The following is a 72,089-nucleotide window of genomic DNA, read 5'->3' as shown; positions in this document are numbered from 1 at the left end:
AGCCCCAACAGATCCAAGTGTGATTACACACCGGTTAAATGTAGACCCCAGCTTTCCTCCAGTCCAGCAGAAAAGGCGGAAATTTGCTCCTTAAAGGAACGAGGTGATAAACTAGGAGGCAGACAACCTCCTGGCAGCAGGTAAGATCAGGGGAGTTAACTACCCAGAATGGCTCTCGAATGTTGTGGTTGTACCCAAGAAGAACAACAAGTGGAGAGTATGTGTTGATTTCACAGATCTAAACAAAGCTTGCCCAAAAGACCCGTTCGCTCTGCCGCATATTGATTTCATGGTAGACGCAATAGCAGGGAATGAGCTACTTACCTTCCTTGACGCCTAGAGCGGGTACAACCAGATAAAAATGAACCCTAAGGATCAGGAGAAAACGGCCTTTAGATCTGACAGAGGCTTGTACTGCTACAATGTGATGCCCTTTGGCCTCAAGAATGCCGGTTCCACCTATCAGCGCCTGGTGAACAGAATGTTCAAGGAGGAGATATGGAGAACAATGGAAGTTTACATTGACGATATGGTAGTCAAATCCGAGAAGGCAGAACAACACATGTCCCACCTGGAAAATACCTTCTCGGTCCTCAGAAAATACCATATGAAGCTGAACCCCCTGAAATGCACTTTTCGAGTCTCCTCGGGGAAATTATTGGGGTACTTGGTGACGCAAAGAGGGATAGACGCCAGCACGGAGCAAATCAAAGCAGTACTCCAGTTAGAATCTCCTCAGAAGCCAAAGGACGTACAGAGGCTCATAGGACGTGTAGCAGCCCTAAACCGGTTCATATCAAGGTCCTCAGACAGGTGCCGATTGTTTTATGACATTCTGAGGAAGAGCCAGAAGTTTGAATGGACGCAGGAGCATGAAAAGGCGTTTGGGGAACTCAAGCAGTACCTAAGCACCCCTCCTCTTCTCTCCAAGCCAGAACAGGGAGAACCACTGTACTTGTATTTGTCAGTAACAGAGGCGGCTGTAAGCGTTGTACTGGTACGAGAGCACGAAGGTATGCAGAAACCAGTATACTATATAAGCAAGTCTCTGTTACCTGTAGAGACCAGGTACACATCTCTAGAAAAATTCGTTTTAGCACTTGTTACTGCTTCGTACAAATTGCGTCCCTATTTTGAGTCACATACAATTTCAGTCGTGACCAACTACCCCTGAGAACCTGATGCGATCCCGCTAAGTGTTCACAAATTAAGATGTGGTCGTTGGGTCACGGTCGAATCAAAACACAATTTATAGCTTCACAAACAACTTTATAATTAGTAAAGAGGCAAGTAAAGGTCGGATCCCAAGGGACGGGTATTGAAATGAGATTTCTATTGCAACTAGTGGTGTCTAAGGGGTGTCACAAATTGGATTAATGTAGAAGGTCACTAAACTAAAATAGCAATGAAAATAAACAAGTAAGATGAATTAAAGGGGTGTTAACAATTGATTAAAGGCACTAGGGTGTCATGGGATCATAGGGGAATCATGGGATATGATCATACAAACATGTTCTCAAATTATAAGCAAGCAATTATTATTGTGATGGATTGAGTTGGGTTATATCTTACAATACTAGGAAAGTTTGGGTCCCGGAGCCGAATCGATTAGATTGTACAACACCTACAAGTTGACTTAATCTTCCCTACTCAACAACATGCATGGTCTAATGAGACTCGAGTTGGGTTATGTCTTACAAGTCTCATTGAAAAGATAGGAGATGATAGTAAATGCAAGGATTCATAGGCTTAGCATTTCATCAAATATAACATGTGCATGAGTTGAGATCAAAACAAGCAAGCAAATAAAACATGAAAGCATATTAATTTAAGCATGAATCATTCCCCATGTTGGTTTCCCCTAATCACCCATTAACCCTAACTAAGAGACTACTCACTCATTATCATGTTGATCATGCTAGCAAGGTTGTCAATCATACCAACAATATGAAACATGATGAATAAATGAAAGTAATTAACAATAATTAAAAAGGGATTAAGAGATTATACCTACTAATGATTCCAATAATAAAGCAAAGATAAAAGAAGTACTTGAATGCTTGATTGAGAGGTTGTCAATCTCCCAACAATAACCCAAATAATCTTCAATTACCCAAAATAAAGGATGAACAAAAGAGAGATTAAAGAACTAAAACTTGGATTAAAACTTGATTAATACTTGGTTACAATATTAAAGAGAGATTTGATTGATATTAACTACACTAATTATTGGTAAGAAGAACATGCTCCTCTAATTAGACTAATGGGGTATTTATAGTGGAAATTAGGGAGGATGCATTAGGGTTAACTAAGGGCTAAACTAGTAATTACACTTTTTAGATTGAGCAAGGAGGAGCCGGTATTTTCCGAGAGAAGGGCTTCTTTCTTTGTAGCTTGGAGAAGACAATCCGTCTTTGTCTTTGGAATCCAAGGCGGAATAGGGTCGGGACGGGCGGATTCTGGCGTTGGAATCCGAGCGGATTCAGGGGAATCCGGACGGATTGTGGAGGTGGAATCCGAGCGGATTAAGGCAAAGCCGCTCGGATTGTGCTGCTGCGGGACGGACGGATTGGTGACAATCCGCTCGGATTGTCAGTCAGCAACAAATCTTCTTCTTTTCTTCCCTTTTCTTCACAAATTCCATGGGGATTTCCTTGGGGACTCAAGGATCCTTTCTCAACTTTGCTCTTCTACTATAATATGTACAAAGGCCTTCTAATCTTGTCTCTCCTTGATGCTTGGTCATTGAATTCGATCAATTTAGTCTCGTTTTGCCATGAAAATGCAATATTCTTACTCCTTTCCTACCAAGGGATCAAAATCTCAAAGAATATGCAAAACAAAGAACTAAAGATAAGAAATGACCCAAATAGGCACTAAAAAGCATGGGAACAAGGCTAATTCGGGGGCTAAATATGCGCCAATTATGGTCACATCAGAACCATAATGAGGAAACCCGAACTGTCAGGGAGAATGGTTAAGTGGCTTGTCCACCTAAGTGGGTACGACCTGAAATTTGAACCGCGAACAGCCATAAAGTCCCAAGCCCTAGCTGACTTTGTGTCAGACTTTAGTCCCACCCTTCAAGAACAAGCCGACAGTGAAATCTTGACCCTAAGTGAGGCTAAAGGGGAGCAAGTATGGGAATTACATGTTGATGGGGCATCCAACATGAAGGGAGCAGGGGTAAGGATGGTCCTGAAATCACCTCAGGGGGAACAAATAATATAGGCAGTACGGTGCGAGTTCAAAGCAACGAATAACGAGGCTGAATACGAGGCCCTAATCTTAGGACTCCAATTAGCCTTAGAAATGCAAATAAACCACATCAAGGTGTATAGCGACTCCCAACTTATTGTCAACCACATGAGTAACGTGTACACGGCCAGGGATCCTAAAATGGTAGCCTACCTGGAAGTGGCGAAGGAGCTCAAACTCCACTTTTCCTCCTTCCACATCCAGCAGATACCAAGGGACCAAAATGTTGAAGCAGATGCTCTCGCCACCCTGGGAGCAGCCTTCACTCCAGAGGCAGTGGGTTCTATACCATTCATACATGTCATGAAACCTGTCATACGCCAGAATGAACAACAGAACGCCAGAAAGGCTACAACCACCCAGTGGACATACGAAGCAGGGATACTGCGTACTGCCACACCCCAGGAAGAAACTGATGATTGGCGCAAGCCTTACATTAGTTGGCTACGTGATGAGGTATTACACACGACGAGTAAAGACGCCAGAGCTTCAAAATGAAATCTTCCAGATTCATACTCATTGATGGTATCCTATTTAGGAAGTCCTTGGCAGGACCCTATCTGAGGTGCTTGAGCATACAGGAGGCACAGGCAGTGATGTGTGATATCCACAGTGGTGATTGTGGAAATCACACAGGGGGTAGGAGCCTGTCCAACAAGACACTAAGGCAGGGTTACTTCTGGCCTACCATGAGGAAGGACGAAATAGATTACGTCAAGAAATATGAAGAATGCCAAAGGCACGCCCCTGTCAGCCACCAGCCAGCAGAACATATGCATCCGATCATCTCGCCTTGGCCTTTTATGAAATGGGGAATGGACATTGTGGGACCATTACCCCATGCTTCTGGAAACAGGACGTACATGCTGGCAATGACGGACTACTTCTCTAAATGGATAGAGGCAGAAGCTTTCCCTCAGATCCTGGAGAAACATGTGATATTCGTCATCAAGAGGAACATAGTCAGCAGATACGGCATCCCTTCAGAAACCATATGTGACAACGGGCCACAATTCATATCCAACAGAACGGAAAAACTACTGCGCCAGGTGGAACATCAAGTTGTTTAAGTCTACTCGTAGGAATCCACAGTCCAACGGTCAGGCAGAATCCAGCAACAAGATAGTCATGAACAACCTGAAAAGAAGGCTGGAGGAGATAGGAGCCAACTGGACAGATAAGCTCCCCTTCGTACTGTGGTCTGATAGAACCACCCCCAAAGTGGCAATAGCTCAAACACCATTCAATCTGGTATATGGGGTCGAGGCAGTTATTCTCTCTGAGGTGCAAGTACCGACATATCGGTATGTCAATGCCACTGAAGAGAGGAACCACGTAAAAATGGCCAGCAGCCTGGATACCATTGATGAGCCAAGGACCAGCGCCTAAATCAGGATAGCAGCCTACAAGTAGACAGCAGCCAGAAGTTACAACAAAAACGTAAGGCTGAGAACGTTGCAGGTAGGGGACCTGGTACTCATGAAGATATTCCCAAACACCAAGAATCAGAGTGCAGGTAAATTCGCCTACAACTGGGAAGGTCCCTACCGCATAGAAGGCATCGTGTATAATGGGGCATACAAGTTGGAGACTATGAATAGGGAAGCTGTCCCTAGATCCTGGAACATCATTCACCTTAAAAAGTATTATGTCTGAGGTTCCAGGTGCAGGACCCAGGAGTTCCACCTCCAACAGGTACATCCCAAGACCCTTGAATCCTAGCATTCAGTACTCCAGAAACCTTAGAACATGAACTAACTTGCTAAAAGTGTCTTTGATTAAGCGGCTACCGCTCAAAGGGGAACAACCCCAGAACCCACTTGCTGGAGCCACAGATCACTCTCTCATAAGGTACATACGCAAAGAACTAATCATTTTGTTTCGTACCGCTTGACTGTGCCACCTGCATTGGTCTAACAGTAACATCTCTTTTGACAGCAGGAACAACTAAGTCACCAGGCAAGGTCTTTCGTTCAGTACGCATGTGCTAAGTCTCCTAAATTCAGCAGGTATTACTAAGGAAATGACAACTTACAACGTATCTTTAGAATCCTTTGAGTAAAAACCTTTTTTCTTATTTTCCCTTGGTGTCAACTTCACAGGTGTCACAAGGAGGAAAATGTGGAAGCGGCATACTTAGTATTTCAAACGGCTAAAATGAAACTCTATTTCTTTTAAGTTGTTGTAAAAATTCTGGGGGAACACACTATGTGCTCCCTAAACTATTTTGGATTTATGAAATTGCTTCCATTTTTAAGTTTATCGTTGTTTTTGGAATGAATATGGATATAGTAAGTTGAATATTATGGCAATGTCCTAGTAGGCTAACTGATGAACAAGAACTAGGAGAATGTTCCTCCTGCAGGAAGTACCCAATGTGCGCGTGCTCGAAACAGAGGGATTCGAGCATCCTGATGGACAGAAAGCTCCCTGAACCACCATAGACACCTCAATAAGAACGAAGTCGGCACACAAACAGAAAGAATGAAAAATTGCTAGCAAAAAAACCGAAGGAACAAAACGAAATTTTCATAAACACCCCTCAGCAGGGAGAACTTGAAAAGAAAATATTTTCTGCCCTCCTACGAGGCAAAAACAAAAGAGTACTTAAAGGTGCCCAAAACCACCAGGCACCAAGAGTTAGATTACAATGGGCCACGACACAGGGTGCCCAACAAAACATCAAGATAAAAAATTAAAATTTAAATGCCTAAACTAGGCAGCAGCAGCAGAATCTAGGTCGTCATCGGCAGGAACATCCATAGGGATGTTAGGCTCCACAGTAGCCTCTCCTCCAGATGGACCTTCCCCTCCTTGGGCGATGAGGGCTTCCTCCCTGACCTCCTCAACTGACGCGACAGCTGGTTGTTCAGTCCTAGCACTGGTCTCTCCATCATCACCACCTAGCAAGTCGTTGATAAGGCTGAAGTCCGGCTTGACTGGATATGCAGCATTGAACAGTCGTTCCTCCTCAGCAAGGTTCCAGTTGGAGTGCTCATCCGCCTCAAACTCCTTGATTCATTTGATCTTTGTTTCCCATGCGGAAACCAATGTAGAGTCCAAGAGCAGGTGCTTCAGTAGCTTCACCTCCTTGTGAGCCTCTTTCATGCGCCCTTCTGCCACCTTCCTCTCAGCATCCAGCTGCTTTTGGGCAGCTGCCTTCTCCTCAGTCAGCTTCTTCTAGACAGCCCCCTTCTCCCTCCTAGCCAGCGCCAGATCTGCCTCCACCTTTCCCAGGTTGACGTTAAGATTGTTCACCTCCCTCATCAATCTGGCAACCTCCCTGCATAGAAACAGGTCATCCTGCAAAACCTGCAAGAGGAACAGTCAGCAGCACGAACAGAATGGACCAGTGAAACATAAAGGAAATTAAAGAAGGTACTTGCAGGGCGCGTCCAGGTGCCTCATCTAGTACAGCAGGAAGAGGGGTATTTCCCAGAGAATGGACAGCAACAGGGAGCAGGAACTATTCCATGTGAGGCCAGAGAGGCACCTCGCTGGAGCCATACCCCTTGGGAAGGCGGATTACGGTGGAAGTATTGGGCAGGGGTGGCCTAGGAGCCACCGCATCCAGAGGAGCAACCTCAATAGGGACAGGCGTGCTAACCAGCTCCTTTTCAGTAGGGAGTGATGGCCTCTTCCTAGGAGAAGGACCGGAGGAGGCAGAAGCAACATACTTCCTCTTTATATCCAGCAGGGAAAGAGAGGAAACAGAAGTATTCCCTAGTACAGGAACACAGTTAGAACATAAACACAAATGATCATATACCAAGAATGAAAACCCATAAAAAACAAAGCCTTACCAGACGACATCTGGAATTCGGCAGCTGGGGGTTCTTGCTGACTGGTGGAGGTACCAACTTCCTCTTCCTCTTCTTCCTCTTCCTCTTCCTCTTCTTCCTTCTCTTCTTCTCTCTCTTCTTCCTCCTCTTGCTCTTCTTCACTAATGTCAAGAGGCACGGAGGCAGATGCACCAACAGGGGAAGAAAGTACACCAGGGTAAGAACGAGTTGCAATAGGGAGAGCAAATAAACGGCTAACCACGCTATGATCTCTTGAGGGAACTGGCTGCTTCAAACCTGCAACAGTACACCAGTAAGAACATTAAGGTAAAAGAAAAACAACAGACGCCCGGAAACTAAAATTACCTTTAGAGACCCCCCCACTTATCAAATAAGTACTCGGGGTTAGGGGTAAGAGAGTCAATCTTAACAAAAATGATTTTTTTATTCCAGACTTCATCCCTCACTTTGGGAGGAAGGATAACGCTAGGGTTGTTGCGGTCGCAGGACCTCTAGGTGATAAGCCCGACAACAAAGGGCCTGAAAGTATAGAGCAGGGCGAGGTCACCCAGACTAATCCCCAGATCATGATCTTCAGCAAGGATGCAGATCGAGACCAGAACACGCAATGCATGAGGCGCAAGCTGGCAGATAGCCAACCTATAGTGGCGCAAGATCCTTTGCACCAAAGGAGGGAAAGGAAGAGACAAACCCTGGGTAAAAGGGTACTCATACAGGCATACCCAACCGGGATTATGGGCATCCGGCGCCTCCTCAAGCTTGGCCTGGAGAGACTTCAGAGCATTCTGAGCAGAACCCAACTTTGATGTCTCCACCACCAACCGTGCTTTCCCTACCTCATTATCTTTCTTCAAAGACTCATTCTCCGTTTTGGCCACCTCTAAATCTGTTTTCAGGGATACAACATCCTTCTTCAGGCATTGCACCTCCTAGTCTAAAGTATCCTTGACACCATTTGCAGACTCCAGCTGACAGCCACCCCTCAACATGTCATTCACATTCTACAAAAAGACCACTAATCAGGCAAAGCAAAACAAAAAACACACAACCAAAACAAACTTAAGGAAAACAGAATCATTACCTCCTACAGCATGGTGACCAGGTTAGCAGCATAATCCCTGGACCGGTACATAGCAGCCAGAGCACGAGCAGACAACTCCTCAGCCTGATACTTATAGAAGGGATCATCAACCAGGAAAGAATGGGCATGGATCTGTTCCTTGGCAAATTAGACCTCTTCAAGCCTAGCCTTAACCCCCCTAACCTCATCAACTCCCTCTGAAGTCTCATCAGGCTTCTCCTCTTTTAAGCCCGACCAGGCTCATCAACCACAACCTTTAGGGGAGACACCAATTGAGTTTGATAGGCAGGCGCCTGGACCTGCAATGTGTTGTCACTCCATGTAGCCTCACTACTCCGTGATTTCTCCCCTGTAATCTGGGAAACGCCTACCTTCACCAAAGATAACCCAAAGCTAGCAATCCTGCAGAAGCCGTGGTAGCTACACGACGAGACCCGATATCAGTAATACTACCATATGTTCAAACAAAATACACCACAAAGCAAAACCAACAAACTTACTGCCTGATGAAGAAGCCCCTGAAGCTTTGGCACCCTTAACAGCTTTATAGGTGCTCAACTTAGCCTTCTTGAAACGGGGCATAGGTGCTTGCCCGAGATAGGCGGGCCACGTCCTCTCCTCATCAGGCAAGGTCATAAAAGCAGCAATCCGATCAGCTGATCCCTCGGCATCAGGATTATTAGCCCAATCAACCACTACAAGGACAAATCAAGTAAGCCTATTTTCAAAAAATTAATAAGTCATTCCTAACCAAAATTGAATGCAGGGAAAGGAAATTACCTCCCTCAACGGCAGGATAGCTGAGATAATCTAAGTCAGGGGCAATAGAATCAGCCCTGATGAACATGTAGGTCTATGTCCATCCTTTGTTATCACCTGAGTCAAAATTGGAATGAGCCATCTTTGACTTGGCTCGAAGATTGAAACGCCCAGTAGAATTGATCTTCAGATGATAGACGTTTTTAAAATCTTCAAAAGTAATCACCAACTTATGCTTGGCACACAGTTGTTCAACAGAATGAACAATTTTCCAAACCATTGGCATAAGTTGGAAAGGAGGAACCCTGACGGCCCTGAGAACTTCGGCCATAAAAGGAGAAAGTGGAAGCTGACAGCCCCCTTTGAACACCCACTCAAAAATACAAAACCAGCCAGGACTACGCCAATTAGCCCTGACTGGACCACTTTCAGGAATCCAAACTTCAGCCTCAGCAGGGAGAAGACCCCTGCCCTTCAAATAATGCTCAAAAGCATGCTTCAATTGATTAGCCTCAGGAAAGGAGGCAGACAAATCCTTCACAGGGGTATAAGTAACTCCCCTGTGCGTCATGGACAGAATTTCTGGAAGGGCAGGAACCTCCATAACCTCATCTTCTAGAATGATTTTTGGAACATCAACAACCACATGAACCTTTTCAACCTCAGCAGCGGCCTTGGATGTTGTTGTCTTTCTTCTTCCTCCGGCCATTTTTTAGGTTTAAATTGAAGATTGATTTTTTTAGAGAAGGCAAATTTGCAAAGAGAATTACAGAGAAAGAAAGAAGAATTTGGAAAATGGAAATATGAGAGCAAAGTAAATGAAACAAAGTATTTATAGCCGCAAAAACAAACGGACAACACAAGTGGACAAACCTAATCATGACTCTCCTAGGGTTTGATGAACCTACCTCATTTATGGAAACTAGCCGTTATAGAAGTTGAAGTAAACACAAACTCTTTCGGTAATATTATCTTATACACCTTTTTGCCTGGCCCAAATTTTTATATCCTTATTCCTGGCAAGATCCATTGGAATAAGAAGATAAGGGGCAATTGTTAGGCCCAAAATTATCCTGTCTTGTCAGACATGAGTCAGACAATACCTAAAGCCAAGCCTGAACGAAAGTCATCTCATACAAAGTAATCAGAACGCCTGATCAGGCACCAACTAGGAGGGTGAGATAAGACAGGCATCTACTAGGCCTGATATGAAGGGATATCACCTTAGCCACAAAGTCAGCATGATCAGGGCAAGGCAGGAAATGATTGAAGCAAGGTCAAGACTAAGAAAAACAGTTCCTATAATCAAGGAAGACCCATTCAACATTCAACACGAAAGCATAGAAGATTTGACCAAGCAAGGCTAACGACTGGAATGTTACAAAATGCAAGCAACTACCTCCGGGTAAATAAGGCACGAGTCCTATTTACCAGGAAACCCTAAGATCAACCTGAAGGAGCCGTTGCAAAGTTATTATAAATAGAAGAGAAGAAGAAAAGAAGATCATCACTTGTTTACACATTCACTTACTCTCAAACTTGTATTCAACTAAATATCTTAGCATTACTACTAAGCAACCGTACTATACATTTCGTCTGACATACACATTCCCTGTCAGGGTATCAAAACTCATAGTAACAATCCCTCTTGGCTTGATGCCCGTAGTTTTTTCCCTTATTCCCAGGGTTTTTCCACGTATAAATCTATGTGTCATACTTTTGCACTTACTCCTTTATTTGTTCTATTTTACTAGTCAGACTATTTGTTTTTGAGTTAGATCACCCTGCAAATCCTTCCCTAGCTGGACATTATCTCTGTGAGAATTCCTGCTAAAACAGACATGTATCGCTCTAAATTCATTTAATAAAGTATGTTTCGTTATTGTCTATTTGATATACATTGCCTCGAGTAACCGAGATGGTAGCATTCCCATGCTTTAGTTTGTCTTGGTAAGGCACTTGGAGTATGGGGGTGTTACAAAGTGGTATCAGAGCGACGATTTTGGAACCTGTAACTAATGAACCAAATTAATCTAGGGAGTCAAGTAAAATGAACCCGGGTAGGAGTTATTAGGAGCTAATGCAAAGGCTTGGGAGACGTCCTAAAGTCGCGATCTCACACTATAACTTTGAACCGGTCATTATGGGGTGTGTCTTGGGGTCGCTATGTGTTTATTTTTGTATGTTGTATATCTATATTGGAAATTTTGTTGTGTGGATTGGTGGATATATGAATGTGGAGAATGGAGAATGTGGAGGCAAAAGGTGAGTTAAGTGGCATGATTATATGTTGATATGAAAACGAAATTGCGTGGTGATTAATTTCTAATGTGGCTTATTAGAAACATGTGAAATAGGATGTTGTTTGTTGTATATATATATATATATATATATATATATATATATATATAGTTGTTGCGGGAAGTAGTTGAGTTGAGCATGCGGGTAGTATACGAGTCAGCATGACTCGATCGAGTTGGGGGCACTCGATTGAGTAGGTGAGGTACTCGATCGAGTGGGTGTGACTCGATCGAGTGGGGTGTATATCATTTCTGGACAGTCTGCTATTTTTGGGCACTCGATCGAGTAGGATGGGGGACTCGATCGAGCGTGGGCAACTCGTTTAAGTTTGTTAAGAGCTTGATCGAGTGAGGTTTTTGAGGATTCTGGTCAGGTTCTGGTGTTGAGGCTTAAGAGCTCGGTCGAGTAGGTTCTGCACAGGTCGTTTAGGTGTTTCAGTTACGGGATGTGTGTTTGTGTTTACCCTTTCTCTTATATAGATTAAAGATGCGGCCAAAAAGATTTGTGTTGTATGCTAGGGCCGAGATGATGAGTATTGATGAGGTTGCCAAGATGCTTGAGCATCAAGAGGCGCTGACTGAGGCTTAAAGAAGTTTGGGAAAGATAAAGAGGTTGGGGTGGATTTTGCTAAGATGAGTGTCACCATAGCCCGTTTCAACCCAAAAGAATACATAGGCACCGGAGCGCCAATTTTGCTCGACAATTGGCATAGGGATATGGAGAATATTCTTAATGTGGTTCATTGCCCTAAGGACTTTATAATAGAACAAGCTGCATTCTACTTGAGAGATGCGGCCGGAGAATGGTGGGATAAGGTGAGGGAGAGTGCCTTAGATCTATATGTGAGACAGGGAAAGTCAGCTATACCTTGGGATAAGTTTAAGAGAGCTATGCATCAAGATTTTATGCTGGAGCATGTCCGTAGTAAGCTGAGAGAAGAGTTTGATGATTTAAAAATGACTCCGGACATGACAGTGGCTGAGTACAATCACAAATTCAATGAGAAGTTGAGGTATGCTAAGGATATGGGGTTGAACCAGGAGAACTTAGGTTTGAGGTTTGAGAAGGGTTTGACATATAAGATTATGGAGAAGTTACCTGTGGGAAACCTTACTGATGTTAAGGAAGTATATGAGTGCGCCGGGAGAGCAGAGAGGATGGTAGATATGGCTAAGGAGAATAGGGAGAGGGGTCCCGAGAAGAGGAAGGCTGAGAGTGAGGGTGGTGGTCAGTCCAGTTACAAGAGGGGTGGCCATAACCACGCAAGGGCTTATTCGTCAGGATCGGGGTTCAGTGGTGGAGCTTCCTATGGGCGTGGCCGAGGTGGTAGTAGTAGCAGCTGGGGTTTATCTTGCTTTAATTGTGGCGGTGTAGGCCATAAGGGACATGAGTGCACCAGTGCTGCGGACAGGGGTTTCCAGAGGCCATCACAGGAGAGTTTCTCTCAGAGTCCGTCTCAGAGTCATGCTAGTAACAGGCTGGCTGGGTCGTGGGGTAATCAGGGTGGTCAGAGTAACAACCACGGTGGGGCTAATCGCAATGGCAGTAATTCATATCAGAGACCGACAACGAACAACAACCAGGGGTCGGCTGCCAAGCCATCTACTTCTGCTAGTACTGTCCAGGGAGGTGGACAGAACACCAGTGGCAAGCTTTTCAAGATGGACAAGAAGGCAGCTGAGGATGATGCTTGCATAATCATGGGTACTTTTCTTGTTAATGGTGTCTTTACCTTTGTTTTGTTTGATTCGGGGGCATTAGATTCGTTTGTATCATCGAGTCATGCTAAGTTTTTGGGTTTGAGAGAGTTTGAGTTTGTAAAAGATGAAGTTTTTATACCGTCGGGTGAATCTGTATCATGTGGGAGGTTGTATAAGGGTGTGTCCATGATAGTTGGACAGATTGACCTACCGATGGATTTGTTAGAGTTTCTTATGGATGGTTTTGAGAGGATAGTTGGCATGGATTGGTTGGGTAAGTATAAACCTAGAATTGACTATCACCAAAAGAGAGTCTCTTTGAGAGCTCCTAAGGGAGTTAGTGTGTCTTATCGTGGGTTTGTTGTCAAACCCAAAGTCAAAGTGATTACAGCGATGACATTGAAGTCTTATCTGAGGAAGGGGTGTCCTTTGATCCTATGCCATGTGAGAGACCATAGTAAGATGAGTTCGATAGCGGATCAGATACCAGTGGTGGGAGAGTTTGCAAATGTTTTTCCGAGGGAGATAACAGGTTTACCACCAAAGAGGGATATAGATTCCAGTGTGGAACTGAAACCAGGGACGGGACCAATCTCTAAGGCACCGTACCACATGGGTCCGAAGGAGTTGGAGGAGCTGAAGAAACAGCTGGATGATTTGATTGATAAGGGATACATTAGACCTAGAGTATCACCGTGGGGAGCACTGGGTTATAGTGAAGAATAGGTATCCTTTGCCAAGGATAGATGATCTGTTTGACCAGTTAAGTGGGGTAGGAGTCTTTTCAAAGATAGATTTGAGATCAGGTTACCATAAGGTGAGGATTCGGGGTGAGGACATACCAAATACAACTTTTCGATTGAGGTATGGTCACTATGAGTATGTGGTGATGTCGTTTGGGTTGTCTAATGCACCAGCAGTGTTTATGGATTTGATGAAGCGGGTCTTCAGTCAGAATTTGGATTAGTTTATGGTGGTGTTTATAGATGATATCTTAGTCTATTCCAAGACTAAGGAGGAGCATGTAGAGCACCTGAGGTTAGTATTGCAAACTTTGCGTGACAATCAGCTGTATGCAAAGTTGTCTAAGTGTGAGTTCTGGCTAGAGGAAATTGCCTTTCTGGGGCATGTGATTTCCAAGGATGGTGTAGCTGTGGATCCGACAACGATATATGCAGTATCTAAGTGGGAGGCACCGAAGAATGTGGCAGAGAACATGAGTTTCTTGGGTTTGGCAGGGTACTATCGTCGGTTTGTGAAAGACTTTTATAAGATAGCCAGATCTATGACAGCGTTGATGAGGAAAGAGAACAGGTTTCGTTGGGATGAAAATTGTGAGACGGCGTTCCAAACGATAAAGGAGCGTTTGACCACAGCTCCAGTCTTAGCATTACCTGAAGGGTGTGAGAACTTTGAGGTATATACCGATGCTTCAAAGAATGGTTTGAGATGTGTGTTAATGCAGAACGGGAAAGTAATTGCCTATGCTTCTAGGCAATTGAAGCCTTATGAGGAAAATTATCCGATGCACGATCTAGAGTTGGGTGCAGGTTTGTCTGCTCTCAAGATTTGGAGGCACTATCTTTATGGGGCGACCTTTAAGGTGTTTTCAGATCATAAAAGTCTCAAGTACAACTTCACTCAAAAGGAGCTAAACATGAGACAGAGGAGGTGGTTGGAGCTGATAGGGGATTATGACATGGATATTATATACCATGAAAGGAAGGCAAACGTGGTTGCAGATGCGCTGAGCAGGAAGAGTGTGCATTCTCTATGCACAACTATGTCTTTGATGAGACTGAGAGATGAGGTGGGGAAGATGGGGATACATGTGATACATAAAGGGGATGCTAGAGGGGACTTGACAGTGGAGCCAGATCTTTATGATGTTATTCGCCGGAAACAGGCTTTGGATCCGAAGATTGTGGAGTGGAGAGCTGGAGTAGAGAAAGGGACGATGTCTCGGTTCTCTATTCATACGGATGGCAGTGTGAGATTTAATGGGAGATGGTGTGTTCCTAGTGATGAGGAGTTGAAAAAGATAATCATGACAGAGGATCATTGCATACCGTATTCAGTACATCCAGTCGGTGATAAGTTGTATAAAGATTTGAAGAAAACTTTCTGGTGGCCTGGGATGAAGAAGGAAACGGCTGAGTTTGTGGCTCGATGTTTGACATGTCAGAGGGTTAAGGGATAGGAGCGACGGCCACAAGGTAAGATTCAGTCTATTGAGGTACCTGAATGGAAATGGGAATCTATCTCAATGGATTTTATAGTGGGTTTCTTGAGGAGCCAGCAGGGTAACAACATGATATGGGTGATAGTTGACCGTTTGACAAAGTCAGCTCTTTTTGTTCCGATAAAAGATACTTGGACCAAGATACAGTTAGCTTTGGCTTATTGGAAGCATGTGGTTCATTTACATGGGGTGCCTAAGGATATAGTGTCAGATAGAGATGCGGGGTTCATATCACGGTTCTAGAGAGAGTTGCAGGAATTGATGGGAACTACCTTGAAGATGAGTACTGCTTTTCATCCTGCGACAGATGGACAGATAGAGAGGACCATCAAGACTTTGGAGGATATGCTGCGAGCTTGTGTGATGGAGTTTGATGGTAGCCCGGAGGATAGATTGGATCTGATTGAGTTTTCTTATAACAACAGCTATCACACGAGTATTGGTATGGCACCGTTCGAGGCTTTGTATGGGAGGAGGTGTAGGAGTAATACTACGGTTTTCTATTTTTATGGGTACTCTATCGAGTGGGGCTTACTCTGTCGAGTAAGTATGTTTTTACGCAAAACAGTAGTCTGCCTGTTGGGTACTCGATCGTGTACGTGTGACACTCGATCGAGTAAGGGGCACTCGATCGCGTAAGTCACTTACTCGATCGAGTAAGTTGGTCTTACGGATTATTTTAGCCGAGTTTTGTTAATAACGGGTAATTAGTATAAAATGATTCCGTCATCTTTCTTAGTCACTTTTCACTTTTCTAAAACCTTTCAAGAGAGAAAAGGAGTTACGTTGTTTTCATTCTTCACGTTGTTTGCAAATCCCAAGGGCTAGGATCGTCGGATTGTCTTGTTCTTTACGCCATTGAGTTCGTCGTGTTAAGGGTAAGATTCTTGTATAATTTTTAAAATGTTTCGTTGAGTTTGTTTAAACCCCTAATTGGGTAGATTTGGGGGTTTTGGGTGTATTATGTTGATTAGATTATAATTATATGAATATGTGATTATAGGAGGAGGTTTCGTATAGGAGCATTACTTATTAGTTGCGTGTGACAGTCTGATGGTTGCGTATTCCCGTTAGGGTTTCCCTACTGGGTTATTGTTTACATAGTATCGTTGATGGTTGATAAATATCATACTGGAATCGGTAATTGGTAATTGTTGTTGCATAATGTGGTTGGTTGTGATTGCTTATCTGTGGTTTGTGAGGTGCGTCCTCAGCTGAGTGGAGTCACTTGCGGGAGTGGCTTAACGCCCTTGATTCACCCTATATGGAACCCACCACAGAAGGGATGTGCACATTTAGGAACATGAGTTATCGCTCGGATGAGATGAGCGGGGCTTAGGTGGGAACGGTTGCGGTCCCCCACTGGCAGTGTGGAATACTTGTTGAGATGAGTATTCTGGCAGAACTACACACTTTAGTGTTTAGTCAGGTGTGTGGAGTTATGATGGAGATTGGATGATTGGTGTATTGTTTCTGTTGTATTGTTGTATGTAAACAGTAACTGACCCTGTTTAAATGTTTTGAAAACTGTGGTGATCCATTCAGGGATGGTGAGCAGGTATTAAGCAGGTATGAGATGATGCGTATAGGATAGTTGGGTTGAGTTGCCACGAGATATCTTGATGTCTTATGCTGTGTCTTAAACATTGATTTAATTTACTTAGTTGGTTTAGCATTTTTGGGAATAGTTGTATTTTATTTATCCGTCTTTGTTTTGGAGATGTATCACTTTAAATTTCTTTATTAAAGTACGTTTCGCTATTGTCTATTTGATATATACATTGCCTCGGGTAACCTAGATGGTAGCATTCCAATGCCTTAAGTGGTCCTGGTAAGGCACTTAGAGTTTCGGGGTGTTACAAAGTGGTATCAGAGCGACGATTTTGGGACATGTAACTATTAAACCCAATGAATCTAGGGAGTCAAAATAAAATGAACCCGGGTAGGAGTTGATAGGAGCTAATGCAAAGGCTTGGGAGACGTCTTAAAGTCGTGATCTCGCCCTACAACTTTGAACCGGTCATTATGGGGTGTGTCTTGGGATCGTTATGTGTTTATTTTGTTGGGGCTGGTGTCCTCCACAGTTAGTGCAATGACATATAAATCTCTAAAAGGATCAAAGGGTATACTTTTGTATTATTATCAGTTGGTCCACGTTTATCAATAACGGTTGGCTTGCTAGATAAGTTTGACGTTATTGTCATACAGATGGCGGTGATCAACTGGTCCCTAAAAGTCACACCTATAGGATACGTTTGAGAGATGTGACGGTATGAAAATACAGTCATGTTGATGCCTAATATGACTAAGAGGTTAGTCGGAGTCATTGACTAATAATTAGTCAAACACGATGTTGAGATAATTATTTAATACGGATTAAATAATACTAGCTAAGGTGAATTAAGCGGTTAATTCATAAATTGAATATAAACGGTTATATTTAATTAATGTATACTGAATTAATTAATTATACAATATTGTCATTATCGGACAAGTATTAACATGTCGACTGATTCATGCTACTAGTCGATATTTTAATATCCGGTATAGGATGACGATTTATAATTAAAACCCGTCATATACATTTAGCAAAACGAGACGGACCACGAGTTAAATAAGGAGAAAGTGGAAAGCCCACTCCCTCCCTTGGTACAAGGTTTGGCCGAGATGAACAAAAGGAGAGTCCTTCTCTCCTTTTGACCTAATCATTTTCATTTGAAAGAAAATTAGGGTTTTGGAGTATTTTTCTCTGAAATCCTAGATCTCACATCAAAACTCACAAAAGCTCTCTCAATATTGCAAGGCAATCAGAGAGCAATTTCTAGCACTAGGGGCATAGTCTCAGGCGATCTTGGGTGCAACAATTAGGAGGAAATCTACGTTGATTTCTGTTCTTAGGCCGATTTGCACAGGACCCGAGGTTGATTCTTATTCTTTTATCGTTTCTCTTGTTTTTCGTTTATGACAATTAATCGCATGATAAAATTACGTTATAGTCCTTAATTTTAAAGGGTTTTATACGGATATTACCCTGCAAGTGGTATCAGAGCGAGGCCACGTAAATTTTTCATCGTGATTTTCATAAAACGATTTGAATCGATAATTTTTTTTTAAAACCGTGACATGCTTGCTCATGGCTGATCAGTCTCGATCGACTGATTTTGTTTTCGATTTGTTCTTTGCATATTGTTATTTTAAACGATAATTATAACAATATGTTAAGGTTTTGTCAATTGTAGATTTAATTTTATACGAATTAGGTCATATTTACAATTGGTTTTGTTTTGTCAAATCGATTTCACAAGGGTTTTAATGTTTCAGAATTGTTTTTGCTCTCGGTCGAGCGTAATACTACTCGTTTGAGTGCTTTTCTGTGTTGTTTTACTCGATCGAGTAATCGCAGTACTCGATCGACCATTTTTAAAACCCTAACTGTTCGATCGAGATTTCCTCGTACTCGATCGAACAGCGTTGCTAATAAAAGTACTCGATCGACCTCGAGTTCAGTCGATCGAGCACTTTCTGTTTGGCAAACCACTCGATCGACTGGCAGTATCAAGCGATCGAGCCCTTTTTGTTCTGGCCGCGCTGAAAAGAAAAAAAAATTGTGTTTTATTTTTTTTCGGCCTAATATGTACATAATACGGATTTTGTACACTCGCTTGATTGTGAAACGGTTCACACATGTACCATTTAGTTATTTTAAAGCAGTTTAAAGTAACGGATTGTAATGAATTAAAATTAAGTTGATAAAAGCGGTTTTGTCATATAATTTTAAGCGTTAAAAAGTGGTTTGGATAAATTTAACATAATTACGGAATTATGTCACGAATAAATTTTTGTTTTAGTTGATGCATCTTTTATTTATCGTTACTTTTGAATGCCATGAATGTTTTATTACGTATTTAAATTTACAAACGGTTGTAACTTAGTGTGGCCTTAGTAGAACGTGTTACCGTAATGATGGAACACGGTCTTGGTTGTATTTTGAGATCTCGCATCTCCGTTTTGGATTTTTCAATGTAATTACAGTATTAATTTAGAATTTAAATAGGTTTATATTTGTAATTTTTTAATTGTAATTTTGAGAAGACCAAAGATGGAGATCGGATGCTCACTCCCGCTGCATGGATCAAGATGGAACATCAAGACAAGCTTCGCAGGTCCAACGGTGGATTCCAAAGTTGTATTATGTTTATTTTGCTAGGATAGGCCACACTAGGACTTTTATTTACGTTTTGCATTTTTTATGTTTTTCATCGTAACGATAGTTTGCATCATATTCCGCCTAAAACCAAACCACCTAATATTTGCATGAAAACTGACTCATATAGAGGTTACACGTTAGTTTTCTATGACATACAGATGTCACACGGAATTAATAAGCCATCACCTAAGTTAATTCATTCACGTAATGCTAGACTTTCGTTCACTTTAAATGAATTAAAACTAAGTTGATGGGATCTTCCTCGTATAACCAAAAATTGAGAATAGTCTTTATAGGTCAAACTCCAATGAATCCCTTCTTCGTCGGTAGGCATAATATGACCCCTTCTACGTCGGGTAAGTTGGAACTGATTGACCTATTTTATCTCAACACTATGGTCACTCGTACGATCCTGTGATTATGGTGGACTAAAGATAGGATTTACGGAAATCTATCGACCGAGAGTTCTAACGGTAGAACTAGCCAAACAGTTGGCTAATCAATTTACAGAAATTGAGTCTTGGGATCATTTGTGTAATTCTTGAGGTAGATCGATTATACAAGTGCAATGAGTCTACACGTTAAAATGAATTTTAATTAGACTTAAATCACCTCGATGAGTTGCTTATTTCGTTTTGTTTTTCTTTCTTTTTCAAAGTGTAGAACACGATCATTTAAACTCGCTAATAACAAAATGGTGGTCGTATAATGAACGACCCAATGCCAAGTGCCACATTGGACCGTGAGTCCTGGCTTCGGATCTTCATGAATCGGATGAATCGTCTACTCGATCGAAGAATGATGGATCAAACTTCGCGGATCGGGCAAAGATTACGAAATGCCGCCATCGCTGACGGGAAACTCAAATATCTGATAGAGCCCATCCCGTCAAACCCAGGCCCCACGGCTGGAGCTAACAAGATCGCCACGTATAGCGATTTCGTCATGGAAGCGGGTGCGATAAAGAACGTACTCATTTTTACAATGGAATCCAATTTGCAGAAACGCTTCATAGCCCAAGGTGCAAACAAGATTTTCACCACGCTCACTAAGGTATTCTCGAAAGCACCGAGAATCGTGACCTATGAGCATACATGTCGCTTCTTTGAGGCGAAACTCCAGAAGGGCCAACCGGTTAGCCCACACATTCTCAGTATGATTGACAATGTCGAGAAACTGGAGGCACTTGATTGTAAGATCAGTGAGAACATCGTGATTGACCGCATGCTTCATTCACTCCACGATGGTTTTGCGCTCTTTAGAGCTAATTACTATATGAATGATTTGAAGAAAAGTCCTCATGCACTACACTCCCTTCTCGTACAGACCGAGAAGGACATGAAGTTTAGTGGGAGCCTGAAACAGGATGTTCTCGTTGTATCAAAAAAGGGCAAGGGTAAGGGCAAAGCTCAGGCAGTTCTAGCAGTAGGTAAGCCGAAGTTTAAGAAGTCGGGATCGGGTAAGAGTGGGCCTGGTGAGTCGAGCACCTCACTAGGCGCGACAAAGAGCAAGACCGGTAACATGGAGTGCCACCATTGCCACAAGACTGGGCATTGGAGGCGTACATGTGCTGTATACCATGAGGACATAAAAGCAGGTCGCATTACTCTTATTGGTATGTCTTCTTCTTCTTCTACTACTTTTGTTCATATGATTGAGATTAACCATGCAAGTTACGGAACTTGGGTACTAGATACTGGTTGTGGTTCTCATCTATGCAATCATGTGCAGGGGCTCCGAAACATCGAACCCCTCGTAAAGGGTGAGGTGGACCTGCGTGTCGGGAATGGAGCACGAGTGGCTGCCGTCTCGAGGGGAACATATGTGATCCAGCTTCCAAGCGGATTTGAGTTATTTTTATATAACTGCTATTATGTACCCAGTCTATCCAAAAACATTATTTCAGTTTCTGCACTTGACAAACTTGGTTTTTCATTTGTAATAGAGAATAATAGCTGCATTTTCTCATTACACGATATGTTTTATGGCAAGGCAGTCTCCATGAATGGAATTTATGTTTTAGATCAGACCACTGAAATATTGCACGTAATGAATAAAAAGTTAAAGGCTGGTGACAAAGATCAAACTTATCTATGGCACTGCCGTATGGGACACATTAATGAGAAACACGTTAAACAGCTCATAAAGAATGGAGCTATCTCGGCCTTTGATTTTCAATCATTTGGCACGTGTGAATCATATCGCATTGGTAAGATGACTCGAATTTCCTTCAAAGGTGTTGGAATGCGCGCTGCTGACCTATTAGGACTCATACATACGGATGTGTGTGGACCTATGTCAATCACCGCACGAGAAGGCTATAGGTATTTTATCACTTTCACTGACGATTTAAGTAGATATGGCTATGTCCACTTAATGAAGCATAAAAGTGAGTCCTTTGAGAAATTCAAAGAATACCAGAATCGGGTACAGAACCAACTGGGTAGAAAGATTAAAACACTACGATCAGACCGTGGTGGCGAGTATCTTTCACACGAGTTTGATCAACACCTTAATGACTGTGAGGTTGCCTTACAGTTAACTCCACCTGGAACACCTCAGTTGAATGGTGTGTCCGAACGGAGAAATCGAACACTACTTGATATGGTTCGATCAATGATGTGGCACACCGTATTGCCTGATTCATTATGGGGTTATGCTCTTCTGTCAGCTGCTCTAATACTTAACCGAAGTTCGTCTAAAGCTGTTGACAAGACACCATATGAACTATGGAAGGGAACGGTCCCTAACTTGTCCTTTATACGGGTTTGGGGATGCGAGGCTTATGTCAAGTGGAGACACGAGGATAAGCTCGGCCCGCGATCGGTCAAGACATACTTTATAGGTTATCCTAAAGGAACATTTGATCATTACTTCTATTCGCCAACCGAACAACGTGTATTTGTTGCGGCTAGTGCGACATTCTTAGAGAAGGAATTTCTCGAGAACGCGAAGAGTAATAGAACCTTCGAGCTGTCGGAGATTCCAGAACCAAATACCGAGCAACCATTGGAGAAACCAGTTCCTTCAATCCCCGCTCATGTTAGTATTCCGAGGAACCTAGGAGGTCGGGAAGAGTCTCTATTCCTCCGGACAGATACATAGGTATGGTCGAGGAACATGACATAGATGACATTCTGCTCTTAACGAGTAGTGAACCCGCAACCTATAAAGGTGCCATGACTAGTTCCGACAAAAAGTTATGGCTTGAGGCCATGCAACCCGAGATTGACTCCATGTATGAGAACAACGTATGGGATCTTGTTGACTTGCCTGCTAAGGTTCGTCCCCTTCAATGCAAATGGCTTTACAAGATAAAGCATTCTGTGGAAGGTCAACAAGATATCTATAAAGCACGATTAGTTGCTAAAGGTTTCACCCAAGTGCCAGGTTTGCACTACGATGAAATTTTTGCATCCGTAGTCATGCTGCGTTCCATTCGGATTATCTTAGCGATTGCCGCTTTTCATGACTATGAAATTTGGCAGATGGATGTGAAAACCGCCTTCTTGAACGGTTATTTGGAGGAAGAGTTGTACATGGTACAACCCGAAGGTTTCATCGATCCTGAACATCCTAAGAAAGTGTGCAAGCTTAAGCGTTCCATTTATGGACTTAAGCAAGCTTCTCGGAGTTTGGAATCATCGTTTCGACCAAGTGATAAAAGAAAATGGATTTACTCGATCGGTCGAGGAACCATGTCTATATATCAAGTCGAGTGGGAGCAAGATTGTCTTCCTAATATTGTATGTTGATGACATACTCCTGATTGGGAATGACATACCTCTCTTAACTTCGGTAAAAGTATGGTTGAAGAACCATTTCCAGATGAAAGATCTGGGTGAGGCACAAAGACTTTTGGGCATCCGTATCTATCGAGATAGATCACGTCGGATGTTATCTCTCAGTCAGGAGTCTTATATAGACAAGATTCTAGAGAGATTCAGCATGACTAACTCCAAAAAGGGGTTTCTTCCTATGGCTCCAGGGGTGCATTTGAGCAAGTCTCAGGCACCAAAGACACAGAAAGAGATAGAGCGCATGACCCGGATACCTTATGCTTCGGCAATAGGATCAATTATGTATGCCATGATATGCACACGTCCGGACGTGGCATATGCATTGAGTATGACATGTCGATTCCAACAGCATCCAGGTAAATCACATTGGATGGCTGTCAAGAACATTCTTAAGTACCTACGGAGGACTAAATATTGGGCATTGACTTATGGAGGCGATCAAAAGCTATGCGCGCAACCTATTCGCAGATGCTAGCTTCCAAACGGATCGAGATGACTCAAAATCTCGGTCTGGATTCGTTTTTACTCTTAATGGCACTGCATCACTGGAAGAGTTCCAAACAAAGTGTTACAAAGCAGATTCTACGATCGAGTCCGAGTACTATGCCGCGTCTGAAGCTGCAAAGGAAGCGATATGGATGCGTCAATTCTTACAAGGACTATCTGTAGTGCCTAGTTCGAATGACCCGATCACCATCTATTGCGACAATAGAGGTGCCATCTTCCAAGCTAAGGAGCCTAAGTCTAGCAACAAGTCTAGACACGTACAACGGAAAGCTCATCTAATCCGAGATTACGTGGAGCAAAAGGAGGTAGTGATAGAAAAGATTGCTACAGATGATAATATAGCATATCCTCTCACTAAACCATTACGACAAGATAAGCATGAAGGGCATGTTATTTCTATGGGAATTAAACGTGTTCCTGAGTTGTAATACTCTTTTATAGATTAGTTTCATTTTCTCGTGTACTCTATACGACATCATCGTTTTGATATTTATATATTTTATTTTTCATGTGGAGTTGTACGACATTCTTGAACACCACAAAGTGAACTGAACAAACATTATATTTTTGGTTTTTAATTGCCCAAGTGAGCTGATAACTCTGGCAATTATTTTGTGACGTTGGTTGATGGTGGGTTCAACGAGCCATAAGTCAAACGGTTGACTGACCAATCACAGAGGCGAGTTATACGGATATCTCGTAGGATACAATTGTGACAACGATGTGAAGTCCTAAATGTTTTATAACATTCGGTGCCAGGTCGTGGATAGGACCTCCATGGTGATCCTAAGAGTCGATTCTTTTGACTATCGACTGTCTCTTGAGACAAAGGCAGATTTTGGGTGACTTTGGTTTCTTTCTCACGGTCATCCGTAACAGGGGGCCAAGTAGATTTTTTTTGGGTCATTTCATACTGTGCTTAGATCGGCAGGAGTCGAGTTGAAGGAAATATTCAGCCTTTATCAGGTACTCGATATTTCTCGGGGCCACTCGAGGAGTCAGAATCGAAATGCATGGCCATGCTCGAATACGGATTCGTTTTATCAGTTAAGTTACTCTCTAGTCGGGGAAACCACTCTTGATACAGATCGATTGTAGAATACGACCTTGCGGATACGGATCTGCAAATTGTTTTACATTGAGTGGGAGAAATTTTAAATGGATATGAGAATCGGTTATCGCACATACATTTGTACGGACAAGTGGGAGTTTGTTGGAGCCAGTGTCCTCCAGTTAGTGCGGATAACGTTATTGCACGTACACTTGTACGGACAAGTGGGAGCTTGTTGGGGCTGGTGTCCTCCACAGTTAGTGCAATGACATATAAATCTCTAAAAGGATCAAAGAGTATACTTTTGTATTATTATCAGTTGGTCCACGTTTATCAATAACGGTTGGCTTGCTAGATAAGTTTGACGTTATTGTCATACAGATGGCGGTGATCAACTGGTCCCTAAAAGTCACACCTATAGGATACGTTTGAGAGATGTGACGGTATGAAAATACAGTCATGTTGATGCCTAATATGACTAAGCGGTTAGTCGGAGTCATTGACTAATAATTAGTAAAACACGATGTTGAGATAATTATTTAATACGGATTAAATAATACTAGCTAAGGTGAATTAAGCGGTTAATTCATAAATTGAATATAAACGGTTATATTTAATTAATGTATATTGAATTAATTAATTATACAATATTGTCATTGTCGGACAAGTATTAACATGTCGACTGATTCATGCTACTAGTCGATATTTTAATATCCGATATAGAATGACGATTTATAATTAAAACCCGTCATATACATTTAGCAAAACGAGTCGGACCACGAGTTAAATAAGGAGAAAGTGGAAAGCCCACTCCCTCCCTTGGTACACGGTTTGGCCGAGATGAACAAAAGGAGAGTCCTTCTCTCCTTTTGACCTAATCATTTTCATTTGAAAGAAAATTAGGGTTTTGGAGTAATTTTCTCTGAAATCCTAGATCTCACATCAAAACTCACAAAAGCTCTCTCAATATTGCAAGGCAATCAGAGAGCAATTTCTAGCACAAGGGGCATAGTCTCAGACGATCTTGGGTGGAACAATTAGGAGGAAATCTACGTTGATTTCTGTTCTTAGGCCGATTTGCATAGGACCCGAGGTTGATTCTTAATCTTTTATCGTTTCTCTTGTTTTTCGTTTATGACAATTAATCGCATGATAAAATTACGTTATAGTCCTTAATTTTAAGGGGTTTTATACGGATATTACCCTGCATATTTAAGCATGTTGCATATCAATATAGTAATGTGTTGTATGAATCGGTGGATAAATGTACGTGGTGGATGGAGAATGTTGTAGAAAAAGGTGAGTAAGTAACATGAGTATATGTGATGGTATGAATAACGGAAATGCTGATGATTGTTTTCTAATGTGGCTTATTAGAAACATGTGAAATAGGATATTGTTTGTTGTATATATACGTATGCATATCGATTTTTATATAGTATATATATAGTTGGATGGAAAGTAGTTGAGTTGAGCATGCGGGTAGTATACGAGTCAGCATGACTCGATCGAGTGGGGGAGTATATTGTTTCTGGACAGTATGCTGTTTTGGGGAACTCAATCAAGTAAGTCGGGGGACTCGATCGAGCGAGGTCAACTCGATTGAGTAAGTAATGGGCTCGATCGAGTAAGGTTTTTGAGGCTTTCTGGTCAGGTTCTGGAGTCGAGGCACTCGATCGATTGAGTGGGCAACTCGATCGAGTGGCCTTAACTCGATCGAGTGGGTTGAGAGCTCGGTCGAGTAAGTTCTGCACAGGTCATATGTGTTTAAGTTGTGGGATATGTGTTTATTTTTACCCCTTCTCTTATATAGTTCAAAGATGCCGCCAAAGAGATCTACGTTGTATGCTAGGGCCGAGATGATGAGTATTGATGAGATTGCCAAGATGCTTGAGCATCAAGAGGCACTGACTGAGGCCTTAAAGAAGTTTGGGAAGGATAAAGAGGCTGGGTGGATTTCGCTAAGTCGAGTATCACAATAGCCCGTTTCAACCCAAAAAAATACATGGGCACCGGAGCGCCAATTTTGCTCGACAATTGGCACAAGAAGATGGAGAATATTCTTAATGTGGTGCATTACCCTGAGGACTTTAGAGTGGTGTAACACCCTCATACTCCAAGTGCCTTACCAGGACCACTTAAGACATGGGGATGATACCATCGATTACCCGAGGCAATGTATATCAAATAGACAATAAAGAAATATACTTAATTAAGTAAATGAGTTAAACTGATTACAATCCAAAACCAAACTATGAAACTAATACAAAAGTTTCAAACCAAACGACATAAAGTAAACTAAGTTCATGACACAACGGAAGACTCTAGTGACTCATGTGGTGACTCCATCCCAGATATCCCTCGTGCAATCCATCTCATATCTGCTCATTAACTGCTCACCATTCCCGAATGGATCACCACAGTTTTTAAAATAATTAAACGGGGTCAGTACTGATTACACAAAAACAATACAGCTAAAAACAAGATACAATCCAAGCCAATCAACCAATCTCCACCACAACTCCACACACCTGACTACACACTAAAGTGTGTAGCCCTGCCAAAATACTCATCGCAACAAGTATTCCACACCGCCAGTGGGGGACCGCAGCCGTTCCCACCTAAGCCCCGCTCATCTCATCCGATCGATAAACCCAAGTTCCTAAATGTGCACAGAAGGCGAATCAAAGGCGTGAAGCCACTCCCGCAAGTGACTCCACTCAGCCGAGGACGCACCTCGCAAACCACAAACAATTATACAACAACCATATTATACAATCACCAATCACCAATTCCAAATCCAATATGATATAAGCCATGTAAACAATACTGAGTAGGGAAACCCTAACTTGAGTAGAAACCACAAGACCGTCACAGCAGCTAATCAATAACGTTCCTCTATGAATTCTTCTCCTATAACACATACACATACAATTACCACCAAATCCACACAACACACCCAAAAACCCCAAAACTACCCAATTAGGGTTTTAAACAAACTCACGAAATGCTATAAAAATTATACAAGAAGCTTACCCTTCACACGACGATCACAACGGCGCAAAGAACAAGATAATCCGATGATCCCAGCCTTGGGATTTGCTAATAACGCGATGAATGCGAACTACGTAACTTCTTTTCTTTTCTCTTGAAAGGTTTTAGAAGCAAAAGTGATTAAGAATAATGACGGAAGCCTTTCATACTAATCACGCGTTATTAACAAAACCCGGCTAAAATAACCTGTGAGACTCACTTACTCGATCGAGTAAGTGACTTATTCGATCGAGTGACCCTTACTCGATCGAGTGTCACACGTACTCGATCGAGTACCCATCAGATCAGCTACTGTTTTGCGTAAAAATATACTTACTCGACAGAGTAAGCCCCACTCGATAGAGTACCCATTGACATAGAAAACCGTAGTATTACAGTCTTCCCTCCTTAAAAAGAACTTCGTCCCCGAAGTTCAACCCATACACAGAAACAAAACATACTATCGCAACTCCGACACCACAACATAACCAAAAACTCAAAACAAAACTCCCAACCAAAACTCAAACCGACTCAAAACAACTAGTAACTGTACTAAAACTAACATAAAGCATACAAAAACCTTATGTAACCATCTCCTACCCCCCTAAAAGAAACATGGTTACGTCCCCTTAACCACACATACCTGATCAAAAAGAGACGGATACCGCTCCCTCATAGCCTCTTCCGCCTCCCAAGTAGCTTCCTCAACCTCGTGGTTATACCATAGAACCTTAAGCAACAATGTTTCCCCATTCCTAGTTTCCCGAACCTAGTGATCAAGAATCTGTTTTGGCGCCTCAAGATAAGACAAGGACTCATCCAACTCTATGTTCTCCACATCTAACACATGTGAAGGGTCGCTCACATACTTCCATAACTGAGACACATAAAACACATTATGCACCCTATCCAAAGTTGTTAGCAATGCTAACCGGAAAGCAACCTCACCCACACGATCCAAAATCTTATATGGTCCGATAAACATTTGGCTCAGCTTCCCTTTCTTACCAAATCTCATGACCCCACGCATAGGAGACACTTTGAAAAGAACCTTGTCCCCAACCTGAAACTCTATGTCACGATGATGTAAGTCTTCATAACTCTTTTATCGATCATGGGCCGCTTTCATCTTTTGTCTGATCAACTGAACCTGTTCTATCATCTCCTGTACCATATGTGGTCCTAAAACCACAACGTTAGCTCTATCATCCTAGAAAATCGGACTCCTACACCTCCTCCCACACAAAGCCTCAAACGGTGCCATCCCAATACTCGTGTGATAGCTGTTGTTATACGAAAAATCAATCAGATCCAATCTCTCCTCCCAGCTACCACCAAATTCCATCACACAAGCTCGCAGCATATCCTCCAAAGTCTTGATGGTCCTCTCTATCTGTCCATCTGTCGCTGGGTGAAATGTAGTACTCATCTTCAAAGTAGTTCCTATCAACTCCTGCAACTCTTTCCAAAACCATGATATGAACCTCCCATCTCTATCTGACACTATATCCTTAGGCACCCCATGCAACCGAACCACATGCTTCCCATAAGCCAAAGCTAACTGTATCTTGGTCAAAGTATCTTTCATCGGAACAAAGTGAGCTGACTTAGTCAAACAATCGACTATTACCCATATCATGTTGTTACCCTATTGACTCCTCGGCAAACCCACTATAAAATCCATAGAGATAGACTCCATTTCCACTCAGGTACCTCAAGAGACTGAATCTTACCTTGTGGTCGTCGCTGCTCTCCCTTAACCCTCTAACACGTCAAACATCGAGCCACAAACTCAGTTGTTTCCTTCTTCATCCCAGGCCACCAGAAAGTCATCTTCAAATCTTTATATAACTTATCACCTTTTTCAAATCCTCATCACTCGAAATACACCATCTCCCATCAAATCTCACACTGTCATACGTATGAATAAAGAACCAAGACACTGTCCCTTTCTCCACTCCAGTTCTCTGCTCCTCAATCTTAGGATCCAAAGCCTGCTTCTTACGAATATCGTCATAAAGATCTGGCTCCAGTGTCAAATCCCCTCTAGCATCCCCTTTCTGTATCTTATGTATCCCCATATTACCCACCTCATCTTTCAACCTCATCAAAGACATAGTTGTGCATAGAGAATGCACACTCTTCCTGCTCAACGCATCTGCAACGACGTTCGCCTTCCCTTCATGGTATTTAATATCCATGTCATAATCCCATATCAGCTTTATCCACCTTATTTGTCTCATGTTCAACTCCTTTTGAGTGAAGATGTACTTAAGACTCTTGTGATCTGAAAACACCTTAAAGGTCGCCCCATAAAGATAGTGCCTCCAAATCTTGAGAGCAAACACAACTGCACCCTACTCTAGATCATGTGTCGGATAGTTCTCCTCATAAGGCTTCAATTGCCTAGAAGCATAAGCAATTACTTTCCCGTTCTGCATCAACGCACGTCCCAAACAATTATTTGAAGCATCTGTATATACCTCAAAGTTCTCACACCCTTCAGGTAATGCCAAGACTGGAGCTGTGGTCAAACGCTCCTTTAAGGTTTGGAACGCTGTCTCACAACTTTCATCCCAACGAAACCTGTTCTCTTTTCTCATCAACGCTGTCATAGGTCTGGCTATCTTGGAAAATTCTTTCACAAACCGACGGTAGTACCCTGCCAAACCCAAGAAACTCCTGATCTCTGCCACATTCTTCGGTGCTTCCCACCGAGTGACTGCCTCTATCTTGGCCGGATCTACAGCAACACCCTTCTTTGAAATCACATGCCCCAAAAAAGCAACTTCCTCGAGCCAAAACTCACACTTTGACAACTTTGCATACAGCTGATTGTCACGCAAAGTCTGCAACACCAACCTCAAGTGCTCCTCATGCTCCTCCTTAGTCTTAGACAAGAATAAGATATCATCGATGAAAACCACAACAAACCGATCCAAAAATTGACTGAAGACCCGGTTCATCAAATCCATAAACATTGCAGGTACATTAGATAACCCAAACGGCATCACAACATACTCATAGTGACCATAACTCGATGTAAAAGCTGTCTTCGGTATGTCCTCATCCCGAATCTTCATCTGATGGTAACCCGACCTCAAATTAATCTTAGAAAAGACTGCTGCCCCATTCAACTGGTCAAACAAATCATCTATCCTTGGCAAAGGATACTTATTTTTCACTGTAACCATATTCAACTGGTCGGGCTAATTTATCGTGTGTATTATATCGTTGTCACTACCAACCAAAACAATATTTATAACTTCACAAACTACTCTTAGTAAAGAGGTAAGTAAAGGTCGGATCCCAAGGGACGGGTATAGATTAAGATTTCAATTGCAAATAGTTATGTCTTAGGGTGTCACAAATTGGGTTGAGATGAGTTGTAATCTAAACTAACCAACAAGATGAATGTAAATTAATGAAAACAAGGTAAAGCAATTAAAGGGGTTTGTAAACAATTGATTAAAGGCACTAGGGTATCATGGGTTTGTTGGAGCTTGAGTCCTCCACCATTAGTGTGATAACATTTATAAATCTCTTATAGGTTCACAAGGGTATACTTAGTATTTTATCAGTTGATTAACGATTACTTAATAACGGTTGGCTTGCTAGAAAGTTTGACGTTATTATCATACTGATGGCGGTGATCAACTGGTCCCTAAAAGTCACACCTAAAGGATGTGTTTGAGAGATGTGATTATGGAAATGTAATCACATTGATGCCTTATATGACTAAATGGTTAGGCCATGTATTTGACTAAACAGTTAGTCAATGTGATGATGAGACGATTATTTAATCTAATTAAATAATATTAGCTGAGACGAATTAACTGTCAATTCGTAATTTGAATATAAACTGTTATATTTAGTTAATTTATATAATGTTAGCTTGAACGAATTAAGATGTTAATTCGTAATTAAACATAATCGGTTATATTTAATTAGCTAATTATAAATATGCGATATTTATAGTTAAATTATATATACCGGCATTAATAAATCGACTGCAAGCTGTTGTGTGTAGACTTATTAATACGGAATAAAATAAATGACAATTTATAAATAATACACTTTATATACATTTTGTAAAACTACCAAAATAAGAAGATTTAATCTCCTTATTTTTGGTAGGTGGAAAAACCAAAAATAAGAAGATAATTTTCATATTTTTTTCGGTTGTTACACAAAAAAAGGGAAGAAAATATCTCCCCCTATTTGCTCTTTTACACGGTTTTAAAAGAGGAGTGGGAGATCATTTTTTCTAACCTAATTTTGACCTAATATTCTCTCATCAAACAAAACACAAAAACTCTAAATTAATTAGTGAATTTGGGGATCTAATCTAGCAAGAACAAGGGCATTTCTCATAGCATCTTGGGTGCAACGATTAGGCGAATATCAATTCGATATTGTTCTTAGGCCATATTTTCTAGGACCGAAGGTTGATTCTTAATCTCTCTATTTTTTTTATGCTATTTCATTTATGACTCGTATTCATAATCATAATTTCGTTATAATCCTTATAATCTTAAAGGAAGTATACCGATATTTCCTAAAAGTGGTATCAGAGCATAGGCCACGAAATTATTTTTGTATGACTTTCATAAATGATTTAAACAAAAAAATTGAAGAATCGAAAAAAAATTATTCGGCCGAGAAGTTTTTTTTTTGCCGTGACATTTTTTTTTTCAGCCGATATGTTTTCTGTTTTTTTGATGATTAGTTCCATTTTGATTTATTCATATTATTGTTTTAATAGGTTAAGATGATAATATGATAATTTGTAGATGTTTTGATTTAATAAGAATTAAATTAAAATATAAATGGAAATTATCTTGTTTGATGATGTTAAATTTGTTTTTGCTATATAGTTTTTGGCATATATGGTTTTAAATTGTAGTTTAGAATCATGATTCATTAATTTATATGTTCATGATAATGCCAGTCTTGTTCTAATAGCAACTATAAACGAATTTGTTCATCTAAATTTTTTTTTCGATTTTAGGGCATAATGTCGAGTGACAAAAGAAAAAAAAGTTTCTGTTTTTTTTCGATTTGTGGTTGTGCCGAGAAGAAAAAAAAAATTTCTCGTTATTGGGTTGTTTCGCCGTGAGCATAAATAAAAAAAAAATTCTGTTTTTTGTTTCAGTTATTGTTTCATGCCGAGGGCAATTTTATAAAATAAAATTAAAAAAAAAAAAAAAAATTTGTTTTTGTTTTTGGAATTGCCGAAAGAAAAAAAAAAGGAATCTGTTTTTCTTTTTTTTTGGTTATGCTCAATGCCGTGAGCATTAAAAAAAATTCTGTTTTTTTTATTTGTCGAGAGCTTTAATAAAAAAAAGTTTTATAGTTTTTGGCCAATAATTATAATTATACATTTTTAATGTATGATTATTTGTTGTGAAAAGGTTCACATATTAAGATACCTAATTATTTTAAAGAGGTTTAAAATAATGTTGGATTAATTCATATTACAAGATTAATATGTATTAAGATTAAAATTAATGTGAGGAATTGAGGAATTGTCACATAATTTGATCATTTAAATAGGTGGTTTGGATAAATTATTCTACATAATTAAGGAATTATGTCTTGAATGATTAATTTTATAGTTGATGCATTTTTATTTAGTTGAATGTTTTGTTGAATGGTTTATTTTACGTATTTTTGCAATCGGTTGTAATTTGTAATACCTAGTGTGGCCTTAGTTAAATTATGTTTTCGTAATGATGAAAACATAATTTTTAATGTAATTTGGAGATCTCGTATCTCCTTTTGGTTTTCTTTAAGTATTATGGTTTTGAAATTAGAATGTAAATAGGTTTATTATGTAATTTTTAAATTGTAATTTTTGAGAAGACTAAAGATGGAGATTGGATTGTTCACTCCCGCTACATGGACCAAGATGGAACATCAAGACAAGCTTCTCGGGTCCAAGGATGGATTCCAAAGTTGTATTTATGTTCATTTTGGTAGATAGGCCAAACTAGGACTTTATTTTTGTTTTACGTTTTACCATTCTTATTGCTTTTCATTCACATGATAGTTAGTGCATCATATTCCGCTTAAACCAAACCACCTACTAAAATGCATGAAAATTGACTCATATAGATTGAATGTTAGTTTTCATAGACATACAGATGTCACACAATTTTAAGCCATCACCTTAGTTTATTCATTCTTACATGCTAGATATTAGTTCACTTAAAATGATTTAAAATAAAGTTGATGGGATCTTCCTCTAAAACTGAAATTGAGACTCGTCTTTATAGGCCAAACAGCTATAAATCCCTTCTTCGTTGGTAGGCATATAGGACCTTACTCTCCATATGACCTCTTCTACGTTGGGTAAGTAGTTTGTGTTGACTTAGTTTACCTCAACATTATAATCCGAAGAGTTTCTCGTGATTATGATGGACTATAGATAGAATTTACAGAAATTTATCGACCAAGAATTCTAAAAGTAGAATTAGCCAAAAGGTTGGCTTATCAATTTACAGATAATTCAGTCTTGGGATCATTTATATAATTATTGAGGGAGGTCAATTGTATAAATGCTTGAGTCTTCGCGTTATAACAGTATTGCATTAAACTTAAATCATAACGATGAGTATGCTTATTATATTTTATTCTTCTTTTCGCAGTGTAGAATACGTTTTATTTTGATAATACTGTTACAACAAATGGCTGGAAATAACGAAATCTCAATGCCAAGTGCCACACTTAGACGCGAGTCCTGGCTAAAAGCTTTTATGGACCACATGAATCAGTTCACACGTCTGAAAAATGACGGGTCCAACTTTGCGGACTGGGAGGCATCATTACGGAATGCTGCCATTGCTGACGGTAAGCTCAAGTACTTAACTGAGCCAATATCGGTAAACCCAGGCCCCAATGCAGGAGTTAACGAGTCACTTGCTTATAGTGACTTCGTCATGGAAGCGGGTGCGATAAAGAACGTACTCATTTTTGCAATGGAAACCAATTTGCAAAGATGCTTCATTGCCCAAGGTACAAATAATCTTTTCACCACGCTCACTAACGAGTTCTCAAAAGCACCGAGAATCGTTACTTATGAGCATACATGTCACTTCTTTGATGCGAAACTCCAGAAGGGCCAACCGGTTAGCCCACACATTCTTAACATGATTGAGAATGTCGAGAAATTGGAGGCACTTGATTGCAAAATCAGTCAGAGCATAGTCATTGACCGTATGCATCATTCACTTCATGATGGTTTTGCCATTTTCAGGGCAAATTACTACATGAATGACATGAAAAAAGTCCTCATGAGCTACACTCACTTCTCGTACAGACCGAGAAGGATATGAAATTGAGTGGTAGCATGAAGCAAGATGTTCTCATGATTTCCAAAGGTAAGGGCAAAGCTTTCGGCGACCTAACTGTAGGAAAGCCAAAGTTTAAGAAGCCAGGAAACGGTAAGAGTGGGCCTGGTGAGACTAGTGGCTCACAAGGCAAGACAAAGAGCAAGAGCGGTGACATTGAGTGCCACCATTGTCACAAGACTGAACATTGGAGGAAGAACTGTCCCATGTACCGTGAGGACGTAAAAGCAGGCCGCGTCACTCCTGTTGGTATGTTATCTTATATTCATATGATTGAGATTAACCATGCAAGTTTCAAAACTTGGGTACTTGATACTAGTTGTGGTTCTCATCTGTGTAATCATTTGCAGGGCCTTAAGAACATCACACCTCTCGGAAACGGTGATGTGGACCTGCGAGTCGGGAATGGAGCTAGAGTTGCTGCAGTCTCAAAGGGAACATACGTAATCCAAATCCCTAGTGGTTTTGAGTTATATTTATATAACTGTTACTATGCACCCAGTTTGTCTAAGAACATTATTTATGTTTCCGTACTTGATAAAGACGGTTTTTCATTTTCAATAAAGGATAATAGCTGTATTTTTTCTTTCAATGAAATGATTTATGGCAAAGCAGTTTCCATGAATGGAATTTATATCTTAGATCAAACCACAGATATATTACACGTGAATAATAAGAAATTAAAGGTTGGTGACAAAGATCAAACTTATCTATGGCATTGTCGAATGGGACACATAAATGAAAAACGTGTAAAGAAACTCGTCGAGAATGGGACTATTCCCGCATTCGATTTTTCTACATTTGGCACATGTGAATCATGTCTCATCGGCAAAATGACTCAAATTTCCTTCAAAGGTGTTGGAATGCGCGCGAGTGACCTATTAGGACTCATACATACTGACTTATGTGGACCTATGTCAATTACCGCTAGAGACGGCTATAGATATTTTATCACTTTCACGGACGATTTGAGTAGATACGGATATGTCTACTTTATGAAGCATAAAAGTGAGTCCTTTGAAAAATTCAAGGAATACCAGAACAAGGTTGAGAACCAACTGGGAAGAAAGCTTAAAGCACTCTGTTCAGATCGGGGTGGCGAATATCTTTCAAATGAGTTTGATCAACACCTTAAAGACTGTGGAATCGTTTTACAGTTAACTCCACCTGGAACACCTCAATTAAATGGTGTGTCCGAACGGAGAAATCGAACACTACTTGATATGGTTCGATCCATGATGAGTCACACGGTAGTACCTGATTCATTATGGGGTTTTGATCTTTTGTCAGCTGCTCTTATACTTAACCGAAGTCCGACTAAAGCTGTCTACAAGACTCCATATGAAATGTCGATGGGAACGGTCCCCAACTTGTCCTTTATTCGGGTTTGGGGCTGCGAGGCTTATGTCAAGTGGAGACACGAGGATAAGCTCGGCCCGCGATCGGTCAAGACATACTTTATTGGTTATCCAAAAGGAATGTTTGGTCATTACTTCTATTCGCCTACCGAACATCGAGTTTTTATTGCGGCTAGTGCGACATTGTGGACATGGGCCACGGGGGCGCTTGGGAACAAGCGTTTGCATTTGTGGAGTCGCCACCAATTTATTGTGGAAAATTGGAAACCGTTCGAATACCTCGTGTCATGTCAAGACACAAAGTAGTGACATGAACACCAAGAACTCGTTACCCTTAGCATTCTATGTCTAGAATGACTCTCGTGGATGCCAATGAACACGGATGTTCACAGAGATCTGGAGTAAGGGGTGAGGGTACGTATTAGGAAGCTCTTTTGATCGAACACCTAATCCCGCCCGCCTCGATAGCGGCCTCTACTAATGATTAGGGAAATTATTCATACTTGATATATTGTCGATTATATGCATGCAATACAACATCCAAGTTTTAATCCTAGCATGTGAGATTAGACTAAGTCGGTGAAACAAGTAATTTAATCATGCTAATGGGCCGAAGTTGGAATTAAGATTAAATTACATGTGGAAGGCATACAAAAAATGCGATAAAAGAAATACAATAATACAATAATGAAAATTACAATGATTACAATGGATTAAATGATTTATGTCGAAAATACCTTTAAAACGGATAATTTGGAAAAAAATAATAAATAAACAAATAAACGAACAGGATTTAAGGGTGATAATACGAGTATTAGTAGATTAATACGTAATCAAAAACTAGGTCAAGGCAACACGGGAGTTCAGAGACAGAAATTAACAAGGAACAGGCGCAGCAGAGCCGCGCCCTCTGGAAGAGGCACAGCAGTCACTGCATCTGTTCCATGGCTCAGTTCTGGCTGTGAAGCCGGAATTGCAAGTCGTTAATATTCGTTGGTGATTTTAATGATCGATTATATTATTTGACTCGGATGAAAGTGATTAATAGGTTATTTACATATGATTGGGTCATAAAAACAATATAACACGGATGAAACTAATTAGAATGAATTAATTACATGATTAAAAGGATTAATTAATGAATTGAAGGAACTAAACAAATTAATTAGGTTAAATATGATGAATTAATGATGGACTAACGATAAATATGATAATAAACAGGTGAGAATATATCAAAGATCGAATTCCAGAAACTCAATATGAATGAATCGAATTTCTACAACCCGGTTTTGACTTTAATGACGAAAACTCGCAAATATTAATTACTTGAGATTTAAGTCGGGAATTAATGAGATGAATTAATTATGAAGAATTATGAATTACAGGTTAAAATTATCATGCTTGAATTGTCGTGTTAATGAAACAATGAACATTCGAAAACAAAGTGAAAAACAAAAGGACGAACAAAAGACGACGGAAGAAGAAAGGAAGCGAGGAGCTGCTGGCGGCCCTCACGAAGAGGCGCGGCAGTATCTGCGTCCCTTCAAGAGGCGCGGCGATTCTTGCGTCCTTTCTCGACGGTTGTCCTCTAATAATCCGTAAAAAGGGTTTTAAGCAAAGGGTTTTAGAAATCGGTTTTAATTGTATTTTCGACATAAATCTTACAATATGATTACAAAAATAAATAACAATAAATAAAAGAGAGATTTACACCCTCAGACTTACATGTTTGACGAAACGAGATGAACTAAGTTTATGATTAGTGATGCTCGACTCGAATGTAATGAAAGTGCCCTCGTAAGAGGAAAACGATTAAGATTGATTAAGTTGATTATGGTGGAGTTGGTCAAATTGGTCGGTCATGCAAAACGAGGCTGGTACTCAGAAGGATTCGAGCTTATGTGGTCGAATGTTCAAGCACGTAGACGCCAAAAAGTAAGAACGTGGTCTAGAATGCAAAGGGAGAAGAGAAGGGCGGACACTCGCGTGAGAAATATGTGAGACCGAAGGTCTCTATTTATACTAATCACACGGCGAAAATTAGGAAAGGAGAGAAAGATCCGGAAATAACCGACTTAGGTTAAACACGGAAACTTGGACAAAAAGAAAAACTTGAGGAAAAGGCGCAGCAGGTGCTGCGTCCCTTGAAAGAGGCGCAGCACTTGCTGCGTCCTTTCCTCAGCGGGTTCCTCCTGCGCAAGAAAGCGCGTTTGACAGCTTGTCGTATTTTAGGCATAACATTCTCTACAAGACTCAGATTAAGGTGATTTTGGTGGCGTTGGAAAGCTAAGAAAGAGATCTAGAACTTTCTGTGAAATAGGCCTGACTCAAAAAAGTCATTATCACTTTGTAAAACGGGCCTAAAGGTCGGGTTATCATTTTAACTAAATGAAATGCACATTTTGTAATGTAAACTTTTAGTTTAGCCTAATGAAGTGACATGAGACTCAAAATGAGATATAATCATGACATTTTATGACATCCTAACCTTAGGTAGACAAGCACATTGCTTTGACTCGGGATTTGACGGTTCTAGAAAATGAAGACGGTTTTTGACCCAGACTCCAAATGTATTCTAATTACTGCCAAAACGACCGTAATGACACCTAGATTACAACCATGAGGTAGACACAAGTGTTTGGGCTATCACTTAACGATAAACCTACGAATTGTCACAAATCGTTCCGCGTACCAAACATGCGGCCCAATCATCACCGGGTGGTTGGCGGGAGGTGCAGAAACGAGGTGTCTACAGAGCCCCCACTTTGACTGAGGCTTGGACAAGGCGAAAGTCAAAGTATAGCCATCAGGTCAATCGAAGATTATAACCTGACGACTATGGCGACGCGAGGCGGCTCAAGGGGTCTGAACCAAGGACCTGTCGTCGGAAACATTTTAGAGTCTGTCGGCTATCGGGGAGGGTCGTTTAAGGTCCATTAGACTACGTGAGGAGGCTTGCCAGTCATAAGAAGAGACCATACCTGAGATACTCCTGGGTGAAACGGGACTGAAGACGCTTCGGCAAAACTCTTTGGTCTGAAGATAACTTGGTGTCTGAAGGCATTAGGGGTCACAAGGATTCTGTAGAAACTTCTTAATACTTCTGAAGGCTAACTCTGAAGGCTATCTCCCTCTAAAGGAAAGGCTGAAGGATAACTCTCTGAAGGACTGAAAGGGGACTTAACTGAAAAGGGGTTATCTGAAGGTTACTGAAAGGATCAACATATGAAGGATTATCTTGAAGGGATAAGGCTGAAGGAAGGATTATCCTGAAAGGGTCATCTAAGGGTTATCTGAAGGGTATCTGAAGGTTATCTGAATATACGAAGGTTATCTGAAGGGTTGTCTGAAGGTTATCTGAATATACGAAGGTTATCTGAAAGGTTGTCTGAAAGATTAAGGCAAGTTTCTGAAAGATATGAAGGTTATCCTGAAAAGGGTTGTCTGAAGGGATGAAGGATTGCCTGGGGGTATCTACATATCTCTGTTCTCAAGCAAACTTTCACTGGGGAATAAAACGATGATTTTGGGGAGAAGACGGCAGGACACAGTCTAGAACTGCTGGGAGAAATCTGCATGCGTTCAGCTTCAAATAAACTTCGGAAAGATTTGGGGTCAATGTTGATCTCCATGTCTCGAGAGGGAGTGGCTGTCGGTCGTGAACTCTCGCTGAGGGAACATAATCGGGAACTGATCTCCATGTCTCGCGAGGGAATATCTATCCGTGTACTCTCGCTGGGGGAACATAATCGGGAACTGGTCTCCATGTCTCGAGAGGGAAAGTCTATCCGTGTACACTCACTGGGGGAACATAATAGAGGTGTGTCGAAACACCTGTCAAAGAATATTCGCTCGTTGTGGCAAGCGAGGTCTTGATGAAGTACTGCTTCTGATACTTACATGCATGGTTAGTATCCACACAAGAATGCAATCTAATATATGCACGTAAGCGATTATTACATGGACCTCAAATAGGGAAACACATGGGTTTTGCAAAAGTCGTTGTTTCTTTATAAAAGTTGTTTAAAACTTGTTCAAAGAAATTTGTCAATTGTAATGCGTTATGCATATTCAAAGGGCTTTAGACACGTGACTGACATGACACAGACCTACTAGGATGCAAAATGTAGACTTAGGTTTGACTGACTCGACACTAACTTAGAGATGACTCTGACAGACTTTGTTTAAGTATGTGCAACCCCTAGCCAAGTGTGGGTGACAATGCGTATCAGTTCCAAAGGTATAAGAATTGCAAGAAAGATGGGGGCATATAAAAGCAAGGCATGAGCCATGGATCAGCTGTCTACTTGGACTTATTTCACCATCGTTTGCTGTAAAAGAGATCTCTCTTGAGGTACGATGACTTGGAGAATTGATCTAAGATCTTTGTCATTGTCCGGACCGAGTACTAGCTAGACTTAGAGGACTAAAGGAAGGGTGGTATCTTGGAAGAGAAGCCCCCAAGATGAGAAGATGATTCTTGAATTTTGGTAAAAAAGAGGTTGGGCGACAATAAGGAGCCCCTAGTATAGAGGTGTTGGTTGTGTAAGGGATGTTAATTGAGGTTGGAAGGTTGAAATAAAGGTTGAAAGTTGATGGTTGTGTCCTTGAGGACTGCCTACGTATTCACGTGAAGTGAAATCAAACCAGATCGTAGTTCTGAGGTTTGGATAATTTTGTTTGGGTGTTGTGGTTGCATCCTTCTTGTGTAAGAAAAGACTGCCTACGTATCCACCTGAAGAGGTGAAATCAAACCATGCTCGTAGTTCAAGTGTGTGCCTAAGCTATGTTGTTAGGACCTTAAAGTGCATGGGTAAGGAGAGTATATTCTTTTGGTGATTCAAAAAATCGATTTGAGATAACTCCCTCTGATCATAGACCAAAGAGGTATAACTAATTTCCTTGTCATGTGAGCACACTTAGTGGACCCTAAGGATGATATTGGGTATGTCTCGTTCTAGGTAACAAAGTATTGAAGACTTCGTGTATGGGTCAAGGTGAAACTGGATTGGATATTTGGAATGTGGAGCTCGGAAATAAGAGGCTTTGATGAACAAATCTGTGGAGGTTGATTTTGTGTAGTTAAGGCTTTATGGGGTTATGGCTTGTAATGTGTCTTGGAAATGGAGTCTCTTGGCTTGATGTAGCCTGAGCACATAAAGGTAGGTTAAAATGTCGTGGGTTCAAGTTTCCATGTCTTGGCCCTAAAGGATGGGTATATTTGACAAGCTTGAGAGGATTCTCAAAATTCCTAACTATCTCCCTAGTAACGGTCTCGAGAAGTACTTAGGGTGTCTGATGTGTGAAAGGCTAAGTGAAGGTGCTAAATGACCATCTTCATTGATGTCTTGATTCTTTATAGACTTCAGCAGTATTTCGTATTTGATTTTAGGTTTGTTCTTGATTCAGACTCGGATTCTTGGTCTAGAATATATCTCGGATTTTTGCTCAGATTTTTGATCAGGTTTTTGAGGATAATGTTGACTTTGGATATATACATTGATTGATTGAGCCTTGTTCTTATTTTGACTCTTTTGTGTTGGATATTGGTCTTGGTCATTTCTCTTGATTGATCCTTTGTCTTTGATCATGGCTCGTATCGTCTTGGATTTGTTTGCTACCATGTATTTGAGTCAGACTAGCACCTTTGGTGTGGAACGGGTTGGTCTTTAGTAAAACAAGTTGTTTATTGTGGGGAACGGGCTTACCTTCCGTCATGGATCGTTAACAAGGGAGATGGTCTGGATTCGTCCTAGAATCTCTTGAGATAGGCTCGTCCTAAACTGGGGTATAGTGAGGTTTCTATTGCCAGACATGGAGTAGGTAAGGAAAGAACACGGAGGTTCATGTCCTCTACAACTTGGAATGGAACATCATTTAAGTGTACTCACATCGACTGACATGTTGTTGTTCGTTTTAGAATGTCTCAAATCAATTCTTGTTGTCACGGGAAAAGGATAAAAGAAGAGATATGATAGAATATGTGGATTGAAAAGTGTACTTTTATTGAGATGAAGAATGAATGTATTTAACATAGACTCGAGAAGACACGTGACTCGTGGGACAGCCCCCAGGTTGTCACTAGGAATGGAAATGGACACAAAGAAAGACACTAGAAAAATTATGGGATAGAAAGCCTAAGACTCGGACTCGGACTCGGACTTTGACGCGATCTTATATCCAGACTCGTAATTATCGGCCCACGCTTGAACATTTTCTTTTCTAACAATTGGCTTTGGCATCTGGCTTTGAGCATTCACCCATTTAAGCACCTCGTCCTCATCATTGGGAACATTGGAAAGATAACAGTCAAGAAGAGTTTCTTGATAATTGGTATATCCATGAGGATTGCCTAAGCTACCTTGTGGGTTAAAGGTTGAGAGAGACAATTTCCCGCTTTCAATCATATCTTGGATCACATTCTTGAGCTTATAGCACCTCTCAGTATCATGTCCTCTGCCCTGTGATATTGGCAATAGGCATTCTCATCCCAGAACCTAGACTTCTTTTCTGGATCAGGTGTAGGACCGATAGGTTTCAACATTCGTCGCTCCATGAGTCTATGAATGGCATCCGTGTATGTAATACCAATGTTGGTAAATTTCCTAGGAGGTGTGCCCTTATTTTCGGAAGCCTTTGTGAATGACCTTGGAGAATTGTTAGGTTTCTTTGACGAAGGCTCCATGAGGTTGCCTTTGTTGATTTTGATTCTTGGATGAGAAGAACTAGGAATGGATTGCCCATTTGTTGCTTTCTCGTTAGGACTGTCAAGTTGAGGGTTTGTCTGGACACTTTTCATTTTGAGAGGTCGGGCATCGAGCTTCTTACCCATTTCGGCGAACTGGTTTTCTATGTTGGAAAGCCGAGAGTTTAGGCTATCAATAGCTCCCTCTATTTTGAAAAATTTGTTGTTGAAGGCAATAGAAAGCATGAGTATTTCACTTTGGATATCGTCATCTTCGAAGACATTGATCTCTCTGTCATCATAAGGATCGAGGAGATGAGAACAGTCTTGAGATGATTCTTCGTCATGTTTAATGATATTAGATCCAAGAGGGTCGATTTTCTTGGATTGCGCGACAGAAGGTGGCTTAGGAAGCTTGCCCTCTTCGATCATATCTTGGATGGTGTGTTTCAAGAGAAAACACTCTTCAATATCATGGCCTCTACCTTGGTGATATAAGCAGTATTTGTCGCCCTTCCAGAGGTTCACCTGTTTCTCTAAAGGTGAATCCGAAGTCGGTCCTATTGGATGTAGCTTGCCTTGGGCAGAGATGTTGGGAAATGTGTCCTCAACAATAGTGCGATCACATGATTTAAATATCATAATTAAATCTCAAATTAAGAATACGTGAGGGATGATTTATTATATAATCAACTGATCGTCATTAATCGGTAATGATTGGCTGACTAGAGTTTGACATTACTGTCGTGTGACGGTGGTGGTCAGTTGATCCCTTAAGGTCACACCTAAAGGACAATTCCCTTAATGGACAAATTGATTAATTGTATGACGATACGAGGTAATCAATTCCTTAAAAGTGAACAATTTACTTGTGAGAAAGAATATTAATATCTTATTATAATGGGATTAAATAAGATTTATTTTAGTAATAAAAGTGCATTATTACTAAAATTGCTTATTGTTTGAGAAACAATAGAGATTAGAATGAATGGTTAATTATAATTACAAGATGTTGTGAATTATAATTTTATGACTCATTTTATTTATGTGATCAAGTATCACTAGTCAATTTATTGTATGTAATTTAATTAATTTCTAAAATGATATTTATGGGATAAATATGCATTAAATTAATTAATAACATGTAAAATACTACATGTAACATATTGTGTGACAAATGACAAATTGACAAAATAAAATGGTAGTCCATTTTATGATATGGACCGAAATGGAGGGTATCATGGTGGTGTGTAGTTGATTATTTTATGAGATAAAGCTATGTGTAATCATTCCTACACACACTAGCCTTACACACCTATTATGTTGGTAAGAGAAAAAGAAAAAGGAGATTCCAATTCTTGGCATTACTCCCTTGTTCCAACCGTGCTCCCTCCCTCTCTATATGAGAACTTTTGTTCTCATTTTACAACTTACTCATTCATTCATCTACATGCAAGAGTTTTGCTCATCTCTTTCTCTAGTTTTCTCTAACAAGTTTTTAGAGATTTACAATAAATTGTTCATCCATTCTAATATTAAAACAAGGTTACTAGTGTAGTAATAATAACAATATTAGAATACATTTTAAGGATACTAGTATAATAATCTAGTTAATTAGTATACTAGTTTAAGGGTAAGTCTTGGGTGCAATCTAAGGAGGATTTCTATACTTGGGATCTTGGAAGATCATCCATTAATATTAGCTCAAGAACAAGTGAAGGAAGGTGACCTTCCTTGTGCCCAAAAATTTCGAACCACCTACAATGTAAGGAACATTGTTGTTTTTCTTATAAATCTTTCATTTTGTTATGCATGCACTAGATCTAAAGAACAAATAATTAACAAGTTAATTAGTTCACTATTAGAGGAATCTAATAATAGGTATATGAACCTAACAAGTGGTATCAGAGCATAAGGATGTTGCATGCATAATCGGTTATTGTTTTTCCGAGTTAAAAGGTTAACATATAAAACTTAAAAATTTGTGATTTATGAGCATAAGCCACGAAATCACTTTGCATGTTATATATTCTGGTCCTAAAATTTTTTTAGGTCATTTTTATGATTCATGGAAATTTATTGCTCATTTTAAGGATTTTTGGTCATTTTATTACATTTTTATGACTAAAATGGGAATTAAAATGCTAAAAATAGTTAAATTTCGTTTCTGACCTTGAAAAAATTATATGACCTCACATGCAAATTTTACAAGAAGTGTGTAAAAGGACGAGTTAATTTGATTAATTTTGCATGTTTTATGATTTTTATGAGATAAAAATGGATTAAAGGAGGTAAAATGGTTAAAATTAGTTAAATTTCGAATTAAGCCATGATCTTTTAATATGATGTCACATGCAAGATTTACAGAGAGTATGTAAATTTATAGATTTAAATATCTTCTTTAGCATGATTTATGGATTTTTGAGTAAAAATGGCATAAATAGTGACTATTTTAGCAAATAATTAGCTAAAACGTATTGCATGGCTTGAGAAAATTATTTTAAGTTGCATTAATATCCCACTAATCAGATCTAAAGTTGGAAAAATTATTGGTTTAATTTTCGTATACTTTATGTATTTTATGAGATAAAACTGATAAAATGCAACCATATTTTCTCAAAATTAATTCGAAAATTTTAACCATGTTTTTTGACATTATGAGGGTCATGGAATTATTCCAGAATGTTCAAAAATTTAAAATTCAAATTTTGAAACTTTTATGATTTAATTTGGATTTATTTCATATAAATAATAATTTTAAGGTCAAAAATGAGCATAAAATTAAATCAAGTTGAATTATTATCAAAAATTTAGTGATGACTGATTTTTGAGTCCTAAAATGTGTTAGGATAATTAACTTGAGCTTAGATGTGATTTAAGTGTTAATTAGTGATTTTAAAAGGTTATTATCACGCATTTCCATGAAACCGGGTTATATGTACGACATAAGTTAAATAGGGCGATTTGGCATATGATTTTGCATGATAGGTACATATTATAATGCTGCATATTTTAATTGTTGAATGTCTTTTATTTATATAATTTTGAATTATGTAATTTTATCTTAGTATGGCCTTAGTTTTAATTAATATTACCCGTAATGAAAGGGAATATTGATTCGGTTGTAATTTAATGTGATCTCGTATCACTTTTATTTTTATTTCATTAGTTTTTTTTTCCATTTTACAAATGTATAATAGGAATAGCTTTGTATTTTTATTATTATTATTTGTAATTATGGAGCATCTTCGAGACGGTGCCATTCGGAAAGGTGATCCGACAAAGACGGTGTCTTGGGAGGCGTGCCGATTGAAGATTCAAGGGACCAAAGGAGTTGGTTTCCGAATATGTAATAGATTATTTGATTTTCTATTTTAGGAAGGCCATACTAGGAATTTTATTTATTGCTTTGCATTTCTTTTAATATGTTGCATGCATTGCCAAATCGCCATAACAACACATGCATATCATATCGAGTCATCGACCGTGTCAATTGTAATTATCGTAGTTCACCGCTTTAGTTCACTTAAAACGTGATAGATAATAAATTGACAAGACCTCTCACATATTAAAAATTGAGAAAAAGCCTTACCAAATAGTAGAAACTCATGAAGTACCAATTTCACAAGGGAGTTAATCCGGCTTCACCGTAATACAAACCTTGTTACGTTGGCGAAATGGGGTAGTAAAAAGTTATTACATCGAAATTTGGATTGAGCTCAACGGAAGTATTGTTGACCGTAGTCGCATGTGTTCCGGGCTAAAGATGAGAATTAGAGTAATTTTTATCGACCGAGAGTTCTAAAAGTAGAATTGATTAAAAGGTTAATCTACCGAGTTATATTAATAAGGGATGAATCGGCTCACCGTGCCCAAGTTAATATGAATTTGGATCTTGGAATCATTTATGTAGTTGGGTGGAGGTCACTATATAAATGCAATACTTGTAGTTAAATTTACGAGTATTATTAAAACGATAGATGTAAATTAATTCCTTCATTTCCTATTTTGTAGTCAAAAATTTGTTTTAATCAACCGCAATGGCAACTCCAAACGCGTCCGCATCCACTAGTTCCACCCCGCTTTCCAATGTGTCATGGCTCCGATCCTTCATGGATCGATGTAAGTTAGAAAAGAATGGGTCCAATTTCGCCGATTGGGATGCACAACTTCGCTTGGCCGCGCAAGGTGACGACAAGCTTCGTTACCTTACCGAGGCATCTCCCATCGAACCACCTAATACTAGGTCCGCCGCTAGGCAATCCTATGAGGATTACCAAAAGGAGTCGGCCGCAATGAAAAATGTATTGATTTTTGCTATGGAGGCCGAACTCCAACGAAGTGCTATAAAGATTAGCACCGCTCATGAGATCTACATGAAGCTTGTGAACATGTTTTCACGAGCTCCTAGGGTCATTCAATATGAGGCGGCTTCCGCATTCTTTGATCTAAACATCAAAGAGGGCCAAAAGGTGAGCCCACATGTGCTCAAGTTGATAGAGCATGTTGAGACCTTGAAATCGCATAAGGTGGAAATTCCCGATGAACTCGTGATTGATCGAATTCTTCATTCCCTAAGCAAAATCAAAGCATATGTTCAATTCCGGGTGAATTTCAATATGCAAGATAAGAAGGTTTCCCTTGATGAGTTGCACAAAATGCTTGTGCAAGCCGAAAGGGACATGGGGCTAAGTGTTAGCACCACCAAAGATGTGCTCAATGTTAATCAAAAGAGCAAGGGAACTTTCAAGAAAAGCGGGAAAAAGGGAAAGAAGCGAACTCCCAACAGGAACAAAGCTAAGACTTATGAAGCAAGCACCTCCAAGCCCAAGTACAGTGCCCCCTCCGGGGACAAGTGCCACTATTGTTGTGGAGTTGGACATTGGAAGAGAAACTGTTCCAAGTATCTTGGCGACATCAAAGCTGGAAAAGTTACTCCAGTAGGTATATATGATTATCCCTATCTTTTATGTTTCAATCTCAATTAGTATGTGATACAAGTTGTGATGATTACCCTTTTTATTGTAAATAGGGCCTCCTCCTAGCAAGGACAAAGGCAAGGAGAAGCAAGTCTAGAGGATCACGAGGGAAGCTAGAGTAGCCGACCATGGTGATGGATCAATGGAAGCTTGGCTTTTAATTTGCTTTGTCTTTAATTTTATGATGAATTTCATGTTTTAGAACTATTTTGATTTCCTCGTGTGACTTGGAAATTGGTTTGTATCCTTTAAACACGGGTTGTATTTTGGATATTGGTGATTTGGTTTTCAACCCAAATCACTTGTTTTATTATGTTGTTTGTTCTAAAATCATCATCATAAATTACTTGCGTAGAGAAACATTAGATAAACAACTCAAAATGATCATGTAGACGATTATGATGATGGGATCATTATATGTCCATAAGCTATGAATCTGATTCTCCTTATGTCTTTGTTACTTACAGTAACAACTTATTTATATAAGATCAACTCTAAGAGTTGTAATGAGTTTTTGAATTCATCGAGTAGGGAATTCTCGATACCAAATGGACATATTATTCTAATTGGATGGTCAACCGTGAGATACCTAGAATAGAGAGTCTATTAAACCATATGACGTGAATCAAACTACCATATATGTATCAAGCTGCCATGTTAGGATGGCCTTTTGAAAGTTAATATATAGTCTTTGAAAACTCCTAATACTCCGTTAAATATATGTTTGTGACTCACAAAGCTATCTCTCAAGAAATTAGGTGTATTTCTGAGAGATAGAGTGGGAGAAGATTGTATCGTCACAAACATCTCTTATAGTTGAAATGTTACTTTGTGAAAGTAATTGAATTATAGAGTGGGAGTTGGTATTGAACTATTATCTATGAAGATAGGATGAGAGCATAGTTCAGTGGGAGTCTATCGCACATGTCTTATTGTTTAAAAAAAAAATATTACTTTGTGAAAGTGATAGTAGAATGACCATGTTACATTTGAGCCGAAGCATTACAATCCGAAAATTGTTGCTCATGAGTAGATTTACTTTAAAGTGAGGGTCTCTTTAAAGGGAAATAGAGCTTTAGAGTACACAAATGCATAAGATTTACATAAAGATGTTGATCAAGATAAATTGTGTTAGGGATTGCCACATTTCATTAAATGAAGAATGGCAAATAAAATTTCGCTTTTCTAAAATGGGAATTTAGAGAAGGAAGTGTTTAAAAACAAAACCTTAGATGAAGATCTAAGAATCCTGACATATTATGCGTAGCTGTCTTAAGTGATCACAAGATGGTCTTAAGCTAGCATTAAAGGATTATACTTTTCGTTCATGTGATTATAGTGAATTGTTTCATTCACATGATTGTAGAATCATGATATACATGAAGTTAAGTGGAAGCTATAATTGTTTCTCCATGTCTTATATGTAGATAACATATTACTTATTGAGAATAATATACCAATGCTCTCTTCTGGTAAGAGTAATTGGGAGACATGGAAAGGGATGCAAAGTACTCTAGATTTTGAATCTATGTGAGAATAAATTGGCATAGAATTGAGAGTCTTATGAAGATAAGTTCTTTCGTATCTGTTTAACATCAACAAAGTTGAATGGCTTATTCATGATGATGAAAGTGGAATTACTATGATGAAATCATAGTCGTTCACTGAACCCATTAAGTTGTTGATTACATGAAATCGATTACTAATGTTTCCGCCATTAGAACGATTATGTATGCCAACAGACGCACCTTTTCTTTGTGATGTACCATATGCTAGGTGCATGATAAGTCAATAATAAGTTAATTCATAAGATGGGCTTGTGAAAGCCTTAAAGTACAATTGATGACTTGTACACATGTTTGGATGATAAACTAAGTTAAAGTGTTGAAGGGTTGCACCAACTTTAGTTTCCAAGCTTAAAAGGATTTGATGAAATCCTAAGTAAATGTTATTGATAAAGGAGTAAGAAACTAAGAAATGTGTTTTTTAGTTTCGCGCATTGCAAATTCTACAAAAGGAATCTAAGTTAGTTGTGATAAAATGGTCAACGTAAGGATTAAGGGTGAATCCCTCTACAAATGACTTTATCACATGTTATGCGATAACAGTGGGAGCTTCTTTCAAGTTAAAGAGCTCGGGTCTAGTATGAAGTCTAGACATATACTTAGAGAAATTCATGTCATTAAGAGATGACATTGATGTCATTAAGAGATGACATTGAATGGAAGGAAATAGCAATTAAAAGGTTGCAATATACGGATATCGGGTATATCCACTTTCCAAGCTTTTATTGCATTTAAACTGGTATTTATAATACACTAGAGATTATAGAATATGAAGTAGTAATAGTGTATTGACTATTCATATGTGATAATCACATTTATCGTTTGAGTTTTATTAAACTCACCCGCTACTTTGTCGTATCCGAATGGGTTGTAGAGACAAATTGAACCCCACTAAAGTGAACTGGATTGACATGGTATTCGCCCCTAGTTACTCATATGAGGTGACGTCTCGAAGTGACTAGAGTGTGATGCGATTGATGGCAAGTTCAAGTGCCATAGAGTCATGTGGGATGACTAATCGATCACATAGGCGGATGCACGGACAATGTCGGGCGTGACCGCTTATAGAGTTCGGTAATTCATAAAGCCTGGTCGTGGCAAGAGCTACTATAGTATTCTTATGAGTCAATTCTTTTGACTAGAGACTATTCGCCCAAGTTGGCACAACTTCTGATTAGCTTTGATTTATACTCTACGATTTCGTAAATGAGGTCAAACTGGGTATATTTTGGGTTATGATGGATTGTGGCTGAACGAAGGGAATAAGGCGATAGGAATTGTCCACCCCTTGTCAGGGTTGTTTGAAATCTCAAGGCCACTCGAGGAGTAGTTAACTGGAAATGCGTGGCCACGCTCGGAAGGTATCTTTGATAGATAATTCCGGTCAGACAGTTAATCTCCAGATCGAGAAAACCACTCAAGATATGATCAAATGTAAGTACGACCTTCAAGACACCTTGCATTGAGTGGGAGATTGTAATAGGACAAGAGAATTGGTGACGCACACTTGTCGAGGACAAGTGGGAGATTGTTGGGAAATGTGTCCTCAACAATAGTGCGATCACATGATTTAAATATCATAATTAAATCTCAAATTAAGAATACGTGAGGGATGATTTATTATATAATCAACTGATCGTCATTAATCGGTAATGATTGGCTGACTAGAGTTTGACATTACTGTCGTGTGACGGTGGTGGTCAGTTGATCCCTTAAGGTCACACCTAAAGGACAATTCCCTTAATGGACAAATTGATTAATTGTATGACGATACGAGGTAATCAATTCCTTAAAAGTGAACAATTTACTTGTGAGAAAGAATATTAATATCTTATTATAATGGGATTAAATAAGATTTATTTTAGTAATAAAAGTGCATTATTACTAAAATTGCTTATTGTTTGAGAAACAATAGAGATTAGAATGAATGGTTAATTATAATTACAAGATGTTGTGAATTATAATTTTATGACTCATTTTATTTATGTGATCAAGTATCACTAGTCAATTTATTGTATGTAATTTAATTAATTTCTAAAATGATATTTATGGGATAAATATGCATTAAATTAATTAATTACATGTAAAATACTACATGTAACATATTGTTTGACAAATGACAAATTGACAAAATAAAATGGTAGTCCATTTTATGATATGGACCGAAATGGAGGGTATCATGGTGGTGTGTAGTTGATTATTTTATGAGATAAAGCTATGTGTAATCATTCCTACACACACTAGCCTTACACACCTATTATGTTGGTAAGAGAAAAAGAAAAAGGAGATTCCAATTCTTGGCATTACTCCCTTGTTCCAACCGTGCTCCCTCCCTCTCTATATGAGAACTTTTGTTCTCATTTTACAACTTACTCATTCATTCATCTACATGCAAGAGTTTTGCTCATCTCTTTCTCTAGTTTTCTCTAACAAGTTTTTAGAGATTTACAATAAATTGTTCATCCATTCTAATATTAAAACAAGGTTACTAGTGTAGTAATAATAACAATATTAGAATACATTTTAAGGATACTAGTATAATAATCTAGTTAATTAGTATACTAGTTTAAGGGTAAGTCTTGGGTGCAATCTAAGGAGGATTTCTATACTTGGGATCTTGGAAGATCATCCATTAATATTAGCTCAAGAACAAGTGAAGGAAGGTGACCTTCCTTGTGCCCAAAAATTTCGAACCACCTACAATGTAAGGAACATTGTTGTTTTTCTTATAAATCTTTCATTTTGTTATGCATGCACTAGATCTAAAGAACAAATAATTAACAAGTTAATTAGTTCACTATTAGAGGAATCTAATAATAGGTATATGAACCTAACAAGAGAGTCTCTTCAAAGCATCTGTTAGGCCCAAAATCTGGATATGGGCTGACTTGGGGCAGCAGGCCTGGAAGCGTTATGGGATGCAGGATATCAGGGAGTCAGGGTGCCAGCGTCAGCAAGCAGCGCATGATATGGGCTTTGGTCCATGCGGGAGAAGCTTGTGAGGGTCCAACATCTTGCGAGATCCGAAGAAGGAAAGTCCTACCCAATGTCAAATTAGGGATAACTTGGAGGGAAAGCAAGGAACCCTAGCCCAACGAGTTCCCCTATATAAAGAGCCTTGATGCAAAGAAGAAAGATCATCAGAAAACACAAGAACCACACCCTAGCATTCATAGCAAGCATGCGAACTGTATTTCCTCTCGAATTATAGTGAAAATATTGGTGGGATTCCTCCCCCCGCGGTTGTTTCCCACATCGGGTTTTCCGCGTCACCAAAATTGCTCGTGTTCTTTGTTTACATTACTCATACAGGATAACACACGACAATCATTCAAATCATAACATAGACCTAACTCTAAGACCGCTTTAACCCTAAATCGGTAGAAATTTACCAAAACAGTTTGGCGCCCACCGTGGGGCATAGTGGTCGTCTTCGTTAGTCAGTCTACTCAACAGTCAAAACATGTCCGGACACAAAGAAACAACCTCAGGCAACGTCGGCGGTGCACCAAAGAACAGTGCCGCCCCCTTCAAAGAAAGAACACGAGATACCATCTCCCTCGCAGTAGCGGCGGCAAAGACGTACAACCGGGTAAAACCACCATCGCCGCTCGGATACCAAAGAACCAAACAAAGTCGAGTTCCCAGTGTAGCAAAGAAGCCCATCTTCGGGAAGGGCTCGGACTAGAGATCCAGGAGTCGCTCGGGGACAAGCAGGAGTCATTCAATCGAAAGAGGAGCACAACCTGTGCAATGATTCGGGCTCCTCCGAGTCCCACCAGCATCATGATAAGCGGGTTGGACACGTTAGCCAGGACCATCAGGACTATGCAGAGCGAAAATAGAAGTATGAGATCCCAGATGGAAGAGGACAACATTCTCCTCCAAGCGCAGATCAACGAGTTAAGGAACCAGGCCACTAGTTCGACCCCTTGGATGCAAGAAGATAGATCCGGAGGGCCGCCAGAAGAAAGCGGGGATCGAAGGCAGACACGGGTATTACCACGCGAAGTAGCACTCAGGCTAGACATGGATGGAACACCACAGCCAAGAGGAGGCCTGATCTCAATAGGACTGGGGGCATTAACACCAGACGAGGAACCAGCACGCCAAGAGCTTACACCCACATCAGGCGCGGTGGGACAGCAGAGAAGCAGGGCTACAGTTGCGGTCCCAATAACCAGGATGCCAGTTACGAATCAAGTTGAATATACCTGGGAAGGCACTCCGGCGGAAGCGACATCGCAGGCACGTCAAACAGAAGCCCTGGAATAGCAGAAATTTGCACGAGGAGCAGAACGTCAGTCACAGGAGCATCTGCGACCCACCGGGAGAGAGACATACATAGAACAGCAGTACCAGAAACTACGGAGCCTCCTCCGGAGGGTCTCAGGAATGCCCCGGCCTATGGAGATGGCTGCACCAGAAAGCTATGCTGACTCACCATTCACTGACGATATAGCTACAGTGGCCTTACCAAAAGGATTTAGCGTCCCAACGATGACCCTCTTCGATGGAACCACAGACCCCTGTGATCATATCAGTCAATTCAAGAAGAAGATGATGGTTACTACCGCCACGGGAGCCTCAAAGGAGGCATGTATGTGTAAAGGATTCGGTTCAACCTTAACCGGAGCAGCATTACAATGGTTCGTTGGCTTGCCTAACGGGACCATAAGTTCATTCACCGATCTGGTCAACGCTTTCAACCAACAGTTCTCCAGCAGCCGGAGAACACCCAAGTAGCCAAGTGATCTATACAGGATCGTGCAGGAGATAGGTGAGTCAATCAAAGACTACGTCACTAGGTTCAATGCGGAAAAGGTCTCAATACGAGGCTGTGATATGTCCACTGCCATCAACGCCTTCAGGCAGGGCTTGGATAAGGAATTAAACCTCTACAAATACTTAACGATGTATCCTTGTGAGATATTCGAGGAAGTCCAGCAGAGAGCTACTACGGCGTTAAGGTTGGAAGAAGATATACAGGCTAGAAAGGGTATAGCAAACTTCGGCGAGACAAGCAGGAAATTCGTACCAGAAAAGAAAGACGACAGAGCCAAGCCGTACAGCAGACCCAATGTCAGCAGAATAGTAGAAAAAACTCAGCAAATCGACGATTCTCCGCATCCTCCTAAGCTATCTGAATACGGATTCAACACCGGAATGGAAGGACTGCTGAAAGCACTGAGGAGCCTGGGTGATCAGGTAAGGTGGCCGAAACCTTCCACTCAGGACCGACCCAACGACGACAGAGACAGCAACAAAAGATGCGAATGGCACCAGGACATAGGTCATAGAACAGAAGATTGCTACAAGTTGTGGAGGGAGGTGAAGTTCCAGGTACGCAAGGGAAACTTGGACCACCTGTTATCACGTGGGGGCAAGCAGGATAGAAGAGAAGCAGCAAATCAGGTGCTTCCTTCTGCTCCACCCATATGCACGAAGATTATTAACGTGATAACAGGCGGATCTGACCTAGCAGGTTTGACATATTCCGTTGCCAAGAGGAAAGCCACCGGGAGCAAAGGGGGTCATCCAGAAACTTCGTACAGAGTAAGCCAGAGCAATTTACCCCCGGTAACTTTCGATGAAACTGACATGGAAAGCGGCACAGAGCAGCATGACGATGCCCTAACTATAACGTTATCCATTGGCAATTGCACCGTACGGAAAGCATTGGTAGATACAGGTTTCGATAAAGAAAACCTGATAAAGAAATCTGTGCCCCTGGTGGGATTCAGTGGGGAGACCGCGCATTCAGTAGGTGAGATAACCATCCCAACGTATATTGAAGGAGTTAATAAACTAGTGAGATACCTAGCCATCGAAGGTCTAACCACCTACAACGTGATACTAGAAACACCGTGGCTGCATCAGATGAAGGCAGTGCCTTCAACATATCATCAGTGTCTCAAGTTCCCAACACCATGGGGCACGGTTACGGTAAAAGGAGATCAAGAGGAATCCAGAAACTACTATACCCAAGCCCTTAAGGCTACAACCAAGATCCCCTCATAGCAATTACAGGACCGAGGCACCTCGACAGAATACAAGGAGCCTCCCTCGGAGGAGCTGGACCAGATACACCTGGACGAGGAACACCCGGATAGGACAGTGTTGATTGGGGCAACTTGCAGTGAAGAGCTGCGCAACCGGCTGATTCAATTTCTCAAGAACAACATGGACTGCTTCGCCTGGTCCCACAATGATATGGTAGGCATAGACCCATCCGTTATTTCGCATAAATTAAGCGTGAACCCAAGCTGCACCCCAGTACAACAGAAGAGAAGAAAATTCGCGGCAGAAAGAAATGAGGTCATTAACAAAGAAGTAGACAGTCTCCTGGCAGCAGATAAAATTAGAGAAGTCAGTTACCCTGAATGGCTCTCTAACGTAGTAATGGTGCCCAAGAAGAACGGCAAATGGAGGGTGTGCGTAGACTTCACAGATCTAAACAAAGCTTGTCCCAAGGATCCCTTCCCACTGCCACATATCGATGCAATGGTAGATGCTACTGCAGGACACGAGGTACTCACTTTCCTCGATGCCTGGAGCGGTTACAATCAAATCAAGATGCATCCACAAGATCAAGAGAAAACAGCATTCATGTCGGAAAGAGGCATATATTGTTACAAGGTCATGCCCTTTGGCCTAAAGAACGCCGGGTCCACCTATCAACGGTTGGTAAATAAAATGTTCAAGCAACAAATAGGAAAGACCATGGAAGTATACATTGACGACATGGTGGTGAAGTCTAAAAAAGCAGAAATGCACATGGAGCACTTGGCAGATACCTTCCAGACGTTAAGGGAATTTAAAATGAAACTTAATCCATCCAAGTGCTCGTTTGGGGTATCTTCAAGAAAATTCCTAGGGTATATGGTGACCCAGAGGGGAATTGAGGCAAGCAAAGAGCAGATAAGAGCAATACTCCAGCTGGAATCACCCCAGAAGCCAAAACATGTGCAGAGGCTAGCAGGGAAGGTGGCGGCCCTAAATAGGTTCATATCAAGGGCCTCGGATAGGTGCAAACTGTTCTATGATATATTGAGGAAGAGTCAGAAATTCGAATGGACTGAAGAGCATGAAAAAGCATTCGCATAACTCAAAAGCTACCTAAGCACGCCACCATTACTCGCGAAACCTGAGCAAGGGGAACCACTATTTTTGTATCTATCAGTCACGGAAGCAGCCGTAAGCGCAGTCCTGGTCAAAGAACAGGAAGGAGTGCAGCATCCCGTGTATTACATTAGGAAGTCTCTGCTCCCTGCAGAGACCAGGTACACTTCCTTTGAAAAACTAGCATTGGCTTTGGTTTATCGCTTCTTATAAATCGCGGCCGTACTTTGAATCTCACACCATCCATGTCATAACCAATTACCCGCTAAAGACTATTATGAGGAAGCCTGAACTTTCAGGTAGAATGACTAAGTGGTCAGTACATCTTAGTGGCTATGACTTGCAATTTGAACCCAGAACGGCGATAAAATCCCAAGCCCTAGCAGATTTCGTCTCTGACTTCTGCCCCGCCACCCGTAGGGAGGCAGAAGAAGGAATGCTGGCAATAATAAGGAATCAGGATGGTGAAATCTGGACCTTGTACATTGATGGAGCCTCAAATGCAAGAGGGGCTGGCGTAGGTCTGGTCCTTCGATCTCCTAAAGGAGACATGATAGTGCAAGCCATTAGGTGTGAGTTCAAGGCAACCAACAACAAAGCCGAGTATGAAGCTCTTATACTTGGGATGCAGATGGCGTCAGGGCTCAAGGTGAGGAACCTGAGGGTATACAGTGACTCCTTACTTGTGGTAAATCATGTAAACAACGAGTATGTAGCGCGTGATCCAAATATGATAGCTTACTTGAAAATAGCCACAGAGCGAAAGTCAAAATTCAGAACATTCAAGATAACTCAGGTGCCGCGGGAGCAGAACGTGGAGGCAGATGCTCTGGCCACGTTGGGATCCACCTTCCAGCCCGCAGAACTATCAAACATACCGATTACTCATGTGTTGACCCCAGCCATCCAGGGAGAGCCAGATCAGAAACCAATGAAAGAGGATGTACACATGCAGTGTGCACAAGGAGACAGGATGCTGGTTTCCGCAGTAGGACTGCAGGATGCAGATTGGAGGGTTCCATACCTAAATTGGCTAAGGGATGGGACACTCCCTGAAGACAGAAAGGAAGCACAAAGTTTCAGAATAAAAGCCTCCACATACATCATGATTGATAATATTCTCTTCAGGAAATCATTGGCAGGACCATGCCTCAGGTGCTTAGGCAAAGAGGAAGCTGAAACGGTACTGAAAGATGTGCACAGCGGAGAATGCGGGAATCACGCTGGAAGACGAAGTCTGTCAAACAAAATTTTGAGACAAGGGTATTTTTGGCCCACCATGCACGCAGACGCAGTGAATCATGCTAAACGCTGCGAGTCGTGTCAAAAGGCGGATCCAGCAATCCACCAGCCAGCAGAACCAATGCATCCGATTATCTCTCCATGGCCATTTATGATGTGGGGCATGGACATAGTGGGTAAGCTGCCCAGGGCTCCAGGAAACAGAGTGTATATGCTAGCTATGACCGATTACTTCTCAAAATGGATTGAAGCAGAAGCAATGACAGAGGTAAAGGAGCAACAGGTGATCTCTTTCATCAAGCGCAACATCATAAGCAGATTTGGGATACCATCCGAGATCATATGCGATAATGGGTCCCAGTTCATATCAGACAACACCGAGGGCTTCTGTGCAAGATGGAACATAACACTGAGAAAATCAGCCCCCAGATATCCACAAACCAACGGCCAAGCCGAGTCCGGGAATAAAATCATTGTGGAGAACCTCAGAAAACGGCTGGAAGAGTTGGGGGGAAAATGGGCAGATGAACTACCACTGGTACTCTGGTCGGATAAAACAACACCTAAAATGGCAACAGGTCAAACTCCGTTTAGCCTTGTATATGGAGCGGAGGCAGTGATACCTTCGGAAGTTCTGGTACCCATGCACAGATACGGCAGTCAGACGGCAGAGCAGAACAAAGTCGAAATGGCCAGAAGTCTGGATACAGTTGATGAGCTACGAGAAAGTGCCTACATACGTATGGCATCGTATAAACAATCTGTCGCAAGGACGTACAACAAGAATGTTAAGATAAGGACCCTTGAAGTGGGGGGGCCTTGTACTCAGAAGGGTATTCGAAAATACCAAGAACCACAAAGCAGGCAAATTTGCCTACAAATGGGAAGGGCCATATCAGGTCGAAAGCATTGTCAAGAATGGGGCATACATGTTGATGACCATGCACGGTCAAATCCTGGATAAACCCTGGAACATCCGTCACTTGAAACGGTACTTTGTCTGACAAAGTGCCAAAGCTTTAGTGTATAACGGACCTTTCAAAAGTCCGTGAAAAAAAAAAAAAAAAAGGGGGTGGGGGTTAGTGTATGCTTTAGGTATTAGTATTTTACACAAACTTTTTTTTCTTTTAGTTTTTCTTTTTTTAGTCAGAAAGAGTCGTTTTTAAACCGAGTAGTACAGGCTGTGGCTTCCTGGATCCAGGTGTTTCCCTGGAACACCATGAGATAGCACCAGGTAATTTGCACTACTTTGGACTTTATAACGCTTCTACGAAGAAAGGCTTTGGTACTAATGTTGGTTACTTATCAGATGAGGCACACTTTGAGGGTCCAGCCCCTGCCATGTGAGGATACGAAGACGTTTATCTTAAGTCAAGCCACATGGAGAGCATACGCCGAGGTAGCGCGCAGGGTTCGGCATACTAAGACCACCCATACCTTAACGTTAACTCAGTAATTCCTTAGCTAGCTATGTCGTAGATCAATGGGTGCACGCACGGATTTCAAACATCTGGAACCACAAGGAACGCAACATTCCTTGTTAGTCAGAAACATTGAATGGAGGTAAGCTCTAAGTCAGCCAACCCTAGTGATAAGATATTTTACGTCATGGGTAAAATATGTTATCAAAAATCTGTCGCCAAAAAAAGGAGTTGTGCGCCTGGAGCCAGGTCAGCTTCCTGGGTATGTCTATGTGGAATCAAAACTCCAGAAATCAGTGGCAAAAACGCAAGTATAACAAAAGTAGGGCCTAAAAACCTGGGCCCAGAGCCACTTTAAGTTAGGGCACCTGCTACCTTTGGTAGGCGCCATTAAAAGTTCAAAACCTGCACACCAGCAGGCACAAAATGTACCAAAACAAGGAAGAAAATAGTTTTTTACAAAACTTGCGCCACACAGGGCCAAGTCCCCAGAAAATTTGAAATAAAATTTAAGAGAGGTCAATCCTCTCGATAACTGCTTCCTAACCATTGCTCTGCTCCCCGTGCTCTGTTTGCTTCTCCGTTGAAGGTGCCTGAACAGCCTCAAGAGATGCAGAGGCGCCATCACCAGCCTCCCCAGCCAGGATCTCCTCGACAGTCCCAGATATGGCTCCAGAATTATCCATGGCTGTGTACTCAGGCTCCGGATTGGCAGCTTCAGCTTCAGAAGGGAACAGGGCGCTCAGGTCCATGCCATTGGGAAATGCACGAGCAAACTCTGCCAGCTCCTCCTCCAGGTTCCAGGACGTGTGCCTTCCCTTAGTATAAGCACGGATGCAGTCGATCTGCCCCTCAAAAGCAGTGTAGGCACCCACATTTTTGGCTAGCTCAGCCATCTCTTCAGCACGGGCCTCTGCCTTAGTCAACCCGGCAGTAAGAACACAGTTGGCCTCCTGGGTCCTCGCCAGCTGATCTTTAGCTGCTTCCTTCTCTTTTAGGGCCGCCTGGAGCTGCTCCTTCACCTTAGCACAGGTAGCTGTGAGCTCCTTGTTCTTCCCCACGGAGACCAGACATTCAACCTTGGCCCTCTGCAGCATCTTACGAAAGTAGAGGGAAGATTGGAGAGACTGCAATAAAAAGCACGTTAGTCATGAAAGCACAGGGGCAAAGGAAGAAGAGAAGCAGTGAAAGGAGATTCACCAGGAAGCAGTGTTCTGCAGCCAAGTCGGTCATTTCCTAGGGGGCAGTCGAGTCAAACGCCTTAGAGCAAGCTGGGGTCAGAAGCCTTTCTAGTGCAGGCCAGTAATTGGCACGGTCAGCATCCCCAAACTCGACAGGGAGGCGTAGAAGCAGCTCGTCAGTATGAACGGGAGAACCAGGTGCGCGTGATATTGGGGTGACTTCAATGGGCTCTGGAGCAGGCCTAGAGGAGGATCTTCTTCTTGAGGAGGCAGGGAAGTGAGAGGAATCAGCAGTTCTCTTCCTGGTATGGCGCATCAGGATCTCGGAGACAGACGGTCTAGCACTTCCTGCGGAGGCACAAGAACGCAGGGGATCGGAATAGAGAATCAATGGGGGCAAGAAATTCCAAGAGATTGAAAGGTGTTTACCAGAAGACATAGTTTCCTTGGTAGCAGAGTCGGCTAGGCCAGAAAGCAAAAGGTTAAACAGCCTGCGGTCCTCAGGGATGGAAAAGAGCTTGGCAACAGAAATATCTTCATCCTCGGATTTCTCGGGGTTCGTGAGTTCTGCATCAGATCAAAGAGTAAGAACAGTAAGTGACAAGGAAAATCAAAAATGGATATGCAAAGTATACTTACTCTTAGCAAAAATCCAGCGCTCGAACAAATAATCAGCATGAATGGGGAGAGAATCAAGCTTGACATAGAAAAAGTCCTCATACCACCTGTCATCCTTCCCTTTAGCAGCCGATTGGAGGAAGTTTTCAGTCTTCTCCACGGCCCTGAAAGTATATTAGTCGTGCCCCAGTGACCGACACTCAAACCTATGGGCCAGATCTGATAACCCTATCTCAGTGCCAGTGTCGTTGTTCGTGGCAACGGTGGACAAAAGGATCCTCCATGCATAAGGGGCGATTTGGGCCATGGGTAGGGAGTTCAAGCGAATGAACTCCTGAATCATCAGGGGAAAAGGGAATCTAACGCCAAGGGCGAAGGGATAAGTATACAGACAGATCCACCCAGCGCGGAAGGCATCTGCTTTCTGACCAGGTTTGGGGATGAGGATCACCACATCGTCACCCAACCCCAGCAGATCTTTGATCCTAGGTATATCCTCTTGGGTTAGGTGGGAGTCGCCGGAATGCCGTCTTTTGAGGACTCCCTATGAAGGGAAGTCATCGTTTTCAAGGTCGATGGTGGTGGAGGAATATGATGTTAAACGGGTCTTAGCCATATTAAACGAGGAGAGAGAAGCAAAAGTACCTGAGAGGACGGATGAAGGCGGTGCTGGCAGTGAAAGGACGTTGACGAAGAAGGGATTTGGGGAGACGGAAAGTTGAAGGTTTTGAGGAGACGAAATGATGATGAAAGAGAAAATGGTGGGTGGATGAGATTAAATAGGAAGGGGTAGTTGGGGCTTTCAGAAATGTGAATTGAAATGGAGTATGCGAGAAGTCACTCAACGATACACTGCAATTTCCCGCTCAAATAATTAGGGTTGCACTTTTCGCAGAAAATTGGGGGCAAACTGTTAGGCCCAAAATCTGGATATGGGCTGACTTGGGGCAGCAGGCCTGGAAGCGTTATGAGATGCAGGATATTAGGGAGTCAGGGTGTCAGTGTCAGCAAGCAGTGCAGGATATGGGCTTTGGTCCACGCGGGAGAAGCTTATGAGGGTCCAACATCTTGCGAGATCCGAAGAAGGAAAGTCCTACCCAATGTCAAATTAGGGATAACTTGGAGGGAAAGCAAGGAACCCTAGCCCAACGAGTCCCCCTATATAAAGAGCCTCGATGCAAAGAAGAAAGATTATCAGAAAACACAAGAACCACACCCTAGCATTCATAGCAAGCATGCGAACTGTATTTCCTCTCGAATTATAGTGAAAATATTGGTGGGATTCCGTCTCCCCCCGCGGTTGTTTCCCACATCGGGTTTTCCGCGTCACCAAAATTGCTCGTGTTCTTTGTTTACATTGCTCATACAGGATAACACATGACAATCATTCAAATAATAACATAGACCTAACTCTAAGACCGCTTTAACCCTAAATTGGTAGAAATTTACCAAAACAGCATAGGCATAAGACATGCCTAAATCGGTGAGAACCCTTTGATGCCTCCCAGCTTTCCTTTCAGCTGTTTTCGGCTTTCTAGGACGATGGTTATTGCAAGAGGTAAGCTTTGGACGACCTAGACTAGAGGTTTCTCTAGGTGGTGTGTTCTTTTCCACCATTCTATTCTCGAGGGTGAGGACGCGAATGCTCAAATTTTTCACTGTAGCTTGAACTCCTAGGACCATGGCATAAACGTCTTGGAGAGACATGGTGATTGTAGCTTGAACTGCTTCGTGACTTTGCTGACTAACGAAACTTGCTGGATTCCTACTCGACAGAAATGATGCGCATTACAACTCGATTCGAAATGGGATCACGCATACTAAGGCAACAAACAGAAGAAGGGACAAGATGACAAATCTAGACTTGACTTGTGAATTCGTGAAATGTCGTGAGCGACTTCTCGTGTTTGAGTTCACGGTGCTTGACTTTAATTTAGACTCGAGTGTTGACTTTGACGGAGTGACCCTTATATGATTGACCTTATTGACGGGATTGATGACACATGTTAATTCTAATTTGTGTTGTTTAAGACAGACTTGACTCGAGGTTCGGGTATGTGTGTCCCGAACATGTCATTAGGAGAATTCAAGAAATGGATTTTGGAATGACTCGATGTGTTAACCTCGAGTGCGTGAGTCGAGGCGTGGAAATGTTTAGATCCTAATTGAGTTGGGGTAGGGAGTCCAAAATGTCGGCGTGACGCCTCAGGACTTGACTTGAATTTTGAAAAGACCCAAAATGTGAAGGAAGACGAGTTTATGACTCGACAGAGTTTCGACTAGGACATAGTCGGTTTGAACTTTGACTCTAACTTAGCCCAATTGAATTTACACATTTACATTTACATGTTGGAAAATATTTGTTTTTTGTTTCTTTTGTTTTTTTTTCGGATTTTTTTTTGTTTCTTTTTTTTGTTTTTACGTTTTTTTGTTTTTGTATTTGGTTTTGAAATGGGTTTTAGGCCCGAAGTTTAACTCGACATATGGACAGAGTTTAGGCTTATTTTGCGCTATTTTGAAAATATTTATATTTTGAAAAGCATTTTATTTTACAAAATGGTTTTGTTTACAAAAATGGTGATCACATATGATACAAACATATATACAGGCATTATAACGGGATGCTGAGTGCATTTAAAAGGGTTTTGGTTTAAAGGGTGGGTTGTCATACCGAACAATCAAACCCGGGGTCTGTGGAGAGGCTCGTACCAAACAACAGTAAGGCCGATTCCTAGTCCATTTCCTCAAGTAGTGAAAGTCCTTGATACAAACAAGAGTAAGTACCATGATATGGATGACGTCAATCGCTATCCATCTTTAGGCCCAAATAAGAATTAGGACCGTTTAGACGGGACGATTAGTCGAATGGGTTGGGTTGGGCCTAGGAAGGCCGATAAAACGATCTAGGAAGACCGAGTTATGAAAACCGACAATTGTCTTGTACAAACTATTCCCTAACCTTGTTCAAGTTTCACCCTTTTGGCTACACGTAAGTGTATTATCCCCAAGCGGAGTCGCCAACCGTGGGACTGGGGCCACGGGGCGCTTGGGAACAAGCGTTTGCATTTGTGGAGTCGCCACCAATTTATTGTGGAAAATTGGAAACCGTTCGAATACCTCGTGTCATGTCAAGACACAAAGTAGTGACATGAACACCAAGAACTCGTTACCCTTAGCATTCTATGTCTAGAATGACTCTCGTGGATGCCAATGAACACGGATGTTCACAGAGATCTGGAGTAAGGGGTGAGGGTACGTATTAGGAAGCTCTTTTGATCGAACACCTAATCCCGCCCGCCTCGATAGCGGCCTCTACTAATGATTAGGGAAATTATTCATACTTGATATATTGTCGATTATATGCATGCAATACAACATCCAAGTTTTAATCCTAGCATGTGAGATTAGACTAAGTCGGTGAAACAAGTAATTTAATCATGCAAATGGGTCGAAGTTGGAATTAAGATTCAATTATATGTGGAAGGCATACAAACAATGCGATAAAAGAAATACAATAATACAATAATGAAAATTACAATGATTACAATGGATTAAATGATTTATGTCGAAAACACCTTTAAAACGGATAATTTGGAAAAAAGAATAAATAAACAAATAAACGAACAGGATTTAAGGGTGATAATACGAGTATTAGTAGATTAATACGTAATCAAAAACTAGGTCAAGGCAACACGGGAGTTCAGAGACAGAAATCAACCAGGAACAGGCCTCTGGAAGAGGCGCAGCAGTCACTGCGTCTGTTCCTTGGCTCAGTTCTGGCTGTGAAGCCGAAATTGCAAGTTGTTAATATTCGTTGGTGATTTATTTGACTCGGATGAAAGTGATTAATAGATTATTTACATATGATTGGGTCATAAAAACAATATAACACGGATGAAACTAATTAGAACGAATTAATTACATGATTAAAAGGATTAATTAATGAATTGAAGGAACTAAACAAATTAATTAGGTTAAATATGATGAATTAATGATGGACTAACGATAAATATGATAATAAACAGGTGAGAATATATCAAAGATCGAATTCCCGAAACTCAATATGAATGAATCGAATTTCTACAACCCGGTTTTGACTTTAATGACGAAAACCCGCAAATATTAATTACTTGGGATTTAAGTCGGGAATTAATGAGATGAATTAATTATGAAGAATTATGAATTACAGGTTAAAATTATCATGCTTGAATTGTCGTGTTAATGAAACTGATGTGACCATAATTGGCGCATATTTAGCCCCCAAATTACCATTGTTTCCATGCTTTTTAGTGCCTATTTGGGTCATTTCTTATCTTTAGTTCTTTGTTTTGCATATTCTTTGAGATTTTGATCCCTTGGTAGGAAAGGAGTAAGAATCTTGCATTTTCATGGCAAAACAAGGCTAAATTGATCGTATTCAATGACCAAGCATCAAGGAGAGACAAGACTAGAAGGCCTTTGTACATATCATAGTAGAAGAGCAATGTTGAGAAAAGGATCCTTGAGTCCCCAAGGAAATCCCCAAGGAATTCATGAAGAAAAGGGAAGAAAAGAAGAAGAAAAGATGCTGCCAGACAATCCGAACGGATTGTGCACAATCCGTCCGTCCGCCCTCGCCAATCCGAGCGTCCCTCAAAGGAATCCGCTCGGATTCCACCTCGCCAATCCGAGCGTCTTGACCAAGAATCCGCTCGGATTCTCCAGCCCAGATCCGGCCGTCCCGACTCCCATCCGCACGGATTGCAGTACAGCACGTTTTCGTTCTTCAAGCCACGATTTGAGACTCCCTTCTCTCGGACAATACCGGAGTCTCCTTGCTCAACTTAAAAAGTGTAATTACTAGTTTAGCCCTTAGTTAACCCTAATGCATCCTCCCTAATTTTCACTATAAATACCCCATTAGTCTAATTAGAGGAGCATGTTCTTCTTATCAATATTTAGAGTAGTTAATATCAATCAAATCTCTCTTCAATATTGTAATCAAATATTAATCAAGTTTTAATCCAAGTTCTAGTTCTTTAATCTCTCTCTTGTTCTTCATTTATTTTGGGTAATTAGAAGATTATTGGGTTTATTGGGAGATTGACAACCTTCCATCAATCATCAAGTTCTTCTATTATTCTTTGCATCTTTACTATTGGAATCATTAGTAGGTATAATCTCTTAATCCCTTTTTAATTATTGCTAATTACTTTCATTTATTCATCATGTTTCATTATGTTAGTATGATTGACAACCTTTCTAGCATGATCAATATGATAATGAGTGAGTAGTCTCTTAGCTAGGGTTTAATGGGTGATTAGGGGAAACCAACATGGGGAATGATTCATGCTTAAATTAATATGCTTTCATATCTTATTTGCTTGCTTGTTTTGATCTTAATACATGCACATGTTATATTTGATGAAATGCTAAGCCTATGAATCCTTGCATTTACTATCATCTTCTATCCTTTCAACTTGACTTGTAAGACATAACCCAACTCGAGTCTTGTTAGACCATGCATGTGTTGAGTAGGAAAGATTAAGTCGACTTGTAGGTGTTGTACAATCTAATCGATTCGGCTCCGGGACCCAAACTTTCCTAGGATTGTAAGATATAACCCAACTCGATCCATCACAACAATAATTGCTTGCTTATAATTTGAGAACATGTTTGTATGATCATATCCCATGAATCCCCTATGAACCCATGACACCCTAGTGCTTTTAATCAATTGTTTACACCCCTTACTTCATTTACCTTGTTAGTTTATTTTCATTGTTACCTTAGTTTAGTAACCTTCTACATCAACCCAATTTGTGACACCCCCTAGACACTACTAGTTACAATAGAATCTTCATTTCAATACCCGTCCCTTGGGATCCGACCTTTACTTGCCTCTTTACTAATTGTAGAGTTGTTTGTGAAGTATAAATTGTGTTTTGTATCGACCATTGACCAACGACCACATATGTTTAATTGTGAACACCAAATGGCTTCGATCAAAAATGGCGCCGTTGCCGGGGACGGTGTTTAATTGATTTAAGATTTCTTTTATTGTTATTAGTTGTGTCTTTTTCACCTTGGGGAAGTAAAACTCCTCAAGGTTTGTTCTAATTGTTTTTTAGTTGTTTGATATTTTGCATGTCTAGAAGGTTACAAAGAAATTTGTTACCTTTTGACCGTGAAATCGAAAGAACCTTGACGAATAATAGGAGACTTGTTAGGAGGAATTTGGGAGGTGTTGGTGAAGTTGTTCAACCCACTAGTGAGTTTGTCAATCCTTTCGCAATAGAAGGTGAAGAGAACCCATTAAACAATACCACACAAAATCCACCTACAATTCCTAAATTCTCGTCACACTCTATACCCACCAAGGAGGATTTACCAAATGGTACTCCTACCCCACAACATCTTACCGGAAACTTTATTGCCAAGTCCGCCTTCATCCAACTAGTTGAGAGGAGCCAATTCGGGGGAATGCCTAGTGAGGACCCTCATTCTCATATGGAAACCTTTTGTGATTATTGTGAAGCTATCTCTCAAACGGGCGTGACTCAAGACCAAATAAGATGGGTCTTATTTCCTTTTTCGTTAATCGGCACCGCAAAGCAATGGTTGAAGGGCCTTGATAAGGCCACCCTTGGAATAGATTCTTGGAAAAAGTTAGCTCTAGCTTTCTACAAAAAAATCTACCCACCGGAAAAGACTAACATGCTAAGAGCTCAAATTACGGGTTTTAAGCAAAGGGATGAAGAATCTTTGTATGAAGCTTGGGAGCGGTTCAAAGGTATTTGTCGCTCATGTCCTCACCATGGACTTAGCGAATGGTTTTTAGTGCAACAATTTTGGAATGGTTTATATGAAGATTCAAGGAACATTCTCAATATGGGATCAAATGGAATGTTCACCGAAGTTGATGACAATCAAACATGGAACAAAATTGAGGAAATGGCGGTCCATAATTCACAATATAGTAGGCCTCGCAAGGCTACTAGAGGAGGAAAGTATGAAGTGGACACCGTTACTCAATTGGGTGCTCAACTTAGTGCTCACATTGACACAATCAACTTGAAGTTTGAACAAGCTATGACTAGACTTGAGGAAAACTCAAAATCATCAAAGCATCATGTCAATGCCATGACGGCATCCTCATCAATCCCAAGCGGGATATGTGAGAATTGTGGAACCTTGGGTCATGACTCAAGTGAATGTAGGGGAACAACCGAACAAGTTAATGCTTTTCAAGCTTACAAAAGTGGTACCCCTTATTCAAATTTTTACAATGAAAACACCAAGTTCCATCCAAATCTCTCATACAAAAGCCAAAATGTTCAAAACCCTCAAACAACATACACTCCACCACCCATGAGAAATCAAAATCAAAGACCCTTTTTCAATCAAAACCAAGGCTACCAAAATCAAAATCCATACAATCACCACAATGACCAAGGTTTTGATGTCCAAAAAGAGGTCCTCCAAATGCAAAAGAATCAACAAGAATTTTTCACCCAAATGCAAAAGGATAGCCAAGCAAAAGACACCACCATCAACAACATTCTAGCTCACACCAAGATGTTGGAAACACAATTGACCCAACTAGCATCTTCAAGCTCACAAAGGCAAAAGGGGCAATTACCACCACAAAGTAATCCCCCTAGACATGAAACGGTTAGTGCCATTCACTTGAGAAGTGGTACAAGATATGAAGCACCGAAGGAGCAAGTTGAGAATGAAGTTGTGAGAGCTAGTGAGAATGAAGTTGTAGTGCAAGGTCCCAAAGAAGGGGAATCATCAAAAGAAGAAAGTTCAAAGAAAAATGAAGACAAAGCCAAAGAAAAGGAGCCCGTTGTGATTAGACTTCCTTTTCCAAGTCGGCAAGCCAAGCCCAAATTTGATGATCAACTTGGAAAGTTCATGGAGATTGTGAAGAACTTAGAAGTCTCAATTCCTTTCACGGAATTAATTAATCACGTTCCGGCCTATGCAAAGTACATGAAAGATATCCTCACAAAGAAGAAGTCGATCCGGAAACTTGAGACTATCGCCTTTACTAAGGTGAGTAGTGCAATACTTCAAGGGAGTCATTGATTGGTGTCTCTCCCTCATCATCATGGAATCGAATTCTTGACAAGTGATCCGCTACCACATTCTCAGCTCTCCTCTTATCCCTTATCTCCAAATCAAATTCTTGGAGTAGCAAAATCCACCTCAACAATCTTGGTTTTGCTTCTTTCTTTATCAAGACATGTCTAAGAGACGGTGGTCCGAGAAAACAATCACTTTTGATCCAAGCAAATAGGAACGGAATTTGTCTAATGCATAGACAATGGCAAGAAGTTCCTTCTCGGTGGTGTCATAGTTCACTTGGGCGGCATCAAGAGTCTTTCTTATGTAATAGACAGCATGCAAAGCCTTTCCTACCCGTTGGCCAAGAACCGCTCCAACGGCGTAGTTACTTGTATCGCACATGATCTCAAATGGTAGTTCCCAATTTGGTGGTTGGATGATTGGTGCCGAGATTAGTGCCTCCTTGATTCTATCAAAAGCTTCAACACACTCATTAGTGAATTGGAATTGGGCATCCTTAAGCAAAAGTTGAGTAAGGGGTTTCGCGATTTTGGAAAAAAAAATTTATAAAACGGCGATAGAACCCCTCATAACCGAGAAAGCTCCGCACTCCTCTAATATTCACGGGAGGTGAGAGTTTCTCTATCACCTCAACTTTGGCTTTGTCAACTTCGATGCCCTTTTCCGAGATTAAATGACCCAAGACAATACCTTCATTGACCATAAAATGGCACTTTTCCCAATTCAAGACAAGGCTAACATCTTCACACTTTTGCAATATTAAAGAAAGGTTATGCAAACAAGAATCAAAGTCTTTTCCGTAAACGCTAAAATCATCCATTAAAACTTCCATTATGGTTTCTAAGTAATCGGAAAAAACACTCATTATGCATCTTTGGAAAGTAGCGAGAGCATTACATAGTGACACGGCTATCGCAACCCTATCAAAAATAAAACCTAACGGTCTCAACTAAAATGTAGCAGAGGCAGCCGAGTATCGAATCCACAGGGAGAAAATGTAATTATAGCTGTCTATTCTAATCCTATGGTAACAATTGGGGGGTTTGATTAAAATTGATTCTAAACTACGAGAATTAAGGGGAAGAGAAATAAAGTAGAGAGCAGTAAGAGCAGGAAAATGATTTAAAACTATCAATAAAAGAGGGACATGTCGGGAATTCGGTTCACTACGGCAGTCCTGTGGCTCAGCGGTAAATGATTCAGACGAACTAGGTGTGAGACGGATGTTAAAAGGTCCTTTCGGTCCACTTTCTATCCTAAAATACCACTAACTTAACTTTCATCCTCATTAGGGTAGTCTACTGTTTATAGCAGGCCTATTTAGTCCAATCTTTCGATCCAGGATTAATTTTAGCCAGATTAAAGGTGACATAGAAGCGTGCACTCAACTAGGTCGGTAATTACAGTTAAATTGCTATAGGGACAGAGTCTCGTAATTAATCCGTCTAATTCATTTACTACACCGTCACATTTCTACCGCAGATCCCCTAATCCCAACATGAAAGGGGTTTAGCTACTCATATCGGTAATTAAACTAACAGCAGATAAATTTCCAGCAGAAAACATAATGAATAAATGATAAAACGTAATAATGGAAATTAGGGCAAAGGGAATTGATAACATAAACGAGAAATTAAAGCAACAAGTAATTCTTATTAATAAAGAGAAGGGAGGAATTACAATCCAAGCAAATTTCGGCGTAAAGACACGAAATCCAATGAAGCAATCCCGAAAATAAGAGTAGTAGTCGAAAGTCAAAGCAACGTAGCAAGGTAGCAGTAGTTTTCTCGTCCAGAAGATTAGATACATTAACCTAATTAACTTAGGTTTAAATAGAAAAAAGAACTAATGTTTGCGGAAATAAACAACACACGGACTAATTAAAAGCCCATGCCCGTGAAAACCTCTCGATCGAGTGGATTAAACCACTCGATCGACCAACATCTCAGCAGAAGTCCCTCGATCGACCAGCTTCTTACTCGATCGAGGACTTGGTCATGTGCAGCTTACTCGATCGACTAAGGGATAGCTCGATCGAGCATCAGGGGGTCTAGAAACCACTCGATCGACCAACAAACAACTCGATCGAGTACTTTTATCTTCAATTCAGCTCACGTCTTCACCCAAGTGCCTCGTAGTGCGTGCCACGACGCTTCCAAATGCAAGAACTCACTGCGGGACAATCCCGTCTCCTCTAAATGCATGCAAAAAGGACGAAAAGGAGTATGGTTCCACCACTTTCGCGATCATTCCTACAAAAAGGACAAAATACACCAAAGTAGCCAATTCGGGGCAAAATACTATAAAAGCAGTATAGAAATGCATAGAAATACGTGCTGAAATAGGCCAAAAAGACTATACATTAGGCACGTATCACATAGTCTGAAGGGCATTCTCCTATATGCAAAAGTACCGTAGGGACATGTGAAAGTAGTCTTGTGTTGGTCATCCGGGTGTATCGGGATTTGGAAGAATCCCGAGTACACGTCAAGGTAACAATAGAATTTGTTAGAGGCTAACCTCTCAAGCATTTGGTCAATGAATGGTAAGGGAAATGATCCTTTCTTGTTGCGGAATTCAATTTACGATAATCGATACACATACGCCAACCGGTGATCTTCCTTGTCAGTATTAGCTCGTTCTTATCATTTGTTACCACCGTGGTACCTCGTTTATTAGGTACCACTTGAACGGAGCTAACCCACAAAGAATCCGATATAGGATAAATGATTCCCGCATCAAGTAATTTCA

The 72,089-nt window shown here is 40.8% G+C and overlaps 3 protein-coding genes and 1 non-coding gene across 4 annotated transcripts; 3 read left to right on the top strand and 1 right to left on the bottom strand.

The window, feature by feature from the left end:
- The first annotated feature begins 3,399 nt into the window (after positions 1-3,399).
- Positions 3,400-3,862, top strand: LOC141614393 (uncharacterized). Its single transcript, XM_074433138.1, has 2 exons — positions 3,400-3,714; positions 3,797-3,862. Exons 1-2 carry the CDS (start codon positions 3,400-3,402, stop codon positions 3,860-3,862), a joined length of 381 nt encoding a protein of 126 aa, XP_074289239.1.
- Positions 3,863-54,595: 50,733 nt separating this feature from the next.
- Positions 54,596-55,702, top strand: LOC141614392 (uncharacterized). The gene has a single exon (XM_074433136.1). The coding sequence runs from the start codon at positions 54,596-54,598 to the stop codon at positions 55,700-55,702; it is 1,107 nt and encodes a 368-aa protein (XP_074289237.1).
- A 1,378-nt stretch (positions 55,703-57,080) lies between these two features.
- Positions 57,081-59,392, top strand: LOC141614391 (uncharacterized). Its single transcript, XM_074433135.1, has 3 exons — positions 57,081-58,038; positions 58,219-58,878; positions 59,355-59,392. Exons 1-3 carry the CDS (start codon positions 57,081-57,083, stop codon positions 59,390-59,392), a joined length of 1,656 nt encoding a protein of 551 aa, XP_074289236.1.
- Positions 59,393-67,961: 8,569 nt separating this feature from the next.
- LOC141616426 (small nucleolar RNA R71) lies at positions 67,962-68,068 on the bottom strand. The gene has a single exon (XR_012530775.1). It is a non-coding gene; the product is annotated as a small nucleolar RNA R71 (small nucleolar RNA).
- Positions 68,069-72,089: the final 4,021 nt, after the last annotated feature.

The sequence above is a fragment of the Silene latifolia genome, chromosome 11 (assembly GCF_048544455.1).
Source record: "Silene latifolia isolate original U9 population chromosome 11, ASM4854445v1, whole genome shotgun sequence".
NCBI lineage: Eukaryota > Viridiplantae > Streptophyta > Magnoliopsida > Caryophyllales > Caryophyllaceae > Silene > Silene latifolia.
Note: the sequence above shows the minus strand (reverse complement) of the source record. Positions and strands in the feature narration are given on the sequence as shown.

Coding starts and splice junctions, on each gene's coding strand:
- LOC141614393 (XM_074433138.1), top strand. CDS start 3,400: ATGGTAGCCTACCTGGAAGTGGCGAAGGAGCTCAAACTCCACTTTTCC. Junction 3,715..3,796: donor TTAGTTGGCTACGTGATGAG/GTATTACACACG, acceptor TATCCTATTTAG/GAAGTCCTTGGCAGGACCCT.
- LOC141614392 (XM_074433136.1), top strand. CDS start 54,596: ATGTATCCTTGTGAGATATTCGAGGAAGTCCAGCAGAGAGCTACTACG.
- LOC141614391 (XM_074433135.1), top strand. CDS start 57,081: ATGAGGAAGCCTGAACTTTCAGGTAGAATGACTAAGTGGTCAGTACAT. Junction 58,039..58,218: donor GAATCACGCTGGAAGACGAA/GTCTGTCAAACA, acceptor GCATGGACATAG/TGGGTAAGCTGCCCAGGGCT. Junction 58,879..59,354: donor GGGGCCTTGTACTCAGAAGG/GTATTCGAAAAT, acceptor GTTACTTATCAG/ATGAGGCACACTTTGAGGGT.